The following is a 72,089-nucleotide window of genomic DNA, read 5'->3' as shown; positions in this document are numbered from 1 at the left end:
CAGAATTTCAGTGTGTGGGACTTCCATGCTGGAATGCATGTGCCAATTCCTCTACAATCTGCTCAGATCCCTCTTGGTAGATGCTATCCTGGTATAGAAGCAGAGAGGTAGCAGATAGGAGAACAATACTCTGCCTACCTTTCAGATTAACACCCGCATGGTAGAAGATGATGGACAACGGGCTTAAATAGAGAGCGGATTATGTTTCAATAAATTTAAAATAAAGTAGAGAATTAAGTAGAACTCAGCAAATTGATTTACTTTGGCTATATGATGGAAATTCTTAGCTTTTCTCCCATGATGGAATAAATATCATAAACTCAATTAAACATCGAAGATTCCAAAGAAGTCATACTCATCTACAACATTTTCCAAGCCTCAATGGGCAAAGCTATTCAAATTGGGTGTAATGGGCATTCCTGATATCAATAATGGCCTCTCTCTTTTTATCCTAAAGCCATCTTTCTCTCTACTCTCAAGTCCACTTAAAATATTTCACAAGGATTTCCTACACAGATGACTAACAGTTTTTGAACACACGCTATGTATAAAGCACTAGGTCACACAAGTTATGTTATTTAATTCACATAACCATGCGACACGGGCATGCATACTTTCATTTTACTGATGGAAACTGAGGCTGAGAAAAATGGAGTTTTTGTACAAGATTACCAAGTAATTGGCTGAGCCAAGCTATGAACCTATATCGATCAACCTTATACAAACTCTCATTGGGTAGAAAATGGAATTTTATGGAATTAAAACATTTTTTATTTCATACGTAATTCCAAAATGGGGTCTCCTACTTACAAAAACTTTGCCAGCTCCTAGTGTATAGGATCAAAGTGTTATAAAGACAGCTGAAGTGTGTTCAGTAACTGTTATCAGTCAGGCATAACAGTTTATGCTGTGGTAATAAACAACAACAGAAAGTTTCTTACTTGGAAATAATACCAAGCATCTGAGCTCCCATGTCATTATTCAGAGTAATTCTGATGCCCTTGCCTACCTTAAGGGAATGAAAAGTCATAATTCTTTTTGCATGTCCACATGAAGCAGAGATCCAGAAGTACTGGTGAACATTAGGGATGTCTATATATTAACCACTTGGATAATCTGTGCTCTTTATTTCTTTGAAGGTGGATTCACAGAGTTGAGGAGCAACCTCTGCCTAATAACACGGAAAACAGAAATTTATTTGGCCATCTTTGCATAGCTAGTTCCATCTTCCTACATCATATATTGCATTTGTGGGTGCTGCATTTAAATAAGGTCTGAAATGGGTCTTTCTACATATACACTGCAAATGAAATCTGTTGTCAAAAGCCAAAAATAGAAACCTTTGAGAAAAATAGATATACTTAGCCTAGAAAGAATAATTTTATCATAAAGGAACTTCCTAAATAAAAGAGGCAGATATATTTATTTATCTTTATTCCTCACTTTTCTTTAAAACACTTTATATACTTTATCATTTTTAAAGTTACAAAAGAAATGTGCCCATGCCGTATCATGCTAAATAATACAAACACATTAAAATGTTATTAGACAACACTTCCCCAGCTCTGCTACCTCTGAGTTACCCAATGTTAAAATTTTAGTGTGCATTATTTGAGATATGCCTCTATGCTTATAATAATATGGAGGGATTTTTCTCTTAACAAAAATTGGTTCATATAATACCCATTTTTCTACAACTGCTCTTTTCTATATCAAGTGCATATTTTCAGATCAGGATATATTAATTTGACTCATTCATACTAATAGCTACAACATATTCCCAATTAAAATTGTACTTTAACTTCTGCAATGATGTACCATTCATCTATTTGCAGATATCTAGATTATGTCCAGGTTTTTGCCATTATAACCGATGGTAAAATAAATCCCATTGTATATGTTTTATGTTTTATTTTATAAAAATTCCTAAAAATGAAGAGGCTGGGTCAAAAGATATATGCATATGTTTAAATTAAATAAGGTCACGTTATTTTCCAAGTGTTTACCGTACTCACATACATCATTTATTGTTGATATGGTTTGGCTCTGTGTCTTTACCCAAATCTCAAGTGAAATTCTAATCCCCATGCGTTGAAAGAGATCCCTGATGTGAGGTGATTGGATCATGTGGTAGGATTTCCCATATGCTATTCTCATGATAGTGAGTGAGTTCTCACGAGATCTGATGGTTTAAAAGTGTGGCAATTCCCCCCTCGTGCTCTCTCTCTTTCTCCTTCCACTTTGTGAAGAAGGCTCTTGCTTCTCCTTCACCTTCCACCATGATTGTAAGTTTCCTGAGGCCTCCTCAGCCATGTGGAACTGTGAAAAAATTAAACTTCTTTTCTTTATAAATTACCCAGTCTCAAGTAATTCTTCGTAGCAGTGTGAAAATGGGCTAATACAATTGTCTAGCTTGGATTCTATCTCAGAGGTATAAATGGTAGGTGTGTTTCTCTTGTATCTCTATAAAATTTATGGCATCTAAAGATTTGCTTGTAACTTTTATTTTTGCTCATCAAATATAAATATAAGTTATCTCAAGAAGTAATCTAAGGAGGGAAAATTGAGAGAACAGCTGATAAAGAGATAAGGGGTAACTAAATTTTGAGGCATTCTACTTCGCTAGAATATACATGAAATCTTGACAATTTCTTTTTTACTTAACCAACTAAGTATAGTTCAAAGATCCCCACATCATGACAAGAGACATGTCCCAAGAGAATACTCATTATTTCTTCAGAGGTTGATACACATTCAAACAAAGGATACTTGTGGTAATCTATTCTGTCTACATGGACCTTATTAACCTAGAAGAAGATCAAGTATCCTGTTTTAAAAGAAATTCTGCATTTATAAATTGCAAAAACATTTTATCTTCTAAAATATGTATAATTGAGTCTCAATATAATTTCAGAAGTAAAACAAAGAGAAAATCAAAATCAGAATTGTATGCCACAGCCTGAATATCATGGCCAAAAGGATAAATAAAATTAAGGACATTTAAGAACTGACACCACAAAACATAATCAGAAGAAGGAAGTGTTTTCCCCCTCTATTTTTCTATGCCATCATCATCAATGGTCAATTACAACAATTCATTAGAGCACTACAGTAATCAGAGTTAATTGGTAGATTTCACTTTTGTGTGGCCAGTGAGCTATGGTCTGTTATGTGATCATAGGCTCTGACTCAATCTCTTGTATATCTCTGTATGTTTTCCAGGGTCTGAAGATGCTTGAGGACAATGAACAGATTAGAATAATTAAAATCCACCACCTAAAGTGGAGAAATGGTGTAATGGTTATATAAAAAGCATGTCTTACTAAGAAAAATTAAGCAGCAATATATTCTGATCTGGTGAAGAACAGCAAGTTAAACATGACAAAATTCCTGGCTTAAATGATTAAAAGTTCAAAATCAACCTTCTAAAGTTTTATGTCATTTTTACATACCATGGTGTTTTAAAATCCAGCCAAACATATTCCCTTCAACATTACTATGAAACTACATATTGTATATTCCATTCCTAGTCTTCGATAGGACTTCCCAGAAACAGACTCTAACATAAGCCACACTTGCAAGTGGATTTATTAAGAAAGACTTCCCAGGAGAAACCTAGAAGGGAGTCAGGGATGCAGGGTACAGAAACAAGAAGCAGTTAAGTAATGGAAGATTTCAGGCAAGCTCCCACAGAGGGTAACTTCAGACTGATCTTGCAAGGAAATTCTGGGACATAAGTTTATCATAAGATTGTCCTCTCTGGATGTAAGAAAGCTGGGATTTCATGAGTCAGTCAATCATTGGCTTATGTGCTCCTAAGTAGCTCCAGTAACTCGAGGGCAGTCCTCTGAAGAGAATCGCAAGTGCATGCTGTTAGACGCAAAAACACACGGAAAGTGAGAAAATGGTGTACAGAGATTGTAAATGGGATCTGCAGGGGTCTGAGTAGAACACTGGCAGTGCTGGCTGCAATCTCAAATATCTTTTTAACATCACCCAGAAAATTTCAAAATCAAGCATTCCCTGTATCTGTCTCTTTAAATTGGGTTATGCTATAGTTTAAAAGAAAAATAAAATCCCTCAATGGCTTAAAATAAAGAAAGTTAATTTTTGTTCAGGATACAATTAGAGGCCAGCGGTGGGGGGGCTCTGATCAATGAACTGATTCAAGGATCGAGGTTCTGACAGTGAGCCATCATCTTAAATGTTATCAGCTACTGCACCAAAGAGTATAACTCTAGAAGATTCTGCACTGGTAAGGCTCCGAATTGACACACGTTACTTTCGCTAATAACTCATTGAGTGGAACTGGTTTCATGTCCCCCTTCCTGCAAGCACAGCAGGACCTGAAAGTGATGTAATTGCACAGGCTTGAATGGTGAAAAGTTGGAAATGCTGAGCAAGTTAATAACCAACACACTACCTGATTAACTCAATATCTAAACAATCGTTCTTGAATAAGGCAGGGTTATAAATAAGTAAAAATTTTACTTCAATTTTTAAATTGGAATTAAATTGTTTAAATTGTAGAATTAATTATAAAAATTAAAAATTTTCAAATTGAAATTATAAAGTTAAGAAACATACAGATGGCTCAAAAAGATGAGATAATTTCTGCATTATATTTGGTGGAGTTGATTTCTGTTAAATTACAAATTGGAAAGTAGTAGACTGGAGATCATATTGAAATAGAGAATATTAGATAATGAAATTTAAAATGTAGATATCTTTTTAAAAAACTTATATTAAGAGGAATAGGAAGAAAATCGCAGAAGAGCTAGAAGAAAAGGTATATATATATTTTTCGAGAATAAAGCCAAAATTTCCAAAAATCCCCACATCAGAAATGGTGGACCAGGAAGAAGCACAATAGTAGAAAACAAGTTGGTATTTTGCATGGATGAAAGTTCACTAAAACTACTATAGTATATGTTGTTATGATTAAGCATATACATACAAATAGCTCCTTAAATGATGAGCTGTATGTATCATCATACATATGGTGGCCAGTTTGGAAATCTACAGCTTAACATTAAGTTATGTAATATAAGACAATGTAAGAACAAATATTGGGGACTGGATTTCCAAGGCAATATTGAAGAAGATGGTACCATGTTGAATGGAGGAAAATGTATTATTTTGTAGAAGAGTTACATTTAGAGGTAGATAAATTATTTAATAAGAAACATGATTATATGATGGTAAGATTATACTAGAAATATTTAAGTGTATTTAGAAATCAAGTGTTTGTTAATCAACTGTCAGTTAATGGACAAAATTTATTCAGCATCTACTATGTTAGGTAATATAATCTTAAACTTCCTATTACTTGATATCAGTCAAAATCTCAGTACAGAGAAAAAACATTTAGAATTATCAAGAATATGTAGTCCATTCATACAAGAATTTAGATCTATGGTGACATATGTTTTTTGAAGGAAAGTCTATGCAATTGAAAAAAAAACTCTGCAAATTGCTTTTTATCCTCATTCAAAATAAAAATATGCTTATATTACGTCTAATGGGAAAAATGCATATTCTTATATTTTACATCATGTATTAAAATAGTGTTACTGAGAATATTAGCACTTAATATTCTACCTCTATAGGTAAGTTAATTATCTATCTCTATATGTAACTCTTCTACAAAATAATACATTTTCCTCTGTTCAACATGATACCATCTTCTTCAATATTGCCTTGGAAATTCAATACTAAAATATTTATTGTGGCTGTATTGAGATAATTTACTAATTTCTCATCTTTTACATTGCATAGTGCTTTAGACTTCATTCCTTGATTCAGCAAATATTTATTAAGTGCTTGTTATTAACCAATGTTTATTAATTTAACTTGTTCCACCAGGGTTAGTATCATTATCCCTCCTTTATAGGTGAAGTTATTTACCTATATTAAAACAGTCAATTTCAGAGCTTGTAGGAAAACAACATGTATCAGCACCTATTATGTGCCCTTGCATCTCACTAGCAACCCTGGAGTCATGGAGATGAATAAATAATAATCTCCACTCTTCTCTACCTAAGCCTTTCTTATCCATGGTTGTAGGATTTTCTTAATAAAACCGGTGAGGGAATGGAGAACCTTGTACTTAGGAGCAATGTTGCCGTCAGTTTCCGAGAAGTATCAGAGGAATGTAAGCTGAAATGAAGTTCTATTTTGAAGTAGCTGAAGTTGAAGCTTTGGGACCATTTACAGAGATGATGTTGCTCCTCATTTCTTCGACAGAATTTCAGAGATTCTGAAATCTCTCCTTGCACCAGCTGGACCATCAAAGGGTGCCATGACTGGATCACATATTATAAATACTCCCTTCCCACAAAAATACCTTTTATTAGATTGTACCATGGCAAGATAGCATTTCCCAATATTTAGAAACTCCTTACTCTGTGATAAATGTTTTCAATTTTTCTTTCTTCCAAAATAAAAATATATAAAAATGTGTTTCCTAACCTTGGTTTCATGAATAGTTAATATGCATCTTCAAAGCAACTCATTTCCTTATACTTTGGAGATATTGATCACATTTCCCACTTTTGATTGGTTTCTAAAAAGCTTAAAGTCAAATTTGTGGTCTACCTTTAGCACGTGTATAGAACTTCAGGGCAAATATTTTATGTACCAACCTCACGCTGGCTGGATTTTACTTTTTTAATTTTTACTCTCCTTTTCCTTTGGCTTTCTTACACATTTAAAATTCATTTTGTCTTGCATGCGGGTTTATAAGTTCTAATAAATTATTTTTGTTACAACTCAAAATAATGTTAAATAAGTAACCAAAAACACAGCACTCTGGAATTTATTTTCAAGGAACATGTTTAGAGCTAATAAAATTTTCTGTTGAAAAGGTTGGAAACAGCAGTAGCAATACAATTCTTGGATCAGTCACTGGAAATAAAGAAGTCCATTCTGAGAAATGCTGTTGGTAAGATAAGAAGTATGTAAGTGAAAGTTTCAGAGATACAAATCATAGGTATAGGCTGAAAAACAGCCCAGATAGCGTTCATGGTTTTACAAGCTGAGCTGTTGGTAGAACCAGTTTTCAACCTTTTTTAGCTCCCATGCTGGGGAACATGGCTATTGACTGTGTATGAAACAAGCACACTGGAAAACTTGAACAGTAGAATATAATTGTATAAGGTGCCAATGGAAGATACACTCTGCACCTAATGACTATAGATTTATTTATAAGGAGAGGCATAACCTGAAATATCTTCCAAACACATTTATCCCAAATCCCGTGAAATGAGGCTAAGAATCTAATAACAACAGCCAAACATAAAGGTCATGGCTTTGGACTTAACTGTAAGTTCTTGAATGATTATATTTATATTTATATATTATATAATATATATCATATAATATATAATACATGAATATATACTATTTGTTATAATATATAAATATATAATACATATTGGTATTATATTTTTTATATTTATATAAAATATAATCATTCAAGAAGGCTGACAATAATTAAGCCCATTGACTTTCATTTACTGGTGAACTGGTAGGCTTCAATTAATCACTAAGTGGGTTGCAGAAATATCTCCCACGCCTCCTTACTTCCATTCTAAAATCGAGAGGCCTTAATTACAAATAAACTATCTATGTATTTTAAAAATTCACTCAGAAATGAGAGCCATTACTATTAACACATCAGAAATAATATTGTATACCTGAACACAGAGAAATTACCTACTTTGTAATCTAAGACGGTTGGCATGATGTTTAACCAGTGTAAAACATGAAGGATATAGACATTTATCCAGAATGAAGGATATAGACATTATCCAGAATACATGTTAAAGAAATTTGTTTTCCATTTTTATAAGGTATTAGTTCATAGCCTTAATAATCCATTTGACAAGCAACCATGTCTGGGAATTATCACGGCATCTAATCCAGGTACTGAGCTTCCTGGAGAGAATCCAGCAGAGCCGTCCTTATAAACCTCCCATAGCCAAGACAAGCAGGGCAGGGATGAAATGCCTGTGATTCAAAATCCAGTTGCCTGAGCTGAAATCCTTCTGCCGAGAAACAGGATTTTTAAAAGGATTAATTTCGATAACGTATGTAATGAACATAGCAACTGAATAAAAGCATTTGATAATTTGCTTTTATTTCTCACTGTGAGAAATTTTAACCTTAACAATCTGCTTATATCTTGTCCATTAAAACTTAATTTAACTTAACTAACATAAAGTATCCCTTAACATGATTTATTAAAGATTTTTATCTTAGATCCTTTGTAGCTCACTTAGATTTAAAGTAATATAAGAATTAAGACCATGAATTCATCAAATATTTTTAAACAAGCATGTTCATAGATCAATTGTGAAATTAAGGACAAAAAAGATTAATAGCAAATAAATATCTGACATCTTTTATAACTATTCTTTATTGAAAATTGTATCATTCAATTCATAAAAGGGGTTTTAGAAAACTACTTTCTCAAGTTAAACATGATCAGATGGGAGGTTTTACTTACATTAATAAATCGAATGAACAGTTTTAATTAAAAACGCATGCTATTTTCAAAATAATGCTGAAGAGTAGATTTCTGATCAATTGTAACTGCCAGATGGGAGATTTTCATAAAAGCTGTTTTGAATATTTCACTTTCATGAGCACATCACTTAAATATGCTGCCTACCAATCTGAAGTACAAATGCTATTCAGAGCATTAAAGTAATGCAATAACTTAAGTACTTTTTTTGTAATTTTTGTTTATAGACTTTAAATATAAAGCATGAAATTCAATAATTGAATTAGCACAGCTCTTTATCAAATTGCTCTAAGTAAATTTCCACAGTAAGCACATTGACGAAGAATTACAATGTGCCTGGTTAATAAGTTAAAGTTGTGCCGAGATGATAATTTGACAAGTGTCATGGATGACTACAGTGAGAAAAAATAATGTGCATTTTCCATAAGATTTTTATTTATATTAAGTTTTATAAAATTAAGTTATGCTGTTATTTATAATTGAATATGTTAGCGTCAGTATAGAGAGGGGGGAGAGTATCATTTATTTGCAACATTTTATATTTGTCTAAAAATAACATTTTGCTTTTTACAAAAGAATTTTGACATTCATCATTTTATCTATTCTCAAAATATCCCAGTGATGTAAGGAAGCTATTACTTACTCCATTTAATAAGTGAGAAAACTGGGAAACATAGAGATTTAAGGCTTTGCCAAAGACAAAACACTAATTAAATAATCTAGGTCTGGAGTCTCTCATCATGATGTTCTGTTTTCACCACTTATCCCACATTTATGAAGGTCAAAAGGGCTGAATTTTACTGATTCCCCAGTTAAATGTGAAAAGAATTAGAATCTAGAAGGAAAAAATGAGAACTCATTTTTTACTTTCCGTTAAAGTTCTTCACAAAGCCGTAGTATGTGATTATTTTTGCTTCTCTCCTCATCAGGAGGAAAAATAAGCAGCAAGAACACTAGTTTCAATGTGATCCATAAAATATCCATAACAGAATCTTTAGGGGCCAGTATCATTTCACATCAGATTAATAATTAGATGCCTTGTTTATAGCTCAGGACTGGGTCGTGTACCTTTTATTTTATTTTGCCTTCATTATTAGCTGTGCTCTCACTTTTGCAAGGAAAGTTGTTTTAAAATTTCTTAGTGAGATTCAAGCAAGGGTTTAGAGAGTTTGCAGAATGAGTTATACAGCATTCCCACTTACCCATGATTTTGCTTTCTGTGGTTTCAGTTACCCACAGTCAACCTCAGTCCAAAAATGCTAAAGTATTTTAAAAGAAAGAGACCACATTCACATAATTTTTATTGCAATATATTGTTATAATTGCTTTATTTTATTATGAGTTACTGTGTTAATCTCTTACTGTGCCTAATTTATAAATTAAACTTTATCATAGGTACATATATATAGGAAAAACTATAGTATATATAGGGTTGGGTACTAGTCACAGTTTCAGGCATCCACTGAGGGTTTTGGAACATATCCTGTGCTGATAAGGAAGGACTCCTATACCAGAGATTTTAGAATTTAGCAGCCACAGTGAAGAACAGGATCAGGAGATCAGGGTATAACACACAAACACAATTAGGAAAGAATTCATTTAGAGATGGGAACCTCTTCAAAAACATGGATATGTGTCTAGAAGGAAAGTCTTAATCTGTAAGTTCAGACCAAAAGCAAAAATATGTCATATGAATTTCTTTCTCTCTGTTCAGACCAAGGATAAATTTTAAAATTCTTGATGGCAATCCCAGAGAAGACCAAAGAGAACAAATGCAGTGAAACAGGCAGTCGATCAGCATCAACAATATCAAACTTCAAATTTCATTTCAATACTTTTAAGGCAAAGTATCCATGCCAGACACTCTGCTGATCATTCTCATATATGTTATCTTAACAATCTTTTTAATATCCATATGGTGTAAATAACAATATTTTCATTTTACAAATGAGGAAACCAAGATCCAATTACTTGAAGTAATTTTTCCAGGTAATAAAAGGTATAAGCAGGATAATTCCTAGGTTTTTGAAAATCAGTGTATTTGTGCTGAACTTCTGGATGTATCTCCACAGTAGAACAGACTTTAATATGAGACCCATGAGCGCATTCTGCAAAAATAATGCAAACTCCTTTTTGAGAACATGGATGTAACCTGTGGCAAGGATTACAGTGTTCCAAGTGTATCAGGAAAGTATATCCGATTCTCTCTGAAAAGATAGCTATGGTATCTCTCCCTCATTCCATTCATGACATAAAAAAACTAACTTGAAATTGATGGTCTTCACTCTGATTCAAAAAGACAACTTGATTACTGCCTGATGACTCATGCTCCAGGACTATTACAATGTGAAATACTTTTTTGTGAAGTCTTCGCAAAGCATTCTCACAGTAAATATACTCAAAATTTTCATACATTTTTATAGTGAAGACACCTCCTATTGTGACTACTTCAATTAGTAGCTTGATCTCAGACTTGGCAAGTGTTTATAGGCAGTTGTTGTATCAGGATTCTGTGAAGAGAGAAATTAAGAAGAACACTATTAATTGCCTCACCATTTTGTTCCCAGCTGTCTTTTACAGGCAATGACAGAAGGATAAGAAAGGTAATTTTCTTGATGAAAGTCAGTAAATTGCCTTTTCATTGACAGAAAAGTTAGGGATGAAATTATCAAAGAGTGCAGTGACTGTGAAAAGTCTCAGGCTAAGGTATAGCTTACATAAAGTTTGCTAAATTACCTTGCAATGATTATGAGTCCAGGCATTGGAAAGTAGTAGTTTCATTTGGGAAGCTCAGCTTCTGTAAGTCTGGAGGGCTGATTCCGTAAGTACCTCCACAGATTGTCATATAAATACCCTAAGGTTAAGGTTTGTCTTGGAAGCTAGAGTAGAATTGATTCTCAAGTTAGTTACTTTTTTCCAGAAAAAGCAGAAGCAAGATGGTGAGGTTATGGGAAAACTTTTTTAAAATCTGAAAAATTTGATGCAGAGGGCAAAAGAGTGGCGTCTGATTAAAATGAGTCTTTACTGCATTACTTAAGTAGATTAAAGGTCAAAGTATACCACTACTATGAAACATTCTCCTACAGCAAAAACTTAACATGGTTAGGATATCTGACACAAACTACTAACTGTTCACAAGCCCTCCTTTTTTCCTTCTGGGCATACCAGTAGACTACATTCCTCAGTCTCCCCTGCTGTTAGGTGGGGCTGTGTGACATTTCACAATAAGGCACATAAAAAAATCCCCAGGAAATCCCCCATGCTCTCGTTATTTTCCCTGGCCTAGCAGCCAGATGCAGAGGATGCATTGGGGGCATTTTGGATCCTAGGAATCCTAGAAATGGCAGAGTCACTAAGTCAAAGGAATGTGAGTTCCCTCAACCCATACTTAACTGAGACATAAGCAAGAAATAGAGTTCTTAGTGATTTAAACCACCGTAATTTGGGGTGCATTTGTTTTGCAAATAGCAACCCCTGACCTGACCAATACAGCAAAAGAGTATCACTTTTATCACCCTACAACTGTAGTTTTCAATGCTCCCAAATTCCTTAATGTTCACATCTCTTACGTTTTAGGAAACAAACTTTGCATGCTTTCTCAGATTCTCTTGACCACCTTTTCTTCTCTCTCTTTCCTGGTCAAGTCCGCATTCATATTAGGTCACTGGTTTACCTCTGGACTTCGATGAAAAGTCCATAATACAAGGGATCTCTGAATGGTACTGACAAGCCAGATTATACAAGCCGTCAGTGTAGGGGTAAAACACTCTGCATAAGATTTGACCAATAGGTAACTTGAGATGGGAGAAAGCTGGGAAGACACATTTCTCCTCCTTTCCCTCTCCTAGGAATGACTCATTCTTACCACACTTCCGAAGAAGTTCTATGTGTTGTGTGAACACATTCACTATGCATCTGGCAGTATCTCTTAGTGACTCATCATGCAATGGTGACCAGTGTTGTAACGTAAGGCATTAAATTTCTCTGCAACGTCCTCGCTTTGCTTCTGTTTTTCATTTATACTTCAGTGGACTTGAATCTTCTAAATAAAACAATAGCATCTTAATGCTTACCTCAGGCTCTGCTTTTTAAAGAATTGAGCTAAATCATCTTATTTGTGTCATTATTGTTTAAGTATCTAGTCTCTTATGTTCTTGTCCTCCCCCAGGTCCCAACCTGACACATCCTTGTCCAAGATCCCATGATTATATAAAGTTTTAGACAACAATAATTATAATCTCATGCACAATGACACAAAAGCTCTAAATATAGGAATACAGAATTTCTGACATGAAACTTTTATAGAGAATCCTGATGATCATCAGGATCAGTGCAAAGAAGTACAAGACCTGTCCTCTGTCTTTATAAAGCCCTGTTTAACAGGTTACAAATTATTAAAAAGATCACTGGACACAGTGAGACATGTGTTATAATACAGGTATATGTTTCAGATTTTATGGGTGGCAAGCTGGATAGATTGTTACAGGAGTCTTTCTCATGTCTCTAAAATCATATTAATAGACAACTAAACAGAAATCCCAGGTAGATTTTTTAAGGCAAATATCATAATTAGATATTTGAGCTACATACTTTTTTAAATTACTGTTCTTATTGGTCTCTTTCCTATAGGTTTACTTTTACTAAGCATACAGTCCTCATCTGACTAGGCAAATCCTTTGAAGTTCAAACACTTACCATCATTTCTGCCTTAGGGAAGTTTTAAAATGAGTTCTCTTTTTTTAGCTTGTAGTTGAACACAAGAAAAAATTAAAAGAGTCTAGAATTAGGTATTAGCTCTATAATTTCATTATGTTGTTTAAATTCCCTGCAGATCAGAAATAACTATATTCAAAATTCAAAGGAGACATATTTCAAAGTCAAAAGTTGTGCCTGTGGAATTTACTAGGAACATTTGTTCTCTTTCACCAGTTCAGATGACCAATAGCCTATTCCATATAAAAATGAAAAGAAAATAATGCATCTGTGAGGTTTCTTCTTTATCAGGCCATCTTCTGATCATTTAACATATATTTTTTCATTTAATTATTACCATTGTCTCATAATGTAGGTTGCATTATCCCTATGGTCTGGAGAGAAAACAGAGACGCAGAAGATTAAACTTTGCGTAAAATCGCATAATGAATCAGTCATTGGGACATACTTCAAACTCAGGTTTTTATATCTAAGTTCACCTAGAACATTAAAAAATACATATATTAACCATTGTAGGCTAAAATACTTCTGAAAATCCAAAAGTACCTGCAGTAGTTTGTTAAAGTGTACTCTTCTAATAAATAGGGTAACACAAAATATACAAAATAATATTTTATTAAATTATACCCTTCTGATCATTCAACTTTTTGAAAACAAACGAAGTGAGGCATAGGTTTCTCAGTAAAAAAAAAAAAAAAAAGAAAAAAAACTCTGGCATGCTTAATAAAGTAACCAATGTTATCTCAATGAACACAAAATATAAGAACATTCTTCTTTCAGTGGGCACTTGGCAACTTTACGGGAAATCAGGCAGCTGGATCACAGCATAGTAAATTATTTAAAATTCAAATATATTCACTTCACATCATACCCTGAAACAAATTCCAGATGTGTTAAAAAGTAAATTTTACTGAAGATTAAGTCAAAGTAAAAAGAAAATTATATTGAATATTTATCAAACCTCTAACAAAGAAATAATTTTCAACGCTTTGAATATGTAAAGAATGCACAAAGGAAAATATCAGTAAATGGTACCATAACATTTAAAATGTGAATATAAAAAAATTTAAAATTTAAACTGAGAAATTTTCCAACAAATGTAGTATTGGTTTAATTACTTGATTTTATTTTTATGCATGTGAAAGATGCATGTGAAACATTCAAACTTTTGATAGAAAAGTCACTAATAATATGACAGATACATGGATAAGAGTTTAAACATATAATTGACATTTAAAGGAAACAATTATCAAATACAGATTTGAAAATGTAAGAACTTTCTTGTAGCCAGAAAACGTAGATTAAAGCAAGTACCATTTGACCTATGGATCTACAAAAATAAATAAGTAAATAAATATCTAACATGCTGGTGAAAGTACAGTGAACTTACCATCCCATTCATTCTTGATGACAACATAAATGAGTATAACTCTTCTAGAAAGCAATTTGACAAATACCTTGTCAAAGGCATTCCCAGTCCTTGGAATCTAGCCTAATGAAATCAGCCAAAATACTGAAAAAGTTAAATATATGAAGGTATAGCATTACACTATGAACAATTTAAAGCACCCCAATGTCTAGTAGTGGAGTAAGGTTTTATTATATTATCACTGATCCACTAGATAAAATTTATGGCTATGTTTAGAATGCTCATTGTAATTACTCTTAAAGAATGAAGACAGGCCAGGCACGGTGGCTCACACGTGTAATCCCAGCACTTTGGGAGGCCGAGGCAGACGGATTACCTGAGGTCAGCTGTTCGAGACCAACCTGGCTAACACAGTGAAACTCCATCTCTACTAAAAAAATACAAAAATTAGCCAGATGTGTTGGGGAGCTCCTATAATCCCAGCTACTGGGGAGGCTGAGGCAGGAGAATTGCTTGAACCCGAGAGGTGGAGTTTGCAGTGAGCAGAGATGGCACCACTGCACCCTAACCTAGGTGACAGAACCGGATTGTTTCTCAAAAAAAAAAAAAAAAAGAATGAAGACAATTGTAATACTTAAAATAAGTATTTATTGATGCAACATAATATGGATGTGTTTGTTATAAGTATACATTTTAAATTGTTTCTAAATAACTGGAGTGGATAACATTAAAATCCTAATAGTAGTTAAATTTTGAATTCACTTTTAACATTTGTCCTATTTTCATAATTTTATTGTTAAAATCTTTTCTGGGGCAGGCTTCTCTACATCTACGTGTGTGTGTGTGTGTGTGTGTGTGTGTGTGTGTGTGTGTGTGTATTTTTTTTTTTTTTTGAGACAAAGTCTTGCTCTGTTGCCCAGGTTGGAGTGCAGTGGCACGATCTCGGCTCACTGCAACCTCTGCCTCCAGGTTCAAGCGATTCTCCTGCCTCAGCCTCCTGAGTAGCTGGGATTACAGGCATGTGCCACCATGCCCGGCTAATTTTTGTATTTTTAGTAGAGACAGGGTTTTGCCATGTTGGCCAGGCTGGTCTTGAACTCCTGGCCTCAAGCAATCTGCCCGCCTCGGCCTCCCAGAGTGCTAGGATTTCAGGGGTGAGCCACCGTGCCTGGCCTACATGTGTATATTTTTAAAGAGGTTACATATCAATACTGTGTTAGAACTGATATGCCAAATGTTGGGATAAGAAATAGCATGATCAAGATGAATAGGTGACAAACAATAAAAGTCAAAACATAAACACTAGGCCAGGCGTGGTGGCTCATACCTATAATCCCAGCACTTTGTGAGGCCAAGGCAGGTAGATCTCCTGAAATCAGAAGTTCGAGACCAGCCTGGCCAACATCGTGAAACCCCATCTCTACTAAAAATACAAAATTAGGGCCGGGCGCAGTGGGTCACACCTGTAATCCCAGCACTTTGGGAGGCCGAGGCAGGCAGATCACTTGAGTCCAGGAGTTCGAGACCAGCCTGGCCAACATTGTGGAACCCCATCTCTACTAAAACTACAAAAAATAGCCAGGCATGGTGGCACACGCCTTTCTAATCCCAGCTACTCAGGAGGCTGAGGCAGTAGAATCACTTGAACCTGGAGGCAGAGGTTGCAGCGAGCCGAGATGGCGTTGCTGCACTCCAACCTGGACAATGGAGTTTTGTCTCAAAAAAACAAATAAATAAATTAGCTGGGCGCAGTGGTGATTTACCAGGTAAACACAGCATTGTGATGCATGCAGTCACAGTAAGTAATATCTAATAACATAGATAATTTATGTTAAATTCACTTATACCATCTAGTGTCATATAGGGTAATGCCCCCAACTTTGCAAATGGTTGTTTTTCAATAAAGAAATTAGAAAATTGTCCTGAGAGAGTTATCACTTTGGCTGGACTCACTAATGCCATCTTCAAAGGCTTACTATGATAATTGACAAACTGGAAGAGGACATCAGCAGCTCTATAACCAATAGCACAGGTGCCAGTAGACCCTTGGTCATCTTAGTCAGTGTGGCCATCTTATTGGAAAAGGTGGTTGCAAAATCAAGGAAATATGAGAGAGTGTAGAGGCTCAGGTGCAGCTGACAGAGGATATGCTCCCAACTCAATTGAGTGGGCCATCACTATTGCTAACATTCTGCAATCCATAACTGAGTGTGTCAAACAGACATGCGTAGACATGCTGGAGACTTTCCCAGTACCCCCGGAAGAGCATGACTATTCCTTACCAGCCCAAGCTATTATTGAGTTCTCTGGTCATCTTTGCAGGTGGTAAGGACAAGTACATCACAAGCAGCAACTGCGCAAACTTTCCCCACACCACCCTGTCCATGTGCTTCAGCGCTTATCTGGAGGGATCACCTCTAGAGTTGACCAAGCTGCACCAGTGGGCAATGCAACAGGCTTATTTTCCCACAACTCATGGCAACACTGGATTCAGTGCAGGTTTGAATGCATCTGCTCCAACTACTTCTCATGAACTCACCATTCCAAATGATTTGATTGGCTGAATAATTTCAGACATCAAGGCACCAAAATCAAGGAGATCCCTCAGAAGTCTGGGGTGCAGATCAAAATTTTGAACCCAGTGGAAGGATCTACCGATAGGCAGGTTACAATCACTGGATCTGCTGCCAGCATTAGTCTGGTTCAATATCTAATAAATGTCAGGCTTTCCTCTGAGACAGGTGGCATGGGGAGCAGCTAAAATAATGTAGATTCATCCATAATTTCTTTCTGCTGTTCACCACCATTCATGATCCTTCTGTGTAGTTCCCGAACAGTCAGTGATTCCAGGTTTTAAATAGTTTGTAAATTTTCTATTTCTACACTTTATTATCCACTCAAGATTTTTTAATTAAAGCCTTTTAATTCCTTTAAAAAATTAGAAAGTTAATTTAGCCAGAGAGAGAGAAAGAGGATAGATATAGACAGACATAACAACAGACAGAAAAATAAATGTCTCCTGTGCCTGAGCATTTTGTATACATAGTTCCACCCCTCTACATGATTATAACAATGTTTCTTGGCTCTAAGTTACTGGAAACAGCTCTCCAACAATAAATCTGCACATCACCTGGGTCTCAGTATGCACGCAGCATGTGCAAGTCAAATTGATTTGAACCTGTTGATATGAGTTGATAAACCTCATAAACACGAGCTGTGAAAATGACTGATACTGACTTTTGAAAAGTTCATTTTTCTTTACATACAAACCAAATATTTTCTATACTCAAATGATATCTTTGAAACCAGGGAGTCATCTGAGTTAGTACAGAGCTTTGCTCTTCCCTCTCACTTCCCTCCGCCTATTGCCATTAGGACAATATAGTAATCGCCACCATTTACTGAACCTTGTGCTTCCTATGTGCCAGGCACTTGGAATCTGCTATTTTATTTGTCTCTTAACAACAAGCTGGTGAGGTCTAGACAATGATTCCTGGAGGAGGTCTAGACAATGATTCCTGGAGGGCTATGCATGACTCTTGAAAACACACTAGCAGCAGCCCTTCCTATCTGCTCATAAAACTCATTGGGCCATCACTCAGAAATGCACTAAGGAAAAAAAATTAAGGATTTATGGTCTGTACTGTGATCTTCTCACACAGGTGATCTAAGAAAAGATGCAAAACCAGACATGAGGAGTAAATTGTTGCAGCAGAAAGAAAATAAGCCTAAAAGTTGTCTATTCCTACTTCCATTGTTTAGTTTGGGTGATTTTAGTTAAATTCATTTAAACTCTTCAACTCTCCAAGCCTCAGGGACCTCATATTCATACATCAAAATGACCACCATTTTAATCAAAGCTTTTTTTTTTTAACTGTAACAGAAACCATATCAGACATTCTTAGGCAAAAGTAAATTTGCCAGAATTATACAGGGATATTGTTAGGAGCATAGCTACATTTTTTTCAGAATTTTGAATCTGAAACTGGAATGTTATCAGGAACCTAAATGGTTCCTTTTTGGGGGCAGAACTCCAACACCCACCAGAAGGCATAAATTTAAACCCTAATTTCACCACTTAATTGTCTCATCCCTTAAACACTTGGGAATTTGATAGTAGTGCTTAACATAGTGCATGGCCCTAAGTAGGGACTCAATAAATGGGGGTTATTTTATCATTATTCTGTCATCAAGAATAATTTGATAATAAACAGTGATATACTTAGCCCCTCAGAGTTGTAAGATCATATTTCATAAATCATTAGGTATGCGGAAGCAGTACAGAGAAATTAAGGTTTTAGGCTGTAGAGTCAGTTTGCTTGTATTACAATTCCAAATCTACTACCTATTAGCTGTGTGACCTTAAGAAAGTAAATACTGACTATGATAATAAGAGCATCTGTTTAAGTGGTGAAGATTAAATGAGGTAATACATAACATTTAGGTTGGATCCTGATGGTAACTGAATTTTCAATAAGTATTAGCTATAAAGTTATTATTTAAAAAAAAACTATGTGTTTAGAAATAACAAATTTTAAGTAAACCAGAGAAATGGAAAACTTGAAAGGAATCAAAAAGCTATTTTAGAACTACCACAACACAGTGGTGTATAATGGGAAAACACAGTCTAACTTGGCCCCTACTTGACTCTTGCTGTCTTGAGTCTTCCCTTTTCTTCCTTTGAAAGTCATCAGGAATAAAGAAATGACTAAGTTGACATAATTTAAATGGCTTCCTATACATTCTAGTGCAGCATCAGCACCACCTGGGAACTTGTTAGAAATGCAAATTCTCTGGCCGTTCCTTAGACTCACTGTATCAGAAGCTCTTTGGAGGGGTAGGGGTGCAGCCCACTGTGTTTCAACAGGCCCTCCTGGTGACTGTCAGAATCACAGAACAGAAGACTCTGGCTATGAATTAGAATCACCTATTGAGCTTAAAAAATATTGATGTGACCACCAGGGCCCTATCCTAAAACAATTGAATTAAAAATCACTGAGGATAGGGCCAGGACATTAATATAAGTATTTTTAAAATATGACAAATTTTCCCTCTATAGCCAGAAAAAGAATCTTTGCAATTATTCTTTCCACACAATCATAATGCAAGTGGTTCAGCAGCCACCACCTAGGTTGTCTCTGAAGAGTATTCAGAATTGGTTCTAAGCTCCTCCAATCCTCACATTACGGATGCTTTAATACTTTAAGATCTCCTCTTTCCCTACCTCAGGTTAACACTCCTTCATGTACATCTAATCCCATCAGGAAACCAGTTCTTAGATCCTTTATTCTTACTGATAAAAATCTCAATCAACCCAGAAGAATATTTTTAAGTGAAATTTTATACGTTAGACAAATGAAATTTCAAACATTAGCCAAATGAAGTGTGTAAGAATTAAGGGCAGGGAAGTGGGGAACCCTTGTCACTATTTCTTTATAAATTACCCAACCTCTTTCCTCAGCTACAATGAATTATAAAGCATTGATTATTACATTGTATTGAGTGGCATACCTTAATGAATACTAACTCATTTCAGTGCTTTTTGACAACCTACCGAATTAACTTAACTGACTGTATTATAAGATCAGCTACTCAGCAGCAGCAAAGGTGCTAATTGGTGCATTTAGTAGCAGTGAAAACACAACCTACAAAGATATTTGGAAGTAGAAAAATGGGAGCGCATTGATAATATGAACTAGAATGATTAGATTTCTGTCTATTACATAGTGCAACAAAAATAAAGCCATTTTAATAGAATCATGTCAAAGGACCTATGTCTCCTGCTTTGAAAACAAATGTGTTGGCTTCCTGTCAACATTTTCAGGGCTTAGCAGCAGGAGGTCATTACCCTTGAACAATGCTCAGTTACACAGACATTATCTCCAATTAACAGGTTTCAACAGTAACAATTTCTCTTTTATTAAAAAGGTGGGTTTTTTTAATGAAAAACTACAAAAGTGATTCCGTAATCTTGTCTCCTTGACTGGGATTAGGATGGTTACATGTACCCTTACACACAAACACACATTTGCACACATCTGAGTCAATAGAGTAGTTTTAATGTCCTTGAACTCTTTTTAAAGAATGATAGACAAATATTCCAATCTTTACATAAACAATTTGCAAAGACAGCTTTTTCATCAAAAAATAGTAAAATAAACCTTTACCCATGTTGATGCAGCTAAGACATTTTGAGTGTTTCAAATTTCCAAAATAAAGTAAGTACAAATGAAACATTTATCAATTATAATGCATTATGTTTTCCGTCTCATTTCAGAAGGTATTATGGTAATAATTCTGGATGATGGCCAGAAGCTCAGAGGAGAATTTTTAACACCCTCTCAATAGACACGTTTATAGCTTTTAACTATGCAGAACACTGGTCTTATCAGCGCATAGCAGGGAAATGATTAAAATATTTCAGGAGAATTCAAACTTGGTTGTCCTTAGGTGGAAACGAAGCATCATTCTGGGCTGAAACCTCCAATTATATAAGATAGGAAGTCACAGAAAGACATCAGATTCGTACACTGTCAGTCTACACGACAGATGGTAGTGTCTGGCAATGCCTTTTTTATAACAGAAAATATTATTATAAAAATATCCACAGAAGACATTTTTAGTTCCCTGACTTAATATGTGGAAAAATTAGAGATTTTTATAGAAATTAGAGGTTTAATACTCAATAGTATGAAACAGTAGTTTTCTTTGAAATCTATGCATTAACTATTCTGTCATTTCTTAGAGAACTTTTTATAGTTGGAAGTCATCTGTTATTTTAATCTCTCTCTTTCTCTCTCTTTCTCACCCATCTATTTAAATTCAACCTAAATCTATATGTTTTTATACAACAGTTAAATCACACTATCGAGTGTTGTGATGTGCTGTAAATCACATTTTAGCCTTCCCCTCTGTTATTACAAAAGAATTGCCTTTATCTCAAAGGGGATATTTCCTTATAGATGAAGTTTCTTGAAGGTAGAATTCTCCTGAGAGCCACACGTTTGAGTGGCATGTTCTTAAGCATATTGCATTATGTGTCAGTATAATTAGCATATTCTTCTGGATTGTAAAAAGTAACAATAGCTGACAGCTGAATATGTAGGGAAATGGTCTGTAAAACTATCTAAGAACTAGGGAATCTAGTCCTTGTGTGGAACAAGCAGGTGTAGCACAGTTTTTGTGATCCTGTTTTGAAAATGAATGGAGGAGGTTTAGACTCCCAGGTGGTGAGACCATTCCTGTCTCATACTCAGACACCATGTTCAGTGTTTATACTGTGGGGTGCAAAGCAAGCCCAGGGGGTGGCTGAAAAAGAGAGAACAGAAATGGAAATATCACTGCCTGGTTTTGGCAAAGTACATAAGATGTATCAATATAGCAATGGAAACATCCCCAAGATTTCAAAGAATCTTACTAACGGGAAAAGGTCACTGTGTTCTCAGAAATGTTATATATTGCTGCAGTGATTATTCTCAAACCAGAGAACTGTAATTCTGGTTCTACTTCATCAGAATGAGCCTGGAAAGGTGGGCAGTTAGATCTGTTGCATAGCTAGGACAAAGATTCAAAATGTGCAAAACTCATCGTTAGGTAGAAATAAGCAACAAAAGCAAAATAGCCACAGGAAACAAAAGAAAAAAAAAAGCTGTTTTGGAGAATTTTATGAGGCAGAGAATGCCCTCTTAATTATACATACTGGAAAGGCATTTCAAGGAATTGAAGGGGTACCAGGATAGTCCACAGGACAGCATGTTTTCTTCCTTCTCTGGAGCGTACTTGTTTTTGTGATCTACTTACTGAATTTCAAACTAAGATGGTAGGAATAATCATGTCTCAGGTCATTCTCACAGCTAGCTTTACTTCTCCTAAACTTTATTTTGTGGATAAAAATTGTTGAAAGATTAAAGGTTTTTATTTTCAAATGAAATTTGGAATTAAAAAATAGTAGACAAAAGCCCTGAAATTTTGAAAATAGAGGAGGAAGGCCTAAGCAGATTTACTACTGAACTAATTACTGACTTTACATATATGTGAGTGTATGTGTGTGTGTGTGTGTGTCACTTTCATCATCTTTCTATCTGTGGCCCTAGCATAGGAAAAGAACACTGCAGCTTGATTTTAAGGGCTCCTACTACTGTCACTGTAACTTTAACTTTCGGACATGTTATTCTTTGCAATATGTCACACCCTCATTCTCCAGACTTCCGTGTGTAAACCTACCAAACCCCTATAGTTTAAAGAAGCCACAGGAAATGACTCAGATAGTATCATATTTATGGTTTAATTTTCCTTTAAATGTATAAACCAATGTAACAGCATCACATGGACTAGACAATATAGTCTTTTACTTTGAACCAAAAGCACACACCCTAGTATCAGCTGTAACTTGATTTCATTCACCTCTCTACTGTCTCAACAACTATTTACTGTGGCAGAATCCCTCTCACAGTAAGAATAACTCATTTAAATGTATATGCCACAAGCTTTTGCCTTTGGAGACAAAGAAGTACAATACAAAAAGCTCCTGTGAAGTCTAGAGCCTCAGATGTCCCATATTTATGTCTAAAATCCTCCATTAGAAACACATCATGTTCTATCGGAGGTTCTCTTTTATAGTACAGACACTTCTAGGAAGTCTAGCTTTTTAAGTCAATACACTTTAGAGAGAAAGTCTTCAGCATTCTTGAATTACAAAAGAAGAGGGTCAAGAAATATCTGGCCGAAGAGTAGGTTGTGGCATCACAAGTACAAACATCTTGACTATGTTGCCTGGGATCAGTTTATATGGGTGGCTACCCATGGTAGGCAGTTTCCAATGTAACAGACCTCTGGGGCCTTGTTCCCTTTTCTGAAATAACTGAAGGTTTTTCTCAAAGACTGCCTTGGAAAATGCCAGTTATCGTGTAGGATTGTTTAACTCTGGATTGATGATTCATTAACATTAATACATCATTTATTTCTTACTTCAACTAATATTTATGAAGGTCCCCAATATGTAGAAGGCATTGTGCTCAACAATAGGAATAACATAGTAATCACCTACAAGAAGAAAAGTGAAGTATAGATTAAATTGGATCTGTATAGGTAATAATTCATTTCAAAACAGGGTTATTTGTGATGTAATGAGTTTCATATTACACTGGATGATTTCTGAAAATCAGAGACTTCTTGGCTAACTCCAGATAACCAGACAACTATCCTTTTCTTGGAGATAGTCAAAAAAAGCACTGGAAGGACTTCATTTTTCCAAATGCTTGGGTTTAATAAGGATGTCCAGATAGTTTATCACAGACTTGTCTCAGTGTGGACTGGACCTAAACCTGAAGCAGTCAATCGTTTACTAAGAACCTCATGTTCAACACACTTTGTGCATGGGACACAAAGAAACGTGAAATTCATTCCCAAGTTGAAATATAGACTATAAGCAGAGAAATACACACAATTAAGTAAATAACTTATGAGTTCTTGAATTCAGGTGAAATACGAGAGAGTATAGGCAATGGAAATTAAAACACTCTGAGTGGAGCATTCATTCAATTTCTGATACTATGAATCTCTGTGTTACAACCCACGTGAATTCCCATTCATTTTCACACCAAATTTATAAAACTTAGCATACATGTTAAAACTCAGAATTCGTGGTTAGTTCATCAAAGCAAGTCCTATTTAAATATCTCTTTATACTCGGAATATAGGACAATGCATTGACTCATAAAGCATAACAAAATAAATACTTTTAAAAAAGTGTTTAAGAACACTTAGAGGACATATAATAATAACCTTATTTTATTTTGGCTGTGCTGGTAATATATAATTTTTCTGAGTTATTCAGTTATAGAAAGATGATAATTAACTACCACAAACCTTATTCACCAATATATAAAAACTGGCAGTACTAGTTACACTCCAATTTGTTAAAGAAATTTTGTAGATCAAAAGTGTAAATATTATATTTGCTCATTGAAAGTCATGTTAAAGCAATTTTGTTTATGAAATCATTGAAGGGAGAGTGAAATGTAAACTTTCTTTTCTAATAAACTCTCAGAGCTCAATCTTGTGTATATAATATTAATGATTTAGAGTTAGAATAAATTTTAGCTATTTGTTGGAAAAGGAAATATATTATGATTGAACACATGTAATCTTTCAAAACCTATCTGGAAACATAAGCCTATGGTTGTATTTTTAATTTCACTTTTATGCAGTTATCCTTTTCATAAGTATTAAAGTTTAAAATTTAAATTATTCACATATTTTAGCAATGTAATTAATGGAAAGCAATGACAGATAGATGATGTGGTTAAGTATGTACACATAATATGTATGCATGTGTGTAAAAAGAGACAGACGGGGGCTGGGCTCCCAGCACTTTGGGAGGCCAAGGTAGGTGAATCTTCTGAGGTCAGGAGTTCAAGACCAGCCTGGCCAACAAGGTAAAACCCCATCTTTACTAAAAATACAAAAATTAGCCAGGTGTGGTGGTGTGCGCCTGTAATTTCAGCTACTTGGGAGGCTGAGGCAGGAGAATCATTTGAACCCAGAAGGCAGAGGTTGCAGTGAGCTGATATCACACCACTATACTCCAGCCTGGGCAACAGAGTGAGACCCTGTCTCAAAAAAGATAAAAAATAAAAAAAAATAAGACAGGGGGATTTTTATAAGTTCACTGTAATTTCACATGTAAAAAGAAATAGGAAATGCCACAATGTAATATTCTCTTTCTACATGCAAACATTCAAACTATGCCAAATTCTACTTTTTTTTTTTTACCAGATTCCTAAGATCCATCTGTTTCTTGATGAAATATACATTTTATTCCAGTTTCGATCATATCAACCACCTTATTTCTGAGAACATAGACTCTGTGAATGCAAGGATATATTAAACACGTGGACTGTCAAGGTAAAATGTGAAATCGACAAAACTGGCCTTTCTACTTTCCCTCTCCCTATCTTTATCCACCCAACTGGTGCCTCCACCTACTCCCCTGAAGACCAGTGCTTCCAAGCCTTCTTATGGCTTCCTAGAAAGCCCACTAGTCCCCCTTCTAAGCCAAGATACGGAACCAATCTAAGGGTTTATCACTGGATGGATGAATGAAGAAAACATGATGTGCATAAACAATAGAGTACTATTCAGCCTTAAAAAAAAATAAGGAAAGACAACATGGTTGAACCTGGAGGACATTGTGTTCAGTGAAATAAACCAGGCAAAGAACAAATACTGCATAATCTCACTCATACGTGGAATCTAAAAATGTTTAACTCTTAGAAGCAGAGGATAGAATGGTGGTTACCAAGGATCATAGCTCCGGGGTGGGGAGAAATGTTGGATAAATGACACAAATTTTTAGTTAGAAGGGAGGAAAAAGTTCAAAAGATCTTTTGGATCTATTGTACAACTTGGTGGCTATAGTTAACAACATAGTGTATTCTTTAAAATTGGTGAGAGCAGATTTTAAGTGATATGTGCGTACATGAGAAGCATGTGAGGTAACACATATGTTAATTAATACAATTTAGCCATTCCCCAGTGTATACATATTTCATGTCATCATGTTGTCCATTATAAATAAATACGATTTTATTTGTCAACTAAAATTTAATTAATACAAAAGAATTTACTTCCATTTATTACATAAACTACAGTGAAATGTTGATAGCTAAAAGGATGTAATCAACTCCCAGAGATATTTATATTATAAATGTTTACTATTTCTCAATAAACAAAGTACTAATTTACCACTGATTTGGCACTGGCTGTGTAGCATTGGCTGAGGCTGAATGAGACACAAAAGATATATAACAGATTGTCCCTGCTTTTGAGGAGTTTGACACTGTTTAGATTGGAGGAGATATTGCTAATATGAAACATTTTGAGCAAAAGTGCCAGTCTTTGATTCTAAATAATTGGAATTCTCAGTTGTAAGCATTTGGAGTGAGTTGGAGTAGGTAGAAAAGTCTTCAGGAAGGACACAGGTTATTATCAGAACCTTAAGTAATACCCAAGATTTGAAAAGCAGAGCCAATGATTGAGTCATTTCCAAAACTGGAAAGAGCACAAGCAAAGGCGTAGAGATAGGCAACAAAATTGCTGTGCAAGAGACACTTTGGAGACTAATTGAATATGACATCTGTTAGTCACTCAGATCAGCAGACCCGACCTAGGGATAAGAGGAAGGACGGCTGTATCTGTCAGGAGAGTGAAACTTAGTGCAGTGAGAAATAAACTCAGGTAACTTGAGTAGCATGTTAGTTTTCTATTCCTGTTTACATTTCTGGAGGTTTTAGGGAAGAATGCTATTCCTTACCTTTTCCAGCTTCTCCAGGCTGCCCACATTCTTTGCCTTCCAAAGATGCCATGTCTTAATCCCTGGAACATATGAATTCCGTCACCTTACATGGCAAAGGGGACTTTGCTGATGAGATTAAATTAAGGATCTTGAAACTGGGAGGTTACCCTGAATTAGCCAGATGGGCTTCCTCAGTGTTTTAGATTAACACAAAGTACAGCAAACATCTTATAAAAATAAAAGCTTCTAGAACGAGGAAATCTTTCAAAAAATCACCATCAAATGAATACTGTTTGATACTGGCTTGTTTGCTTGTTTGTTTTTTGCTTTTTTTATTATGTAGAAAATGAAACGAGAAATTAAGTTACTCAATTTCTTAAAGTTAGGGAGTGACAAAACCAGGATTTCAACTTCGGTTCTCCGGCTCTTCATCATTAAACCAGCAAAGTGCATTTGTGTTCTTAGAATTTGATAGTGTTTGCATGTTCTCACTCGTAAGTGAGAGTTGAACAACGAGAATACATGGACACAGGGAGGGGAACATCACACACTGTGGCCTGTCGGGGGGTGGGGAGAAAGGGGAGGGAGAGCATTAGGACAAACACCTAATATATGCAGGGCTTAAAACTTAGATGACGGGTTGATAGGTGCAGCAAACCACCATGGCACATGTATACCTATGTAACAAACCTGCACATTCTGCACATGCATCCCAGAACTTAAAGTAAAATTTAAAAAATAATAACTTGATAGTGTTCTTCCACCCTAGGAAAATTTCTACCTGACTGTCTAGTATATTTTGCTTCCAAACCATGCAAAAAAGAATGGATGGGAAAATGAGTAGAGGCTGACACAGAGTGTTTTACTACCTTGAGGCTTTTTTATAAACTCATAAAAGAATCCACATTGACCAAGTCATATTTGCCTTTTATTATAAATGAATATGTGAAAGTCACTCCTTCTTAGAAGTCTACTCCAATGTCATCTTTGGAAAGTTTACTGTCTCAGCCACAGAGCTGTTCCACTCAGTTCTCCTAACAAGAGACAACTTGCCACAGAAGAGCAATCAGCCAACAACCTTTGGTTGTACCACCTTTGGAATCTGCCCTGGTATTTAATTTAAGAACACATATTTTCCATGGGCTGCTCTCACCAATGATGGCAGAGTACTCTTCTAGGGCATGGCCATTTTTGTCTATCATTGAATCCTCTAGGGCAATCACTGAGTTGGCTGAAACTTTGTCAGGGCAACACTGTACTCTGAGGCCTCTTCTATCCAATTCTCCTTCCTTTTCCTGCTCCTTTTCTAAGTGTTAAACCTGCATCATCATTTTATGCCTTTTCATCATCTTTCCCCTCTCCTCTTTATCTCAAATGTGTATTACTTCCAGTACATTTTTTGCGCTTGTAATCTGCTTGCTACCTGCTTCCAGAGCACCTGAACTGACACACATGATTATAACTTCAGCTTATTTCCTTACCAAAATGAGCTGAGACAACCTTTAAAATAACAGGGCTACTATGTCTCCTGCACAAATCAATTGCTGGTGACCAGGATCCTTTCTGCTCCGCAGGTGGCCACCTGGGGTGCATAGTCAATGTTGTTCCATTATGGTATTATAGGAGAGCAATGCTGGTGGCAACAAGATGGAAAACTATCTATAAATACTTCCAGTCCCCTTGCCAGAAAAGCTGGTGTGTTCTGTTGTTTCATCCATACCTGTAAAGAACAACCTGTCCCCTTATTTCCATCTGCTGCTTGTAAAAAAATCAAACCTGCGTTTCCTCACTGAGCACACATTCCAGCCTTTGCTTATATTAACATACCTTGTGTCCCTTTCCATTTATTAATTCTCTAACGAATTATGAGCCACCAGAGGAGACTTCATATCTAATGCTACACTTGAGATCATTCCTGGATTATCATTTCTCCTCCAAAAAAAATTATAATGGTATTTTCAAGAATAATCATGCACCTAAGCATGTGACTGCATTTTACCTGAACCATTTCCTAGTTCTATTATAAACTTTTGTTTTTCTTTTGCTTTTCAACATGGCATATGTGCTTATTTTTTCTACTCTAGCAAAGCAACTTGACAGTTGGTAGCTGTCTGGCTGTTTATTCAACATATGTACCACTTAATGCACAGGTCTCAGTGATACTGTCCCCAAAGTCGATCCAACTGGGATAAAAGTCAACAAATAGAGCTTTGCAGGGAGTACATTTACTTGGGAAGAGATAAATATTTGAAAGGTGTTTAGCAGCTAAGATTTAAGCCTAATGTCATAAGAATTTACAGGGTCAGCCTCTCCCCCAGCACAGAAAACTCTCTTGATTTCACATAGTCACTCCATATGTTAGGAAATCACCTTTTTAATTAGATCTCTGTAGCCTCATTCTAAGTTACCACTGTCACAAACCTTGGATAAGATCCTATTCTCAAGCAACCTTTCACCAAACAGTTAGCCGTAGGTTCTTACAAGAAGATATTGAGACAAATTCTCCCAGATTGCAAGTGATTTTAAATTAGCTGCTCTGGTAAGAGGTGGGTGTGGTGTTATTTCAACATTCTAATATGTTACCTGAGACTTTTCCCCAGGGAAAGCAAAATGTGTTCAGTACTTTGCATTTTTCAAAGTGGAATTGGTCTAGGAGTTGTGTGGTCTCTTCTGACCTACCTAGACCAGAGAACAAGACAAAACCCAGAAATTCCCAACTCACTGTGGCCCTCCAGACTGTTAAAGCATGATCCACCTGACAAGCAAAGCTATTAAAATTTTAGAAATTATCTTCAAGAAAGAAGGCGAAAGTGAATGGCATAGTTATATCTGACAAAAAATTGTATACCAAATTCATTAAACAGACTGTCAGATACCATCCTCCCCAAGCCTTAAAGAAAAACATTGTTAATACTTTCACATTTTTAGTGAAAATATATATATATATGTAATTGAGGCTGGGTTAAATAATGGCTTGCCCAGAGTGACAAAGATAAACAACAGCACAGCCCAGACTCAAGTCTCATTGTGTGTGAAACCAAAGTCCTGTACTAAACCAGTGTGATCCACTGTCTGCCAGCAATACAGCCTATAATGAAGGTTTAGGAAACCTGTTATGCCTTAAGACTTTTGTAGAAGTTATACGGGGCAATGCTATTTGGCATGAGGATCTTTTGACTTTGAAGTTAGTCCAGACTCCAGAGATAAATTAAACTCTAAAGCACCAATTCTCAAATGTAGTGTACCATACAAAAAAAAAAATGTTATTATCATTTGCAGACTTCTGTGGTTCTCCCATTCTGGACAGCACTGCTGCCACTAGGGTCCAACAAAGCATTCCCTCTGTCAGCATCACCTCTCTCCCTTGGCAGTTGCCACACAGCTAGGCAGACGAGCTGTGTTCCTGGAGTTTTCATCCTTTTCCTCTGTTTCTGGATTTTAATGGAATGTCTCATCGCGGGACATGAGATCTGACACACCATCTTCTGCATCAAAGAGGTTGGCGTGCAAAGGGACAGAATGATGTAACTTGGAATTGATGGAGCACTAATTCCCTGTGGGGAAAGCTTTGACCAGCGGGAAAGAGAAGAAAAGGGGACCCAAGAAGATAAAGGTCTTCTTTTTTCCTCACCCTCCAACTTAATAATTTCATACAGCATGCCCAGGAATATACCATGTGCTGAGCTGTTACACTTGCCTAGTAACATCATGGCCTATTGGGAAGCAGTAGCCAGACATATAAACACAGCATTCCATTTATTTTCCACATCTGTTCCTTGCCTGCTTGACCTTATTCCTTACTCTCCCTGCACACTGAAATTAGGTGCATTGGCTCCATGTTCTAGAGAGCTTGGCAAGCAAAGCCATTTGGTGAGAATTACCACGTGGATTGTTAAAAATGCAAATTCCCTAATGTTGACTTCCTCCACCTTAAACATGAAAACTTTTCTGGATCATTATTTAATTCCAGATGCTATCCTTGAGTCATATTAATCTATGCATTTAAAAGGGAATCTATGACACAAGTCAATTTGTGCAAATAATATCATTTTGCTTCTGTCTTTCTTGCTAAGAAAACTACAATTGTGTTAGAGTCAGTGATAAGCTTAAAGCTGGGCAATGAATGATGATTGGTCTTGTCTCAACTACAACACTTTTCGTCAAATTTCCCAGCCTCCCTTGAAACAAGGGATGCCACCTGCACCAGTTCTGGTTTGGATGGTTCTGGAAAAGCTTTGTTTTACATGACAGATAGGGCTGGCTTAGTATCTGACTCTTCCCGAACTCTTCTCTTCAGAAGCAGACATGATATCTGAACGTGCAATCACCACTTATTCACCAGCTTCAGCACCGTCATCATCTAGTCGCTATAAAGTGACAAGTAAGGAGAGGAAATCAATATGCCCAGGATGAAAGAGCAGAAAGATAGAAGTGTTGGTCCCTAATGCTATTGTTGCTACATATAATATCCCAAGAGTGCTTTTTTCTGGACTTCCCACATATGGAAAAACAAACAAAAACTGTTTAAGCCATTGTAGTTAGATTTCCTGTCATTTGTAGCCAAATACATTATTAGCTGACATAGAGGCTTAGTTTTGTGTATTGCTTTGACAACCTCTTGAAACCCACGATTTCCCATGTGGAACTCACTTAACGATGACATTGAATCCAATTATATCAAAATAGAGAAACTAAAAAGAAAACTCAACTAAAATAGCAGAGCAGAAGTGGAATGCACAGTAAGTTGATATATCACACAGCCCATATATTGTAAACACTTACAACAAGCACAGGATAAATATTATCTTCATTTTGCAAATAAGGATTGACATATAAGAAAGGGCTAAATATTTTCCGTTGGTATTACAGTTAATAAATAATTGGGACAATATTTAAACAGGAGTGTTGTGATATTTTAAAATGTGTATTTTTGCTCATATAAAGTTTTTTTCTGGAATGTATATTTGGAACAGTGATTGAATTTTTAATAAAGGTTTTACCTTAAACACTATAATGAGATCAAGTAAGTGTTAGAAGCAAAGACTTTCTTTCTAAATTCCTTCTCAGAGTCATTAATATTCTAATTTATAGTGTGAATCTCTATAAAAAATAATTCTCCTCTTATTTCAACAGGTATAATTTTTCCCCAAAGTATACATATCAATATCTTATGAAACACTAGTAGTCCAAAGAACAAAGTTTGGGAAAGCTGTATCAGCAAATTTCCATGGATTTACTCAGTATTTGTGTAACATACTGGAGTACATAATTTATGACAATAATTCATATGTACACACACATACATAGATATGTATCTATCTCTTTATATAGATATATTATACACCCATCCAAAAATATTTAGGTGATGCTATTAAGTCAAATGTCTTTTCTATAAAATATCCTATGTACCTCACTTTGTCAATGCACTGATTTTTTTATTTCCCTTATTAGAAGGGAAGTAATTCTAACTCAAAACACTGATTTTTTTATTTCCCTTATTAGAAGATTCCAAGAATTAAACAAATATAGGAAGGACTTACTAACTTGTTCTAGTTCACGTAATGACTCTATAGTTGAATTAATTACAGAAATTTCTGCTTCCAGTTTATTTTATAGTCACTGGACCACCCTCTGTAGAATACTCAAGCTGATTCCTGGAGTCTGGAAAGTGAAGGGGTAGAAAAGAAAGTAGATGATATTTAATTTTAAAGTACAACTCCTTTTCCTTTTCTATTTGAAGTAAAAAAAGAAACCAAACAAATCATTATGTAAAGTTACAATTTAAAAGAAATTATCTCTATTTAAGACTATAAATTGCAAGCATTTCAGTCAATGTAGATATTGACTGTTCTCAGTTTTGCAAGTTTACTACAACAGTCATATGATCATAGTGATAATGGAGTTCTTATTTTAATTGTGAGTTTTGCTTTACACACACAAAAAAAGTAGACTTATACTCTAATAGATAGTAAAAAAGAAGAGTTCAAACTGTGGGTAGTACAATGACTTTCCCCAAAACAGATCTTTTCCTTTTAAGCCCCAGATCAATAAATGACCCTTTTGATCAAAGAACAAACTAAAATCTCCTCTATATTTTGCTTGTTACTTTCATTTTTTTCCCCCAAGAAAAGATGAAGCCACTTAAGTGGCAGACCAAAAAAGCACTGTGATACTTTCATCCTAGTAAAGAGTTCAAAAAGTAAATAAAACTTTTTGGAACTTATACTTAAGAACAAAGCTAGCACCCAGTAGTTCAATATCCCTTTGGGGTTAGGGGTTTATTCAGACCATCAAGAATCGGTATTTCCATCTAGACATACAAGTGATCTAAATAGTGTTCATAGAACTTTAAAAGCCTTTTGAAATAAAAAGTAGAGCAAACTACAAAAGTATAAATTCCAAGTTTTCCTACATCGCTCCTACTTTGTAGAACATTTGGTCAGGATGGGGAGTGCGAGGGCATCACTTATCAATCAGCTATGAAAGAATGCACTGGTCCACGTGGGCATGGCACAGGAACAGACTAATGAGAGCCAAGCAGCGTGCCTCTCCTCTTCAATTAGCTTTCTGTCTATTTTCACAGGAGTCCACTGGATGAGGAACCTCTGTGGGTATTTTGCCACCACTAGCAGATCTTTATCTTCTTTTAATCTATTGAAATAAAGACTCAGAAACAGAGTGCAAATGCCAAAAGGTGAAAAGAAATGAGACTGAGGTGTATGGGGGAAATGATGCACATATTGGCAGCCAAACTGGATATTTTGGTATTAACTGAATATCTGGGAGTCAGGGGAAACTATCTGCAAAGTTGATATTTCTTTCTTTTTTTAGGAGGTGATTTAGATTATTTGGTTTATAATTGGATGAAGAGGTTCAACTGTGAATTTTATGATAGCAAGAAACACTATTTAGAATATTTTAAATGTTAAGGAGAAAGTACAAAATTTCCCTCTACCTTCACCCTTTAGCATACTGACAGAAATAAAGAAGCACCCACTCAATTTGTATGTCTGTATTGTTGCATAGGCAAAGATGCTGAAAATACACTCAAGTTCAATGTCCACGTTTTGATTACCTGTTATTTATCTCCTCTTGGCTCCAAGTAGATTCAATACCTGTTTTGCTCCCACCATCACAGTTAAATTCACCCACACAAATGAGTACAGAAATCTAGTTGGAAAGAAAAAAAAATGCTTAGATATTTATATGGAAAATGTGCCCTGAGGAAAAAGCCACTATAATGTCAGAACTAAAAAATGGCAGTTTTGTATTTGAGCATTTCTTACTGGAAATGTTAATTGCAAAATGTGCCAGCTAAGATTTGCTATGTTGTTACCAGCTCTAGTATATCTTATTTGCCCCTTTGTCTTGCTCTACATTCATGCTCTGATCTGAATGAGTGATTTTCTTCTTGAATAACCACTCTGTCCAAATTCTTTTTCCCTTACTTTCCTTGCTTTACTAGTTCTCGGGTTTCGGTCTCTATTGTTTTCCTTGTCTGGAACTCCTTCTGGAATTCTGGCTTTATAAAATGCTATAGTGAAAGGTTGCAGGATTTTTTCCCCTCCACTTGTATACTGCCAAGGGACTCTTTTTGAAGACCTTATTTTCACCATCAAGAACTAGGGAGGCAGACCCAGTGGCCTTAAGGGATTTAATTAGAGTTCACCAACTTAGAATCTCCAAGCTCTCAAAGACCTAATTTAAATACAAGTTCACTCACTTTTTCAACTATTTCTTAGGCCCTTATTAAAATTTCAGGTTATTAAAGGGAACATCCTGCATTTTGCAAACACAGAAAATAAACCTGGGTTATGCAGAATCTCAAACGTCTTCCAGGTGCAAACACAAAATCCTGCCAATTGGTAGGAAAATAATAATGAATTAGCTTATAAATTATTGAAACAACCATTGTGGAATTTTTGTCAATCATGATATGTTACTTTATATTGGTAGCATCAGTTTTATAGGAGATAGTTAAACATTAGTAGTAGATTAGTGAGAGATAATATGTAACTTAACATACGTGTGGTCAGTTGTCCTAATATCCCCTAGAAAAAAAGTTATTATTATTATGACTACTCTTAACCCTAGGTGGTGTCATTTTTCTCTTGTTAAACTGTCAGTCAGAAAACTAGTTAAAAGCTAATGATGAATCATATCAATTTATAAAATCTTTCTTGTCAATCAGGGCTCTGTTACACATGGATATGATAGGAGAGCCACTTACAACATGATTTCTGATTGACAACACTGCAATTTAATGAGAAAAAAAAGCTTGGCTTTTTTGCCCTTTACTTTCTACATTAAGGATTGTCTTCATTAGACTTTCTAAACAGAAATTGGCTTAAGACATAAAGTGACTACACTATGACGTCAAATATTAAACAACTAACCACTAAAATCCACATAGCTTTGGCATAAAGAAAAACCGGGCCATGAGGTAAGGTCTCCGTAAACGAGGTGTCACATAAACAGGAGAAAGACACAAAAAGAAAAACAAACAGGTCACTTCAACAGCATTTAATTGTTAAAGCCTCCTTATATAGATCACTCAAACCAAACAGAAAAAAAATCCATAGAGAGCAGAGAGATAGACATAAAATGAAAGCTTTGCCATTTTAATTTGATTTGGGGAAACTATTTACAAGACACTTCACCATTGCTTTGTTGCTGTTTTATTACTGCAGTTGTTCTGTTTTGTTTTTTTAATTTCCACCAGAAAGAATACTTCTTAGAGAAATAATTTAGAGAACTCTATTATAGCTATATTTTTCAAGTATTTCTCAGCTCACATCCCTGTAATATTATCAGATAATTAGCACATGAGCATTCTCAAAGTTAACTCTCACTATAATTTTGATAACTGGTTTGAAGATCTAGGTCTATACAGAGAGCTACTGGTAAGATATAGGAAGAATTTAGGTCATCTGTACACATTGGATTTTATATTATTTATATGCTTTTAGTAGGTGTAAAATCTTAGGTACTTTTCCAGCTAGTATTTTATTCATTTCATTCTTAAGAAAAAATATAGCAGTAAAGACACAAACATGAAATCTTTTATGCCAATTTACACTACAAGTCAAGTCACATTTTAAGCCTGATTATTTTTTGGCATTACTGCACAGAAAAATAGTAAAGTTATCATCTTATAAAAGCACATTAATTCTCAGTTACAACATTACAAGAATAGTTTATTGGTATAAATTCTCATTCCCAAGATAAGATATTTTTCATAATTTAAAATTTTAAAGTTACGGTTTATAATGATCACCCAGGAAAAGGAAAATCTGTTTCTTCAGGAGATGTGTTAAATTTTTTTGCCACTTGCATTCCACCAAAAGATCATGCTTAAATTCTTCCATTAAATGTAAAATATTTTTCAGGTTTGCCTTGTTATTTAATGAAATTTAAAATCAGTTTTCAAAGACAACCACCCCATTCCCCCAACCCTCCAAAAAAACTTGTCATTTCATGACAAACATAGATTTCCTGAGAGATGGAAAACATTCACTGTGAAAATTACTATATTTATCCTTGAGACATATTTGGTAAAATTCACTAATTTGCCCAGTGCATAATTTCAGTATGTTCATAGAAAAACAAACTGTCTTACCGATGACTTTCAAACAGAATCCCTCTGCTCTTAGAATTGCATGGAAACAAGTGCTATGTAAATACTAATGATTGAGTATGATCTTCCCAAGCAGTAGGAAAAAAAATGCTCATTTTGGCAATACACGTACATGCATGCACACACACACTTACATGAGCAATTCTTTAGGAAAGGTCTTTATAACATAGTCATAAAAAATAATCAAAACAAAGATTTACAGGTAAATATTTAAGTCAGAGATCAAGACTGAGTATCAAAAAGTCCACAAGGTACTATTGCTCCTTCTCTTAATGACATAAGTCAGATGTTCTTTGGCTCCCAAATGGTTTCTGAAGATTCTGGTTGCACTTAATTTGTTTTACTTCAATGTTACAAACTTTTCTCCAATAAGGTGCTAAAAACCAAGAGAAACCTGTCTTTGGATCCCTCGGAGATCAATTTTTAGTTGATATAAACTAATTTATGAAAAGGAAATGGACTTCCCAAATTTGAAGGTGAATGTACTTTTAGCTTAGAATCGTAATCCCCGTCTCCTCTCCAGGAAGGGTTCATACATCTCAAATTCATGACCAATTGCTACTGTTTACTAAAAAGTAAGAGCCATTGGACATTCTATTTGCTTTAAAATACACCTACAACTAGATTTTTAAATTTTATTTTGACTACAAACATGGGTTGGTGTTATGTAGTTCTTTATATTATTGTGTAATAGGTTTGATAAACAAAATTATTATTAAAACACAAATACATTAAATATTTATAATTTAACTATTTCTTCTACTTACAATTCCAGTATCTAAAGAGGCAGAAAGGAGTAGCCAAATTGAGTGATTTCATGGCCACAACAGACCATAACAAGCCATAATATGTAGTTTAACCCCTTCCATGCCAAAATGGAAGTGAGCAAATTAAGATAGCCATAACTTAACTCAGGAATATTTTCAGGGAATACCTTATTTTGTAAATAAAATCCCATCCTACATATTTGCCTCTTTTGACTGGGGCATTTGAATTTACAATATTCTTACTATATCTATGACCAACTGGGAAAATAACTTTTTAAAGAACCAATCTACAAAGTGGAAGACAAGAGATTGAATAAAATTATAAAACTGAAAGTGGGTGTTGTTGAATCAAGAAAAGACTAAGGTTTTATTATATTTTTAAGATTCTGTCACAATTCTCTGCTAATCTAAAAGATGTAGGGAGAACACAAGAAAAGTTCCAAGCCCAATGTTAAAATCACGTAAGAGTTTCAAATAGAATGTAAGGTAAAAGTTTAAAACATTATATGCACCATCCAAGAAACTGCTAGTTATGGTAGATGAAACATTTTGAGCATTACCATAAAGGAAATAACACTCAAAATATATTTCAGATCTATCACTTTTCCCTTCCTATCCTAATCCTTGCTCTCTTTCATTTAATTTTGGGTCATTGCAGCACGCACCTACATATATGCACTTAATTTTAGAAAAAAAAAATTGAGAAGCTTAAAAATAGCCAGAAATAGCCCCTCCACTAGTCTCCAGGATCCTTCATTGCTTCTTACTCAAATACATCTATTTATCGTTGACCATCAGTGTGTGAGACATATGAGTGAATATGCTCATTTTTTATTTTCTGTCTTACTGTTAGGTTAACAAGTGATGATCAGTATGGCCATTTTCATGATATTGATTCTTCCTGTCCATGAACATGGAATGTTTCTCCATTTTTTTGTGTCCTCTCTTATCCTCATCAAGCTACCATTGACTTTCTTCACAGAATTAGAAAAAACTACTTTAAATTTCACATGGAACCAAAAAAGAGCCTGTACACCCAAGACAATCCTAAGCAAAAAAGAACAAAGCTGGAAGCATCATGCTACCTGACTTCAAACTACACCAACAGGCTGCAGTAACCAAAATGGCATGGTACATGTACCAAAACAGATATATAGACCAAAGGGACAGAACAGAGGCTTCAGAAATAGCACCACACATCTACAATCATCTGATCTTTGACAAACCTGACAAAAACAAGCAATGGGGAAAGAATTTCCTATTTAATAAATGGTGTTGGGAAAACTGGCTAGCCATATGCAGAAAATTAAACTGGACCCCTTCCTTACACCTTATACAAAAATTAACTCAAGATGGATTAAAGACTTAAACATAAGACCTAAAACCATAAAAACCCTAGAAGAAAACCTAGACAATACTTCATGACTAAAACACAAAAAGCAATGGCAACAAAAGCCAATATTGACAAATGGGATCTAATTAAACTAAAGAGCTTCTGCACTGTGAAAGAAACTATCATCAGCGTGAACAGGAAACCTAAGAATGGGAGAAAATTTTTGCAATCTATCCATTTGACAGAGGGCTAATATCCATAATCTACAAAGAACTTAAACAAATTTACAAGAAAAAAAACAACCCCATCAAAAAGTGGGTGAAGGATATGAACAGACACTTCTCAAAAGAAGACATTTATGCGGCCAACAAACATATGAAAAAAAGTTCATCATCACTGGTCATTAGAGAAATGCAAATCAAAACCATAATGATTTGCCAGTTAGAATGGCGATCGTGAAAAAGTCAGGAAACAACAGATGCTGGAGAGGATGTGGAGAAATAGGAATGCTTTTACACTGTTAGTGTGTAAATTAGTTCAACCATTTTGGAAGACAGTGGGGCGATTCCTCAAGGATCTAGAACCAGAAATACCATTTGACCCAGCAATCCCATTACTGGGCATATACCCAAAGGATTACAAATCATTCTACTATGCACAGGTATATTTGTTGCAGCACTGTTCACAATAGCAAAGACTTGGAACCAACCCAAATGCCCATCAATGATAGACTGGATAAAGAAAATGTAACACATATACACCATGGAATACTATGCAGCCATAAAACAGATGAATTCATGTCCTTTGCAGGAACGTGGATGAAGATGGAAACCATAATTCTCAGCAAACTAGCACAGGAACAGAAAACCAAACACTGCATGTTCTCACTCGTAAATAGGAGTTGAACAATAAGAACCCATGGACACAGGGAGGGGAACATCACACACAGGGGCCTGTTGGGGGGTGGGGGGCTAGGGGAGAGATAGCATTAGAAGAAATACCTAATGTAGATGACGGGTTGATGGGTGCAGCAAACCACCATGGCACGTGTATACCTATGTAACAAACCTGCACGTTCTGCGCATGTGTCCCAGAAGCTAAAGTATGATTTTTAAAAAAGTGATGATTTGGTCTAATCAGTTTGACTCTGTCATTAAGTGTTAGCTTGCTTTAACCCCAGAGGAATACCCAATATAGTATATTGGAACGCTAGGTAAAGACATAACATCTATAAAATGTAATTTGTGTAAAAACTTAAACTTTCTATGTAATAAAGACAAGAAACTTGAGTTAAGGGTGAAAGAACTGCCAACTCAACAATTTTCTAATAGTTTACTTGTGCCAGTGCTATTAGTATTGCTTCTGATATGAACTTTCTCTATGAGACTCTTTTAGTTTACTAGTACTCTTTGGAAAATAAGATTAGATAAAACCAGAAAGTATAATCTATAAATCTTCTTCATAGGATACTCCTAAACTATAATAAGTAACAAGGCATGGAAGGAAACAAACTACTGAGGGTACCATAAGATGATGGGGAACACCCTTCCTGCCCCCAGAATGCTTTGCATATGTTATGTAATGTGTGACTCTCTGTTCAAGAGTGGGTGCCAGTGTTGATTCTTATGTTAAATACAAATAAAATTTGTTTGTACACAAATTACATTTTATACATATTATATCTTTATCTAGCATTTCAATATACTATATTTAGGTACTCTTCTGGTATTAATGAACCCTCCTATCCAGGATGGAGTTAATAGCTATTTAATACTACCAGATCAAATTTCATAATTCATAAAACCCTACTAAAGATGTATCAGCCCTCTCAAGCATTTGCATCATGATTCGTTATGGATTTCCCAAACAAACTCATTTTGTTCTGTCTAGCTCTCAGAGCTTTAATAACATCTGCCCTCATTTTATCTTGGTGTCTCAGTCCCTATGACTTCTCAACACTCAAGCCTTGTTTCTTTGTCCTCCTTCTCCACCACACAGTGGAATTTTTTTCTAAAACTGTCTTCTTCTTTTCCTGTATTCCTGTCCCAGTTCTACATCTTAAAGTTCCCTCCAATTACATAAGTCCATACCTCTTCTTTTGTAAAATTGCATTGCTTATTGTGTCATATAAATCATCCATTCATCTGAAAAAACACTTTTTAGCCTTCTCCGGCCCCCTTCTCAATCCATTCTTTAGTCTTTAGTATCTATCTTTCATTTGCATAAACAATTCAGTGCTTGCCCATACGATAAAGTGAAAAATCTTTAATGTGGTTTTACTAGGTATATGGCTAAGCTGTGAGTAACAAAACTCAACATGAGTGACTTAAATTACATAGAAAATAATGTCTTCCTAATGTAAAAGTCTGGGAAAGTCAGCTTTGGACTGAATGGAAGCATTGCTTCCAGTATCAAACAATCCAGCATTTTTCTATGTTGCTGCTTTGTTATTCCTGAGGTTTTGCCCTTGCTCTGCAATCTAAGATGGCTATCCACCCAACCACATTCCAAACAGCAGAATAAAGAAGAGAGAGGTGGCAAAATAGCCTCGCCCTTTAGGAACCCATCTCAGAATTAATGCACCTCACTGTATCATACCGTATTGCCGTGAATTAAATAAAAATGCCATACTTAGCCAGTAGGGAGGCTGAAATTTTTAACATTTATTTCAGGTGGTAATATCCCCAGCTAAAAATTGGGTATTTTGTTACCAAAAGAAGGGTGAATAGATATTGAGTAGGTCCAAGCACTGTTACATAAGGATTGCAAGGCTATCATCAAATTTATGCCTACCTCTCTAGTATTTTCATTCTTTTTACTCTCTCTACTCTAGCAATCATAATTTTTTTTTCAATTTCTCAGTCTTCTTCTTTTGCCTGAATCACACTATCTTTCTGATTTCAGGTGGTTAACATCGACTCATTTTCACTCCTCATCTGAAGGTCACTTCCTCAGGGAAAACTGCATCCAATTGAGGCTCCTTATTGTAACTCCCTTGATGCATTCTTTATATTTCTATTTGTGTTTAATTATTACATTTTATTAAGCAGTCCAATCCATGAAGACAGGTCAGTGTGAAAGAAGTTCTAAGTGCCTTGGAAGTATGTAGAAATGAGAAAGGATTTTCATGAAGAAAATATCATATGATAGAGAAATTCATATCACAAAGAACAGACTTCGGTTTGAAAGTTCATTTTGGAAGTTGAACTTTGATCTGTGTGGGTGAAGATGATGGAAAAACAACTACAACAATGCACCTCATTTATAGGATAAGCTGGACTTCACTGGAGAGAAGAAAAAAGCAAGTTTTTTTTTTTTTTCTATCTGTAAGTACTGCAAATTCACTGTGAGGATTCATTTTTCACCATCCCTGAAGTAAAAAGACAGGTCCCATAGATTTTTCTAGTTACTTTTAAGTAATTGAAATGCTCAACCATTCTCCTGACCCCATAACTTTAGGTCAGCCCAATATATTTTAATAACATCAAACTACTATCCAATTTAAACTACTTCCAGGGCCTGGGACACATGACATAGGTAAGGGAAATTAAGAAGAAAAACTTAGTCTTATATGGGTGGTAGGATTATACTGTGGTACCCTCTGAATGGCTGTTTAGTCATTGCTGTTTTCTCTCTCATTGGGTGATTTTATGGATTCTACAGAGATGCTTCTTATGAGGCTCTCCCACTGTAGCTCCCACAATGCTGGCACTGGCTGGCCATTTACAACTCCTCCTCTGTTGAGATAGTTGCACACTTCAGTGTGGTTCTCTTGAGTGGAATTTTTTTTAAAAGGCTACACAAGGTTGGATACTTTGTGTGGGGTTCACATCTGCTCCTCAAGAAACACCCACTTAACTTCCTCTAAACTCTGAAACTGAAGCTCACGCACATGCGATTACTTCTCTGTGTTAAGTCTTTGGGAAGAGGCACCTGCAGCCAGATTCTCTTGTCTTTTTAGGTATGAGTGAGGATGAGTCATGAGATCCTTCAAATTCCGACGAAAATTTGTTGAACTTCCTGAGCCGTTCTTTTGAAGTTTCTTTCACTTGCTCTGAGGTGAGAAGAAACTACCTCTTTACCTCCTTACCTCCATACCTAAAAAGAAAATAGAATTTGGCTGAAGGTACCTCTTCCTGAAGGCTTAACACAGAGAAGTAATTGCATGTGCATGAGCTTCAGTTCCAGAGTTTGGAGGAAAAGAAGTGGGTGTTTCTTGGGAAGCAGATCTGGACCCCACAAAGGAATCCAACCTTGTATTAGCCTTATAAAAATCCACTTGAGAGGACGGCATAGAAATTCTGTGCTCCATAAAACAAGTGTGGAATCCAGAGTGCACTTAAAAATTATCTTCAAAGAAATCTCTCCCCACCTCAGCATTCAAAATTCTTCTGTTATAGCTTACATGTGAGAGAGGAGGCAGTTCTAGGATTAGCTTATTGTCTCTCAGCATGTGCTGCAAGGATAACAAAACATCTCACTTTAGGATAAGAGAATATCTAATTCTTTTTGCAATTATGGCCTTTGTGGCCTGAAATAAAACTAAAAGAGAGGCATTCATTTAACATTATATTTTAAGGGGGAAAAAACAAGATTAATGTATTTTTCAGAATTAGGGAATCTCTGGTTCACTCCTGTTGGTAGGTATAATAACCTATACATACAAACAAAGAGACAAACAATAAACTGAGTGATTCAGCTAAAAAGGGAGGTTGGGGACTTGAAGATCATTCTTAAGAGTTGAAACTTGATCCCGTAAGCCAAATATGACCACCACAGTATTTCACTGTGAGATCATTTTTTAAAACACACTATATTACTCATCACACTTTTGTAATCACTTCAAATCTTGAGAATGATAAAATTTGCTGTAGGGACATTTCTATTAATGATTCTATTATAATGTGATAGAATTGGATGGTCCCACTGGATTTACATAACTCTGCATCAGCTTCAAAAATGATAGAATTCTAGAGTAAAGAAATCATAATTCTGTACATCTATTCATAATACAATAAAAAATATATTTTATGAAATTCCCATGCCACACAAAAATAAGAATGCAGTCAATAAGGACAGTATAGTGTCCTCTAATGTAATTTTTAAATTAAGTCATAATCTAGATGAAGGAAAGTGCAATATGAAAAAAATTCATAAAATAGATAGATTAATATTAATGTTTTCCTATGAACATCCTTTTGAAGGAACTAACCCTATCATTCAATTCTAAGTCTTAATAAAGCAGAAGGAGTTGGGAAGTCATATGACTTGATTCTACAAGAACCAGTTAGTAAATCTGAGTAAGACTGGCATAGATATGATAATCAAATCCAGATCTATTAATGATACTGCCATGAAAAGCATATAAATATAAAAATAAAAGGACAAGAATAGAGCCCTGAGGGACCACACATTTTACAGTAACTGTTTCTGATGAACTGCTACCCAATATAGTATGCTGTGTCTGCTGACAAAGATAATTACATTTCAAACCAATTTAATGCTGTCTTAGAAATTCCAACTCACGTTTCTGGAAGATCTAACAATATATCACTGTCTACTGTGTCAAAGGTGAGTGATAGATCTAACTTTGAGAGTAGGCAACTGTTTTTTCCCAGCAACTCTCATATATTACTGAACATAAACAGGTAGCTTAGTGGGAATCCCAAAATCCATGTTGGAATTTTATCAAATATTAATCATAGATAATTGTATCTTCAGGCAAAATAGCAAACATATTTCCATTATTTCTTTTTTTTCTAAAAGAAGTAAGAGCTAGAAAACCTGTGTCAAAATCTAGCAGGTACCTAATTAATAATCTTAAATGTTTGTTGAATGTTTTATTCATACATGTATACAATTTCAACAGTCAATGAACTGGAGAAGTAAAAGACACGTAGAATGTTAGTAGGTTATAACATTCTCCTTCTTAAAATTACATTCTGCCCTCGTTTTTCAAGTATGAATAGGGTCAAATAATTCCTCAAAGCCGATAAAAAGCAAGATAATGTAACTGAATAACAAAGTTTCTCCAAAAATACAGAGAATTTTTGTGTATTTCTTCAATGACTTGTTTTAAGTTAACATTTTTAAGAATAAAAAAGTTAAGATTTATATATGTAATGAATATAAGTCCTTACATTCAGATGCGTGAATAAAAATCATTTCACTATTTTCTTTCAATCAACAACCATCTCATTGAAATCTGAAAAAGTCAATTCCACTCATTCTATTGTACTTCCCTTGGCAGGAATGCCATGTTTATCAATCAATGCCAACTGCCACAAAAACATCTGCTTTCCTAATCCTAGTAGTACTTTCAATTTTGCCATTTCTGCTGTCTCAAAGCCCTTCTTTGTGCCTAGTAGCCACTTCTGCATCTTCCTGAAACAAGTTCCCTGAACGAAATTCCTAGCTATTTTCTGCCCTGACGCTACCCACAGCAGAGATATGGCTATTACAAAGTTGTTATCAACATTCATGCACACGACTTTGTGTGAATGTAAGTCTTCTTTAGTATCAGGAACATGGGTAAAAGTGGTATTGCTGACTCATGTGGTACGTATATATTTAACTGATTAAAAATTGCCAATCTATTTCCAGACTAACTGTATCATTTTGCATTCTCAGCAGCAATGTATAAAAATTACGGTTGTTCCACATCTTTACCACACTTGATACTGTATTTTTTATTTTAGCCATTCTAATAGGTGTGTAGTAGTCATTTCATTAGAATTTTTCTAATGGATAATAAAGTTGAATATATTTTATGTAATTGTTTTTCACACTTATAACTCTTTGGTGAAGTGTCCAAGTTTTTGTCTATTTATTTATTTATTTAGAGACAGAGTCTCACTCTATCACCCAGGCTGGAGTGCAGTGGCATGATCTCGGCTCACTGCAACTTCCGCCACCCGGGTCCAAGCGACTCTCCCGTCTCAGTCTGCCTAGTATCTGGGACTACAGGCATGCACCACCACGCCCGGCTAATTTTTTGTATTTTAGTAGAGATGGGGTTTCATCATGTTGGCCAGGGTGGTCTTGAACTCCTGAGCTCAGGCAATCTGCCTACCTCAGCCTCCCAAAGTGCTGGAATTACAGGTGTGAGCCACCAGACTCTGCCCTTAATTGGGTTATTTTCTTATTATTGAGGTTTAGGAATTCCTCATATTTGTCAGAGACATGACTTGCAAGTATTTTCTCTCAATCTGTAGCTTGTCTTTTTATTTTCTTGATAGTGTCTTTGGCAAAAAAAAAAAAGTTTTTAGTTTAAAATAAGTCCAATTTTCCAAAAATTTTTCTCGTGAATCATGCTTTTCATGTCATTTCTAAAATTTCTTGGCCTAACCTCAGAGTAAAAAGATTGACTCCTATGTTTTCTACTAAAAATTTTATAGATTCATGTTTTAAATATAGATCTATGATCCATTTTGTGTTAACTCTTTTGTAAGGAATAAAGTTTAGGTCTGGGTTTATGTGTTTTCAAATGGATGACCCATTGTTCCAACGGTATTTATTTAAAAGGCTCATCTTTCTCCATTTAAGATATTTTGCATCTTTAACATTAATCAAATGGCCATATTTTGTAGGTCAAATTTTTTATTCTCTATATAGTTCCCTTTTTTATTCTTTATATAGTTCCCTTGATTCATGTGTCTATCTCTTTGCCATTACTACACAGTCTTTATTACTGTCCATGACGGATACCGATCAATTATTTTTTAATCAAGTAAGTTCACTTAACAACATGTTTTCTTTGGGCAATTGGTGCTATCAAACCCCTTAGTGAAAAGAAGCTTTTATTTGGTTGAGATGGGGGGAAATGGCTAGTGTGGTAAAGAATGTGCATATGGTACCTGGCCTCCAAGATTAGGGCAAAGAGTTCATCTAGGAGAAGTTAGTGGATACTGAGGACCAATATTGCTCACCTGAAAATGGATGTTAGTCATATTCTGTAGAGTTTGAATCTATTTATATGCAGTCTAATTCTTATGAAATACTGAAGTACACCCCATGCAGATATCTGTAACTATTTTCTATGTAATTCTCTTTTTTGGAACTATTTGCTGAAACTTCTAGCTGTCTCAGTTTCCCTGAATTCCAGTTTCCAGCCCCAACTCAGCAGGGCCAACAGACTACTTAGGTTTCCCTTGCTGTGCTCATAATCTAGAAACACCCACTGGGCAGAAAACTTGGGTGACATCGGGGCTCACCATCTTTGTTTTGCTTTTCTCAGAGATAAGAGTCCATTGTCATTGTTACAGGAAACAGTCACTCCATGTATTTTTTTACTTGCTTGTTTACAGTAGAAGATTAATTCTAATTCTTATATCATTATTATAGCTGGAAGCAGTATTCCATTTTTAAAAAATGTTTAACCCCTTTGAATAATATTGAGTTGGGCCTGTCTGTCTATTTATGTGAATAACAAGTAAAACCATATTAATATTTGCATACAGGTATTTGTGTGAACATAAGATTTTACCACGTGATTGCTAGGTATAGTAAGGGTATGGTAACTTTCTAGGGAACACTTGTAAAGTGATTGTACCATTTGCAGTTTTACCATCAGTGGATGAGATTTCCATTTGCTGCTCCCATCTTCATGGTTTGTCGGTTTTTGTCTTTACTTATTGTTTCTGTTCTATGAGATTTGACTTTAGTTTGTGTTTCCCTAGCAACTAATGATGTTGAACATATTTTATATGCTTTTTTCTATCTGTATGTCTTCTTTGGTAGTGGGTCTGTTCAAATCATTAGAACACATTTTTAACAGGGATGTTTGCTTTCTTATTGTTTTTTATTTCATTGTATTTTTAAATTTAAACTTTTATTTTAGATACAGGAGGTACATGTGCAGGTTTCTTAGATAAGTATATTGTGTGATGCTGAAGTTTGGGGTATGAATCACATCACGCAAGTAGTGATCATAATACCTATATGCAGTTTTTGATCCTCATCCTCCTTCCACCATCCACCCTCAAGTAGGCCTCAGCATCTATTTTTCTTCTTTGTGTGTTCAATGTTTAGCTACCACTTACAAGTGAGAATGTGCAATATTTAGTTTTCTGTTCCTACATTAATTTGCTTAGTATCAGGGCCTTTATCTGCATTCATGTTGCTGCAAAGGACGTGATTTCATTCTTTTTTATGGCTGCATAGTTGTCCATAGTATATATGGACCACATTTACTTTAATCAGTCCACCATTGATGGGCGCCTAGATTGATTTCATGTCTTTGCTATTGTGAATAGTGTGGTGATGAATATACGAGTGCATGTGTCTTTTGGATAGAATGATTTATTTTCATTTGGGTATATACCCTATAATGGGATTGCTGGGTTGAATGATAGCTCTGTTTTAATTTCTTTGAGAAATCACCAAACTGCTTTCCACAGTGGCTGAACTAATTTACATTCCCACCAGTGGTGTATAAGCATTCCTTTTTCCCCACAGCCTCACCAGCATCTGTTGTTTTTTGACTTTTTATTAATAGCCATTCTGACTGCATAAGATGGTATCTCATTGCAGTTGTGGCGTGCCTTTTTCTGATGATCAGTGATGTGAAGCATTTTTTCATATGTTTGTCAGCTGCTTGTATGTCTTCTTTTGAAAAGTATCTGTTTATGGCCTTTGCCTGTTTCTTAACAGGATTATTTGGTTTTTCTTAACAGGATTATTTCATTTGTTGAAATTCCTTATAGATTCTGGATATTAGACCTTTGTTGGATGCATAGTTTGAAAATATTTTCTTCCATTCTGTAGGCTGTCTGATTACTCTGTTGATAGTTTCTTTTGCTGTGCAGAATCTCTTTAGTTTAAATAGGTCCCCACTCGTCAATTTTTGGTTTTGTTGCAATTGCTTCTGGGGACTTAGCCATAAATTCTTTGCCAAGGCTAATGTCAAGAAGAGTATTTCCTAGGTTTTCTTCTAGGATTTTTACAGTTTGAGGTTTTTACATTATTCTGTTTTGAAATTTCTTTATATATTCCAAATTAAATTTCCATACCTGTTGCAAATATTTACAAGTATTTTTAGCCAGTCTGTGGTTTGCCTTTTCCTTCTCTTAACAATGTGTCTTTGAAAGACATGTATTTAACTTTGATAAAGTTCCAATTCTTAATTTTTAGTGAATTGTGCTTTTTTAAAATTTTACCAAATATATCTTTACCAAAGGCAAATCACAAAGATTTGTTTCACAAAGTTTGTTTCATAATTTTTTCTAGTTGTATGTATTACTTTTAGTGATATAATCCATTTTGAGTTAATTTTTCATCTATATCAAAGTTTTTGTTTCTTTTTGTTTTTTGTTTTTTGTTTGCATATAGGGATCCGATTGTTCCAGCACCATTTGTTGAAAAGGTAATTCTTTCTCCATTGAATTGCCTTCATATCTTTGTCAAAAATCAACTAATTTTATTTGTGCGAGGCTATTTCTGAGTTCTATATTCTGTTTCATTGGTCTATCTGTCTGTAATTTCATCAAACTGCATTGACAAATTATTGTAGTTTCATAGTAAGTCTTGAAATAAGTTAGTATGAGCTCTAAACTTTGGTTTTTTGGTTGTGTTTTGTTTTGTTTTGTTTTGCTATTCTAGCTTTTTTTGCCTTTCCAAATAAATTTTAGAATTAACTTGATAATGTCTAAAAAATATTACTTGGATGTTTTTGGAAGTTCTTTGAATTTATAGATTATTTAAGAGAAAAGTGAAATCTAAACAATGTTGAATCTTCCAATTCATAAACACATCTCTCTCCATTTACTTGCATCATCTTTGACTTTTGTCATCTGCATTTTGTAATTTTCAGCATAAAGGCCTTGAACATATTTTATTAGATTTATATAATTTTGGTGCAATTGTAAGTAACACACATTTTTATTTCAATCTACAATTGTTTAATGCTGGGATATAGAAATCCAATTGATTTTTGTATATTGACCTAGCAACCTGAAACGTTATTAAAGTTACTTATTAGTTTTGTAACTCTTCTGTAGATTCTTTGGAGTTTTCAATGTAGGCAATTATGTTGCCTGTGAATGGAGACAGTTTCATTTCTTGTTTCCAACTTGTATGCTTTCAATTTTTTTAGCCTTATTGAACTGCCTAAAACCTCCCATAATATGTTGAATATGAGTTGTGAGAGCAGTATCTTTTTAGACCCAATCTTAGGTGGAAAAAATTTTCTTTTACTAGTAAGTATAATGCTAGCTGAAGGGTTTTATGTAGATGTCCTTTATCAACATGAGGATGCTCCCTTCTGCTCCTAGTTTGCAATTTTTTTTTTTTTTTTTTTTTTTTGAAACAGAGTCTTGCTCCGTCACCCAGGCTGGAGTGCAGTGGCACGATCTCAGCTCACTACAACCTCCACCTCCCTGGTTCAAGCAATTCCCCTGCCTCAGGCGCACAAGTAGCTGTGATTACAGGTGCATGCCACCACACCTGGCTAATTTTTTTGTATTTTTAGTAGAGACGGGGTTTCACCATGTTGGTCAGACTGGTCTCGAACTCCTGATCTCAGGCAATCTACCCACCTTAGCCTCGCAAAGTGCTGGGATTACAGGTGTGAGCCACCGCGCCCGGCCTGCAATGCATTTTTAATCATGGATTGGTGTTGAATTTGGTCAAACATTTTTCCTGCATCTATGAAGATTGGAGTATACAGGTAAATGTTTAACAACTGACAGTTATTCTGGAAGACAGAAAGCTATAAACAGCACTGCTATTAACATTCATATGTTCTAGATCCCTGAGGAATCGCGTACCATAGAGCCTAAAGTATAATAATAATAATAATAATAATAATGATAAAAAGAAAAAAATAAATAAAAAAAACATTCATATGTAAGTTTTTTTTAAGTATCTGTCTTCAATTCACTACAGTTTTCTTTGAATTAGTGTTAATATGGTGCGGTTTTTTAACGCTTTTGCATTCAACCTATTTACATTTTTATATGTTTGTAGGCATCACAAAGCTGTGTCTTGCTTTTTATTAATCTATCTGGAAAAAAATCAGAAAAGAAAATTCAATTGAGGTACTTAAACCGTTTGCATTTAAGATTTTACTGGTATTTTTAGTTTGAATCTACCAAATAGCTATTTGTGTGCTATGATTATCATGTTTTCCTTGTACTCCTCGTCTCCTGCCTCCTTTTGGATTAATATTATATGTTGTATGATTCCACTTTATGTTCTTTGTTGACATATTAGCTATACTATTTGTATGGGTTTCTTTAGAGTTGATAAAATACATCTTTAGCTATCACAATCTACCTTCAAGTAGTCATGTAGCACTTAACATAGAGCACAAAAACCTTAAAACAGTATACTTCAACTACCAAACCCCGCTCTTGGACTTGGTTTTATTGCCATATATTTGTTTCCATCTATTTTATAAACTCCACAATATTTTTCATTATTCATTATTTTTCCTTTGAACTGTCAATTATACTCTAAAGTAATTTTAAACAATAAATAATTATATTTACCCATATAGTTATCATTCCTAATGACCTTCCCCTTTACGTAGATTTATATTTCCATCTGATATTATTTTTCTTCTGCATGAAGGACTTCTTTTAACATTTCTTCATTCAAAAATGAAGGCAAAATAGACTCTTTAAAATATACAACAACTCAAAACCTACTATCCAAGCCACATATGTAATTGTTAATCCATAATACCTACATTAAAATGGTAAAAACAGGTAAAATTAATTTCAGTAATGTATCCTGTTTAATGCAATATATTCAAAATATTGTTATTTCAATATATAATTGTTAAAAATAACAACAGGCTGGGCTCAGTGCCCCCTCCATTAATCCCAGCCCTTTGAAAGACCAAGGTGGGAGGAATGCCTGAGGCCAGGAGTTCAAGACTAGCCTGGGCAACATAGCAAGACGCCATCTTAAAATTTTTTTAAAAATTGCTGGAAATGGTGGCATGTGCTTGTAGTCCCAGCTACTAAGAAGACTGAGGTGGTAGGATTACTTGAGCACAGGAGATTAAGGCTGCAGTGAGTTATGATCGCACCACTACACTCCAGCCTGGATGATAGAACAAGAACTTGTTTCTACAAATAAATAAATAATACATTAATAATATGAATAATAAATTATACAATGTTTTTGTACTACTTCTTCAATATCTGATGAGATATTATAGTTACAGCATACCTTAATTTGGACTGTTTACATTTTAAATGCTCAAAAGTCCCATACAGGTAATGGCAACTGTTTTTGGGCATCAAGAACATAAACTATTATAATCAGCTAAAACAACTATGGTCATTTTTGTTGGCTGAAAATAGAAACCATAGGCAAAGTAGAAAGTAACCAATAGATATTTGTAGGCAACTAACAAAGTGTATTACATGAACCTCACATGTCCTCTTTTCATGAATTCTTAGTTCTCATAATAATTATCCCATCCTGAATTAAATTAAATTAACTAAATTTAATTTAATTGGATTTATGATGCCCAAAATATTGATTTTAGGACTATGAGAGATAGAATCAGCTGGCCAGGCTTGAAGCAATGGAGATTGCCACCTCTTTTCTTAGTTTATAATATGAAAAAAAACTGAACCAATTATCCAGGTACTATATGTAGCTGGTACCTGGGGCTAACCTCTCATGAAATGTTTGGGGGCAACTGAATCTGTGTGGCTTTAACACAGATCTTCTCCTCATGATCTTTCTCTTGATGACATCCAATTCCCTATGAATTCTTTCTCCAAGGTCTTCCAAGCAACTAAGTGCAGGTTGAGCACCCCAAACCTAAAATCTGAAAATCAAAATGCTCCAAAATCTGAAACTTTTTGAGCACCGACAAAGCACCACACATGGAAAATTTCACACATAAGTATATAACATAAATTTGCTTAATGCACAACATTTAAAATATAGTGGCCAAGTTGGGAGGATTGCTTAAGGCCAGGAGTTCAAGACCAGCCTGGGCAACACAGCAAGACCCTACCTCTACAAAAAATAAAGTTAGCTGGGTGTGGTGCCACTTGCCTGTGGTCCTAGCTGCTCAGGAGGCTGAGGCAGAAGGATGGCTTAAACTCAGGAGTTCAAGGCTGCAGTGAGCTATGATTGTGCCACTACACTCCAGCCTGGATAGAAAGACACCCTGTCTGGAAAAAAAAAAAAAAAAGAAAGAAAAAGAAAAACAAAAATATATTGTATAAAATTACTTTAAGTCTGTATGTATAAGGTGTATATGAAACATGAATGAATTTTGTGTTTAGATATGCATCTTATCCCCAAAATATTTTATTATGTAGATATAAATATTATAAAATCTGAAAAAAATTGAAGTCTGAAAAATTCTGGTCCCAAGCATTTCAGATAAGGGATACTGGACGTGTATAAATTATTTGGATTCCTCAAGTACTTTGGTTAGCCCTTGTACTAACCATATACACTAATATTAGGAGAGTTTTAACATTAATTTTTTTTTTTTTTTTTTTTTGGAGATGGAGTCTCACTCTGTTGCCCAGGCTGGAGTGCAGTGGCGCGATCTCGGCTCACTGCAAGCTCCACCTCCCGGGTTCAGCCATTCTCCTGCCTCAGCCTCCCGAGTAGCTGGGACTACAGGCACCCGCCACCACACCCAGCTAATTTTTTGTATTTTTAGTAGAGACGGGGTTTCACTGTGTTAGCTAGGATGGTCTCCATCTCCTGACCTCGTGATCCACCCGCCTCGGCCTCCCAAAGTGCTGGGATTACAGGCGTGAGCCACTGCGCCTGGCCAACATTAAATTTTGACTGGAAGGTTTGGTCTTTTTTGCACCTTTTTCCAAAATATGTTTTGCCTTTTTCATGTTCTTTTTTCTTTTTTATATCCTATTCCAACTTTTATAAAAAATGGTCTCTATATGTGACCATTGGTCTAGCGATAGGATGAAGAGAAAATATTTACCTGTCTTATAGACCTCCTGCCAACCTGAAACAATGTTTCCATTCTGGAACCTGCTGCCTTGGAAAGAATGAAAGTCTGAAACTTTAATATTCCCAGGAGTCTAGCAGATTTTCCAATAAAATATTTCCCCTCACAGCCAGAACTATCTAGGCTGTATTTTTAAATACCTAAATAGTTAATCAATGTTGTTCAACAAGATAACCTATAGACATGAATCTCTTAACACTAAGCAGATATTTAGGTAAGAAAACTTGAGATCTGATATAGAAGCAGATGAAATGGCACATAGAAAGTTATTATCTAACATTCTTCCTCTTCTAATTCTATTTTTAGATAAAAAATAACTATTATATATCTTTTTCTAAAAGTACATGAAGAAATAATTCATAGATAAATTTCTGTGCTCAATTACTTCTTATACTGCCATATTTGGAAGATAGTATGACTGATTTGGCCACTGAAAACATACTGACTTGTATCTAAATCCTAATTCCAACATATACTAGTTCTGCGAATCGGGAAGATGTCTTTATCCCTTTACACATTTTTTCATATGTGTAACATATGTAATGGACTATAAATAATGCAGATATAATACAGGAATAATAGCATTAAATTATATCTCATTCGTAAAGTAGGCAGCGCAGTGCTTGATACAGAGAGCTCAATAAATGTCATCTCTGGGTCTAGGTTTGGTTGCCTGTTTGATCTCTTGACAAGGGGTCATTTTTTTTCAGTTGCTTTTGTGTGTGTGTCTTATATTTTTATTTTAATGTTAGAAATTTTGTGTAGAAGAGCAGTAGAGAGTAAAGTAAATAGAACTTATGGCCAAAAAAAGACATGACTTTTTGATTAGGCTATCAGTGTCAGCGGTCTAGTCAATGTAGTCATCAGTTGAGCTAGGTTTGGGATTTGTTACTGGCATAATTTTTCTTATTATTGGTAGAGTATAGCAGGGATTTCAACTTTTTCCAGCAGTGGGCTGCTGCTTTCTTGTACTTATTGGGTGGTCTGGGGTGCCAGGGGATCATTCTCAGCATTGTTGCTTCACCTTAAGCTTTCAGAAGACAAGTCATTCCTGTACTACAGAGGTGGTCTTTTCTTACATTCTTCCACATTTTTTTCCCTCAGTGTCACACTGCTGTTGCTTGATAATTGGGACAAGTATAATGGTGAAGCCAGGGATTTTCTTAGTTCTTCTGCTCATACCTCAGTTTTAGGCAAATCCTGTGTGCTAAAACTGTTTTTGTTTCTACCTCTGCCTCAGAAAAAGTTGATGTTTTCCTGCACCCTGGGCGTCAGAGGGTCTCCTGACTCCTCTGCAGTGGCTTAGACTTATGACATCTCCTTTAAATGACAGAAGCTTCCAGGAAGTGCGTGGAGTTGGTGCTTCAGCACCACCAAATAGTCCTTTCTCAAGTCTTTTGCTTTGCTCCCATTTTTTCATTGACACCCAATGGAATACTATGAGAAAGACCTGGAGAAATGTATGTGGACTACCCATCTGCCTGAGGCTCCCAAGGATTCTACACTGTTATGTTAGCCCACACTCAGTTCTTAAGAATTTGTTAAAATTTTTGTTGTTTTCTTCTTACTCACTTCTATGGTGGCTTCTCCTTTCACCCATTCTTTGCCAAATATGAAACAGTTTATGTGAACCTTCTCTGTTGGAAGGTCTTGTCACCCTTTGGAAATCAGCTCGTTTGGTTGCTTTATAATCTCAGCTCTTCAATGCCTTACTCAAATTATGATTTTTATACGTTATGTTGATTTGGTTTTGTTTTATTGTTATCTTGTGGCTTACTACCTCTTAATGGAAACACCTAATATGAAGCATTTCTGATCTGTGATGGAAGTGACTAAGTAGATTATTTGTAGAGATATAACATGTTATATGATGCTTTATACATGCAAGATGCTCAATAAATATTTAAAATCAAACTCAATTGTATAGGGGACTTCAATTCAGAAGGTGAACTTTTGTAATTCCAATTAGACTTTCATTCTATAATTCAAAAAATTGAATCAAACTATTTATAGTAACCTTATATGATCAATAAAAGCTTATTTTACATACCCACATATCGGAGGACCTACCCCAATAATCACGTAGGTTCTTTTCTATTTTCCTAAGCATCAGCTGGCTTGAGAAATAAAGAGACAGAGTACAAAAGAGAGAAATTTTAAAGCTGGGTGTCTGGGGGAGACATCACATGTTGGTAGGATCCATGATGCCCCACAAGCCACAAAAACCAGCAAGTTTTTATTAGGGATTTTCAAAAGGGGAGGGAGTGTGCGAATAGGTGTGGGTGACAGACATCAAGTACTTAACAGGGTAATAGAATATCACAAGGCAAGTGGAGGCAGGGCGAGATCACAGGACCACAGGACCGAGGCGAAATTAAAATTGCTAATGAAGTTTCGGGCACCATTGTCATTGATAACACCTTATCAGGAGACAGGGTTTTGAGATCAACCGGTCTGACCAAAATTTATTAGGCAGGAATTTCCTCTTCCTAATAAGCCTGGGAGTGCTATGGGAGACTGGAGTTTATTTCACCTCTGCAATCTCGACCATAAGAGACAGGTACGCCCCGGGGGGGCCAGTTCAGAGACCCACCCCTAGGTGCTCATTCTCTTTCTCAGGGACCTTCCATGCTGAGAAAAAGAATTCAGCGATATTTCTCCCATTTGCTTTTGAAAGAAGAGAAATATGGCTCTGTTCTGCCTGGCTCACCAGCGGTCAGAGTTTAAGGTTATCTCTCTTATTCCCTGAACAATTGCTGTTATCCTGTTCTTTTTTCAGGGTGCCCACATTTCATATTGCTCAAACACACATGCTGTACAATTTGTGTAGTTAACGCAATTGTTACAGGGTCCTGAGATGATATACATCCTTCTTGGCTGACAGGATGAAAAGATTAAAGTAAAGGCAGGCATACGAAATAACAAGGGTATTGATTGGGGAAATGATAAGTGTCCATGAAATCTTTAAAATTTATGTTTAGAGATTGCAGCAGTAAAGACAGGCATAAGAAATTATAAAAGTATTAATTTGGGGAACTAATAAATGTCCATAAAATCTTCGCAATCCACGTTCTTCTGTCATGGCTTCAGCCGGTCCCTCCATTTGGGGTCCCTGACTTCCCGCAACACCCACATATGAAAAGTAGAGTATTTAAATAAGTTTTTAGTGGAGAAAATACAAAGTAAACCTTTATTATCAGTATTTTGATTCAATTTCAGAACTTAAAAAAAAAAACTCTAAGTCTATATTTGAAAGAGTAAATACTTTTTGGAAAAGCAATGAAAAATTCTAACAAATTAGCAGTTAATTTTCCAATGTTTTATACTTTTTGAACAAATATTAAAAGTCAAAACCTAATCTGTTGGATAAAAATAATAACCTAAAGCATTTTAGAATCCTTTGTCAATATATGCATACTCAGAGCCTTTCTGAAACTTAGATTGATGTTTACTCACAGTATTTATCACTAAGGTATGTTGGAATAACATTTGAGCTAAAAAAAAGGGATAAATACAGAATAGCATTTGCATAAGTAGTATTTTTATCAAAATTAAAAATAATATTAAAATTGATATTTATTATCCATCATAATTGAAGTAGAAATGACACAGGATTTTTCTTAGCCACTTTGGCAGCCAGAGACCTCCAGTCAGCAATGCTCCTGCCCAGGCCTCACTTGGCCCCGGGTTCACCACAGGAGGCATCCCACCTGCTTGGCCTGCCAGGCAAAGCTTGGCTTGTGCTCCAGTGCAGATCCCACAGATGCTGCAACTGCACACTCAGCCCCTGGCTGCAGGGGATGTGTGGGTGAGCTAGTGTGAAGTCTGGCTGGTCACTGCAAGTGCTGGCACAGGAGCAGGCTCTGTGCAGGGCTTGTGGCTGGACTGGGCATGTCATAAGTGACTCCCGTGGTAGACTCCAGTGTCCAGACAAAGGAAATATGGTGGCACCCAAACAAGGAAGCCCACAACCCTGAAGCCCCAGAGAGGGTGCTACAGCATGCTAATAGCTCTTTTAATCCTGTCATCCACAGCCTCATGGACAGCAGTGTGTTAACAGCTCTGTCAGTCCCATCACTCCACTCTGGCCCATGGCTCCAAGAATAGATTGGCCCCACCACTGCTTCCCATCACATGGGGTGACTGCCCTTCCCCAGCAGAGGGCAGAGGGCCACAATGTTACAGTCTTCCTTGTAATTCCTGTGTTTGGTGGGTCCCGAGTTTTTGTCCCTCATCCAAAAAGAATGAGGTTACACTGACAAAGAGTGAGGAGGGAGGAAAAGAGTTTTACTGAGTGACGAAACAGCTTTCAGCAGAGAGGGGATGTGAGGGTAGTCCCCTACCTAAAGTTGTGTGGTCAGTCTCCCAGTGCAGGTGGGTCTGGGGCTTTTATGGGCCCAGAATGGAGGAGTGCATGCTGATTTGCTTGTGAGTAGGCAAAAAAGGCTAAAACAAAGGCACCACTCAAAGGTGGACATGACAGTGTGAAAACCAGTCAGGGAAGAGTAGGTATATGTAAAATAGGTGAAGGGTGGGGATCAATCAGAGGAAAGTGCACCAAATGGGAAGAAAGGTTCTCAGTCTGGCCTGTGGATTTACCCAGAACTTGTAGCTTGGCTTATAGGCTTTAAGCTGTCTTTGGTTTGAAGGTGGGGTTTTACCGGGGACCCTCCCCCATCTGCCTAGGCATTTGACTGCCTCCTGCCACTGTCAGAATGCTCTTAACTAAATTTCTCTTGGATTGCATTATGATACAATGCCTAAAAGACACATTTTTTAAAAACCTGTATCTCAGCAAAAGCTACACAAGTAGTGCTGAGCAGCATATCTTGAAGTCACATCTTGGCTGCTGTCAAAGGCCTAGAGAAAAAAACTTGGTAATACCACTTCACAAATATTTGATCAAGGGTCTCTCAACCTTGTCACTATCATTGACATTTTAGATATGATAATTGTTTGGGAGATGTTCTGTTCATTGTAAGCTTTTTAGCAGCATTCCTGGCCTTTCCTCAGTAGATGCCAATAGCACCCATCGAATTATAAAAATCAAGTATTGCCTAATGTCTTTTATGTAGGGGAGGAGGGACAAAATCACTCCTGGCCGAGAACTATTACCTAACTCTATCGACTGGTACTGGCACTAGTTTAACCTGAAGCATAAATCCAAAGGTATGGATTTACAACTTTTTAGAGTCTCAAACTCTGAAAGCTAAAATTATCATAGTGCCTAATGAACTTGGTATGGTTTGGCTGTGTCCCCACCCAAATGTCATCTTGAATTGTAGGTCTCACAATCCCCATGTGTCTGGTGGGAGGTAATTGAATCATGAGGATGGTTACCTCCATGCTGTTCTCATGATAATGAGTTCTTATGAGATCTGATGGTTTCATACGGGGCTTCCCCCAACCTGCCCTTCACTCTGCACTTCTCTCTCCTGCCACCACATGAAGAAGGACATGTTTGCTTCCCCTTCCACCATGACCATAAGTTTCCTGAGGCCTCCCCAGGCATGCTGAACTGTGAATCAGTTAAGCCTCTTTCCTTTATAAGTTACCCAGTTTTTGCTTTGTCTACCAGCAACTTGAGAATGGACTAATAGAGTAAATTGGTACTGGTAGAGTGGAGTGCTGCTGTAAAGATACCTGAAAATGTGGAAGTGACTTTGGAACTGGGTAACAGACAGTAGTTGGAACAGTTTGGAGGGCTCAGAAGAAGAAAGGAAAATCTGGTAAAATTTGGAAATTCCTAGAGACTTGGGGTGCTCAGAAGACAGGAAGATGTGGGAAAGTTTGGAACTTCCTAGAGACTTATTGAATGGCTTTAACCAAATGCTGATAGTGATATGGACAATAAAGTCCAGGCTGAGGTCTCAGATGGAGATGAGGAACTCATTGGGAACTCATTGGGAGGCAAAGGTGATTCTTGTTATGCTTTAATAGAGAGACTGGCAACTTTTTGCCCCTGCCCTACAGATATGTGGAACTTTGAACTTGAAAGACATGATTTGGGGGATCTAGTGGAAGAAATTTCTAAATGGCAAAGTGTTCAAGAGGAAGCAGAGCATAAAACTTTGGAAAATTTAGGCCAGGTATGGTGGTTCATGCCTGTAATTCCAGCACTTTGGGAGGCTGAGGTGGGCGGATCATGAATTCAGGAGATCGAGACCATCCTGGCTAACACAGTGAAACCCCATCTCTACTAAAAATACAAAAAATTAGCCAGGTATGGGGGTGGGTGTCTGTAGTCCCAGCTACTCGGGAGGCTGAGGCAGGAGAATGGCATGAACCTGGGAGGCAGAGCTTGCAGTGAGCTGAGATCGCACCATTGCACTCCAGCCTGGGTGACAGGCAAGACTCTGTCTCAAAAAAAAAAAAAAAAAAAAAAAGAGTTTGGAAAATCTGTAGTCTGACAATGTGATAGAAAAGAAAAACCCATTTTCTGGGGAGAAATTCAAGCTGGCTGTAGAAATTCACATAAATAACAAGGAGCCCAATGATAATCACCAAACAATGGGGAAAATGTCTCCAAGGCAAGTCAGAGACCTTCATGGAAGATCCTCCCATCACGGACCCAGAGGCCTAGGCGAGAAACATGGTTTCCTGGGTTGGATCCAGGGCCCCCTGCTATGTGCAGCCTAGGGACTAGATGTTCTGTGTCCAACCTGCTCTAGCCATGGCTAAAAGGAGCCAAGGTACAGATCAGGCCACGGCTTCAGAGGGTATAAGCCCCAAGCCTTGGGAGCTTCCATGTGGTGTTGAGCCTGTGGGTGCACAGAAGTCAAGAATTGAGGTTTGGGAACCTCCGCCTAGATTTCAGAGGATGTATGGAAATGCCTGGATGTCCCAGTAGAAGTTTGCTGTGTGGTCAGGGCCCTCATGGAGAACCTCTGCTAGAGCAGTGCAGAAGGGAAATGCGGGGTTGGGACCACCACACAGAGTCCCCACTGGGGTACTGCCTAGCAGATCTGTGAGAAGAGGGCCACTGTCCTCCAGACCCCAGAATGGTAGATCTGCCAACAGCTTGCACCATGTGCTTGGAAAAGCCACAGACACTCAATGCCAGCCCATGAAAGCAGCTGGGAGGCAGCTGTAACCTGCAAAGCTACAGCAGTGGAGCTGCCCAATGCTGTGTAAGCCCACCTCTTGCATTAGCATGACCTAGATCTGAGACATGGAGTCAAAGGAGATCATTTTGGAACTTTAAGGTTTAATGACTGTCCTACTGGATTTCAGACTTGCACAGGGCCTGTAGCCCCTTCATTCTGGCCAATTTCTCCAGTTTTGAATGACTATATTTGCCGAATGCCTGTACCTCATTGCATCTAGGAAGTAACTAACTTGCTTTTGGTTTTGTAGGCTTATGAGCAGAACGGACTTGCCTTGTCTCAGATGAGGCTTGGACTGTGGACTTTTGAATTAATGCTGAAATGAGTTAAAACTTTGGGGTACTGTCGGGAGGGCATGATTGGTTTTGGTTTTCAAATATGAGGACATGAGATTTGGGAGGTGCCAGGGGTGGAATGATATGGTTTGGCTGTGTCCTCACCCAAATTTCATCTTGAATGGCAGTTCCCATCATCCCCACGTGTCAAGGGAGGGACCCGGTGGGAGGTAATTGAATCATAGGGATGGTTACCTCCATGCTGTTCTCATGATAGTGAGTTCTCATGAGATCTGACGGTATTATAAGGGTCTTCCCTCCCACGCCCCTTTGCTCTGCATTTCTCTCTCCTGCCACCATATGAAGAAGGACGTGTTTGCTTCCCCTTCTGCTATGATTGTACATTTCCTGAGGCCTCCCCAGCCATGCTGAACTGTGAGTCAATGAAACTTCTTCCCTTTATAACTACCCAGTCTCAGGTATGTCTTTATTAGCAGCATGAGAATGGACTACTACAGAGCTATATATTCAAATATGTCAAAATGTACATACTGATATTTTAGGAAAATCCATAGGATATTCACCGAGAGGAAATTAATATGATACAGCCTTCACTTAGATTTTTCTCAGGATGCTTCTATAAATCTGAATGTAAGTAGCAACATAAAACTTAGGCATTTACATGGAGAGCATAGTACTAGAGAATCCAGGTCTCTTAAGGCATGCACATGTTGTACAATTACCTAGGTTGCATTAATTATGCCATTTCTTGAGTAACACATAATTTAGGATTATAAAGACCTATAGACATTTGGTTTCCATGTAATTTGACTTTACTGTTCAAAGTTCAGGGAACTTCTTTTGTTGTGCTATGAAAAACAAAATGAAAGTTGGGATTTATAAAATCAGTACTGAAATTAGAGCAGCAAAACTATATACAAGATGGTAAGTGACAGATATTTAAACAACCAAAGAAAATCAAAACATCCTTCCCTTTCATGGCATCACAACATACATTTTTTAGGAAATCCAGTAAAAATATGTATATATTTTTACCCATTGCTTATCTCAGCCTCCTTTTCCCAACTTCTACTATCCTTTCACACCAGTCTTAATTGTCTTCTCAGTTAATTTTCCTCCACCTTTCTCTACCTTCTATGGAGAAGTTTTCTCAGTCAAGCTAATTCCTAGACTTTTAAAAAGGTGAAATGGAGAGCCAGCAGAGAAGGAATGAACCACAGAGGCTCGATGTGGACGGGAGACAAAGCCTATTTATAGGTGAAGTTGACATAATAAAATCACGAGAGACAAGGAAGGGGAGGGAGGTCAGGAGGAAGACGAAAATAGTCTTCCAAAACTAGGATTAGAGATGATTTGGATGGGACTTGGAAAATAACAGGTTTTGAGCCAATGAGGAGTGTGAGAAACTTGGAAGGGGGGACAAGAGGTACACAAGAACAATTGCAAAGTGTTTGGAATTAGGTCTATAAAGCTTTTGAAAGACACGAGCTAAAACACTGAATTTTATGTTTTATTACTTCTTCTCACTTTTACTTTGCTCATTTAAATGTATTCCCTGTAGAATCAGTAAACTTAACTTTTTAACAATGAAATCTAGGACTTATTAATAACAACTAATTTACATTGCTGGAATTTCTACCTTGTGGTAAATGAAACATCAGTTAAAATTTTTGAGTATTAAGTCACTAAGAGATGCTGAGAGATGAAATCATTCCTTCAGTGAGAATTCCCTAAATGTTGATAGTAGGACAGTTTCCTTAGCCCTCTCCCACTTTCCCTAGTGGCATTGACTTAACTTTGGCACTCAGGAAAAACCACCATCTGGAAACACATGCAGGGTAGTCCTATTATAGAGCAGTGCTGAAGAAAATTAGAAGCCACCCCAGTGTTCCCAGGACAGCAACTCAATTGATATCCTCTTGATTCCATATAACACTATTCAGTTATTTATGGCATTCCAATGGATCCCCTGCTGCTTACTCGATAAACCTTTGTTAATCTAAATTAGTCAGTGTTGACGTAAGCCTAGCTCTTGACCCGTGGGTCAGAGAAGGATATTAATTATGCCTAAACTTTGATACCTGTCTGTCAAGTGCCCTCTGTTTTTATATGAACCTCAATTCTGCTGAAACAATGGAATGTTTATATTTGTAATGCATCACAAGAACATTTCACTAAACTCTTTGATGGCAGCATAATTGTGTTACATTTTAAAATAAGGCTGAGTTTATACTTGTGCTTTATACTGGGATCTTAAAGGATGATGGTTACTATATTGAATGACAAATCATTATCACCCAGGACCGGAAATATAAATAAATAAACAAGAAATAGTAATGAGGTAGAAATGACAACGTTGCAATGTCATCTGCATATATAATTTTTCCAATACAAGTCAGAGAGCCACTCACGAGGGTGTTCAGATGGTTAATTATCTGTTAGCTTCTTGAAGTAAAATCCTATGCCAACTGGTGTTATAGTCATAGCATGCAGGTAGAGCAAGCCAAAAATTGTATCTGATGCCGTCCTATAAAAATGGCAAGTACATATATTGCTAATTTAATTTGAGTTTATGGTTTATATGCTTTTGAAAAATAAAATCTTTATTTTTCACCTCAAAAAGTCACCCACTCTTCCTAAGTAGAATATTATTAAAGAAATGCAAGCCATTTCACACTCTGGCACTAATATTTCACTTATGTAATATGTCTGCAAATTTGGGGCATTTCACCATTCAGGATATGGCTAGTAGGCTTTTTATTTCCTCCGTTTCTTTTAGAGATAGGGTGGTTATGTTTGTTTGTTTGTTTACTTTTAGTTTATTGAGGGGCTTTATTGTTTCCTCCAAATATGAGACTCTGTGAATGTAGAGACTAAAACCAGTAGAAAAAGATTGGTTAAAGAAATTCGCTCTCATTTGTTCAATATAATTTTCACAAAACATATACTATAAATATTTTAAAACTTTTTTGAAAGGTGTTTTATCCATATGTTTTTATATATGTTTAAGATTAATTTGTAACAGATTGGCTTTGTTTATATATGTGGCATCTCCCATGATTCTCAGGCTCCCTCAATTGTGTTTGCAAAATGTATTCCCATAATGCTCAGAATCTTGTACCCGCAAAAGACAAAATTCAACCAAATGTTTATTTCACTTCACCCCACCCCCCACCTCCCCCACCACTGATTTCTGCCTTAGGACTCAATGAATTTAAACTTCCAGAGGTTCTCAATAGGGGCAGAATTTTCCTGTGGAGATATTTTAAATTTCATATATTTATCTTCTGACCTAGCTCCAATCTGAGATTTCTAATACAGGTAATATCTGTTATACATATATATATATACACACACATATAATTTTATTCAGAGAAGCTGCATCTAGACATGATTTGAATGTTATAAGCGACAGAAAGCACTTCTGACCTATTTAACCAGAGAAGACATTTACTGATATTACATTGACATGTTCACAGTCTGATAAGCATCTCAGAAATGGACAAACCAAAAACAGCTAGGCAAGAGCAAGAGCAGCAGCAAAGTCATACCCCAAAATCCAAACCTCAGAGAAGACTCCTGGCCCATGAGTACCAGATGCTGACCCTGCACTGCCGCTGTGGCTGGCTCTGGGCACTCCGCATGGCACTGACCCTGCCTTCTCTGATGCCCCTGAAATATGAATGATGTTGATGCTAGGCCACCATCTATCCTGAAAATGGATTCTCACCCTTGCTCATTTGTTTTCTAGTTCCTAACTCAGAATATGGGGTGATGCAACCAATTGTCCTAGACAAGCCAGAAGGGATGCTGGGAGACTGAGTGTCTGGCAGTTTTATCTTTAGTGGGGGATTCCTAAAATACAGAAGTTTAGAAAATGGGCACAAGGGCCTGGAAAGAAGAGTATATGTATTTCACTCTTGAATCCTGCTAATATAAAACTATTTGAAATCCTTCTCTTTATTGGTAAAATATGTACTTTTAAACATACATAATTGCTAATTTAAGTTTACTAACAGTTTTTTAAAGAAATGAGTACTCTAAAGCACTGGTTCATAATACACAAACAGACATAAGCTGCACTAAAGCAAACAAAAAACACAGAAAACAAATCCAATAACACTGAGTGAGAAAAATATACATCACTCCAGAATAATGAGCATTTTATTTTGCATTTATTTTACCAATCCATAATACTATAAATCTTAATCTGTCATGTTTTTCTCATATTTTAAACATGGTCATAGAAAAATGAGGAGGCCTGGGTTTAGCCTTGGCTATGCTATTAATGCACTGTGCTCCCTAGGGGAGTCAGCTATTCTCTCTGTGTCTCATGTTCCTATTTTGTAAAATAGGTGCGTTAGCACAGGGTCAAAATACCTCTCAGAGTGCTTAAAAGAAATTAATAATAATCTTCCCCTGGCTAGCTCCTTCTCACTCTAGAGTCCCCTCATCACAGTGATCCTCCCAGACCACTTTCGATTAGCTCCTAATAAGAACTTACACTCTTACCAACCTGATTTTAGTTCTTCTGTCACTCTCTAAAAACACCTTGTTTATGTAGTTGTTCATTATTTGTCTTTCCACCATGAAAATATAAGCTTCCAACAGTCAGAGCAAGGTTTGTCTTATTCACCAATGCGTCACCAGCATCTAGGACAGAGTCCAGCCACAGCAGCCATTTCACAAATATCTGTAAACAAATAAATGAATGGAGAAAAGGGCATGAAAGCACATCAGAAAAGTTAAAATATCTATAGAAATTAAAATCTCTATAGAAAATTTTGTCAAGCATTACCACAAAAGTAATCTAAAGCATGTATCTCTGTTGTCAACAAAATTTTTACATTTTAGCAAATACTACAAATATGATTCATCTCCCAATTCTGGCAGAAATATATTTTTACATATACATAAAGAATTGCACAAGATTTTATATGTCTCTTTCAAAATATTTTTCTTTTCCTGTAAGGAGAAACTTCCTATATTACATAGACAAGTTTGCCGTGATGAATAAGGTAAGATCAAAGGAGGACAGCAGGCACCTACTTCTCTTTCTTTGGTGCTATGGTTCACCTAATATGCTCTCATTCTTTTGTCTTTACAATGATATACCATTGCCACTGGCCTTCTAAATGCTTCTTTAATTTCTCCCCCCTGCTGCACTGCATGATTTTTATGAGGATGAACAAAGAATTACTAGTCCATTTCGATCAGCAGTAAATCTCCCTTTTGCCCTTGTTGCTTCTTAACAGTACTTTTAGTCTTATTTTCTGAAAATGATTAATTCAAGTGGAAAGATACTGTATTGTAGCATCCTTGGATAATACCTTTTCTTTCTGACTAACTGCTGTTGTGGATGCAACTCTTGTGCATTGCACTTGACCAAGGTTTTGACACTTTTCTTGTAAGAACAGACCAAACGAGGAGTAGAGAGTCCATGAGACTGGCACCATCACAACACATGAAATAGGCCCAGATTCTGACATTTTCTTTCCTTATTAATTTGCAGAAATTATTTCTGTCTTTGAACATAGGTTTGTTACTTGTAGTATAAAAGTCTATAGTTCCTTAGAAATTCATAGTCGAGAATTTGATGGGAGATGTGGCCTGGGAAATTCCATAAAGACTCAGGTTAAATACCTTAGAAATGGAGATAAAAAGAATTACTATATTGCTTGTATACACAAAACAAAACTAAAAAATTATTTCCTCATTTTAATTTATAAAACAATAGGTTTTTGTAAGACAGTCTAACTAAGGGAGAATTTGGTCAACTGAGGTTGGAAAAGCAGAGTGATACACTGGAGGCTAGAGTGCCAATCCAAGAATCAGTATTTCAGGTTTTATTTTCAGCTTTGTGACATACTTATTTTATGACCTGAGAGTAATAACTTAAGATTTTGGATCTCAGCTTTTCTATCTATAATTTAAGATACCATCTGAATTTAAAAACACTACAGTCACTAGTAGAGTTCCTGCATTATTCGGGGTTATCTAGAAAAACAGAACCAAGTGTGTGTGTGTCTGTGTGTGTATATATATATATACATACATATATACACAACAGTGTGTATATATAGAGAGAGTGGGGAGAAGACAGAGAGGAGATTTATTATGGGAATTGGCTCATGAGATTATGGAGACCAAGAACTCCCACAGTCTGCAATCTGGAGAACTAGGAAAGCTGGTGGTTGTAATTTAGTCCAAGTCCAAAATCCTGAGAACAAGGGAAGCTGATGGTGTAACTCCTGATCCAAAGACCTGAGAATAGGTATAGTGGAGGAGGGTCTACGGTTGGGTCCAGAGGCTGAAGAATCAGGAATGTCAATGTCTGAGGGCAAGAGAAGATGGATGTCCCAGTCTCAGCTGAAATAGAGACAGAGAAAAGTCTCCCTTCTTCTTCCGTTTTGTTCTATTTAGGCCCACAACAGATTGGATAATGTGCACTTACACCAGTGAATATGATCTTCTTTACTTAGTCTTCCTATTCAAATTATCATCTTTTCAGGAAATACTCTCACAGACACACCCAGAAATAATATTTTACCAGCTATCTGGACATCCCATAGCCTACTCAAGTTGACACATAAAATTAACCATCACAGTTCTCAATCAGACATGTAACCTCAAGCTTTGGTTTGCAATTATTTGTCCCAAATTAATTTCGGAGTCTTTGGTCTCCATAATCTCACGAGACAATTCCCACAATAAATCTCCTCTCTCTCTTTCTCTCTCTCTATATATACACACACACTCTTTTGTATATATGTGCATGTACAACAACATATATATATACACATACATACTCTTGGTTCTATTTTTCTGGATAACCCCAAGTAATGCAGGAACTCTACAAGTAACTGTAGTGCTTCTAAATTCAGTAACTGATCTGTCTCATAGATGCCTGGCTCCAAAAAAGACAGAACTGATTGTAAGGCATTCATAAAATACAAGTAATACCACATAGATGAGGAAATCTGAGTGTTTCCTTTGTTAAGGTATTCATTTGAAACTCACCTTCCTTGAGACAGATTCAGAAAAATGCAGAATAGAAACTGCACTTTTTTATAAGGATGTTTATATATGAGGAGAAGGGAAATTTTTGTTTGTTTCATGGTGAAGAAGTGAACAAGGTTAGTTATAGACCAAATTTTGAAGAATATATGATTTTTTAGCTTTTTAGTTTTTTCATATGCCTTTTTTATTATATACTAAATTATCTGTTCTTAAGAACAATGGAATTGCTCTTATTTTCCCAAAACAATGACAACCCAGTCATCCCTGCTACAAGAAAATTGCCTCAGTATCATCAATGTCCTAGTTTACCATTTAAAATAATTATTTCAATAGGTTAATTAACTTATTAGGAAAAAAGCATTTTAGAGAGATGGATGCGTCTCAAAATATCCTACATGGGTAAATGATGCTGTAAAGGAAAGAAGGCAAACTAGGATGTATCTTTATAAAAGTGATGGGAATAGGTTGTTTCCTGGCCTGGGACACTTCTGTTCTTGGAACACTTTTCCTAAAAAAGGAGCCAGACATTTTGAGTTCCTTTCTTGTGAGCTTTCCTAAGAAAGGATTTTAGCCTGGTTTTTATCATATTCTCATAAATATTCTGTGCTTTACTTTCACTGGCTAGTGATGATGTGCAACTTCCTACAGCTCTTAAGCCAAAGTTACCTGGAAAGTTCTTCATGATATTTGGTCTCACATTTGGGCCATTTTACAGCCTATTACAGAGTCATCTCTATTTTTAAAATAGAAAACTTTCCTTTGTTGCTTCAAAGTTAGGGGCATAGCAAGGTTGATTCTAGAATAATAGAAATATTAGTAGAGTAATAGTATAGGCAAAATAACAAACCTGAAAATAGACATAATAACAACAAAAATAATAATAACAGAGTAACTTAAGATAAATCTTGCATAATGAAAGATATAGAAGAATTTTATTTTGCAACTACAGCTTCTAGGATTCTTTCTTTCTGCAGTCCCACGAATAGTGGGCCCAGAGTGAGCCCATTTTCCTAGGTTACACAGATACTCTGGGTGCTCAAGTTTACTGCTTTAGGTCATGTCAAGAAGACTTGGAGAATAATGTGTGGGATACACATTGCCTGCCCCTCATAGGTTTAACAGTTGGGCAAATTCGTTTATGTAGTGCTTCTTTCTTGTCATATCTCCAGTTGCCTAAAGCAAATTCAAATGATGATCTCTAATGCATTTTTAGTGCGGAGAAATTTAGACCATGGTTTACACAAAAAGAACAGCAGATGAATGCATATGTGGTGCTTAGATGTATTAAGGTTTCAAAATACAAAAAGAAGCCAAAGTCCTATAATGAATGGGCCATATAGTGAAAAAGGACAATAGCCTTAGTCCAATGTGCTGTGAGAAAATCTCTGGGTAGCAGTTGTTAATTGGCAATTGGACTTCTGGAGAGCATGAGAAAGGACAACAGGTGAGAACATGTCAACTTAGGGAAAGAGAAAAAAATCCCACTGGCAGGGCTACAGAACCCAGAAACAGAGCACATTTTAGAGACGAGATAGATGAAGCATGTCTGAATCAGTGTTTATTGAGGCTTCCTTAAAAAAAAAAAATCAGGATAGTTTTAGTATATAAAGAGTGAATACTCAATATTTATTTTTCTTTCTGGATGGTGAAGTATTAACCTGAAATTTTAACTCTTCATGAAGGTTCGTATTTTTGCCCATTGTGTGAGGCCAAAAAAAATTCTGACTAAAACTGAAGCAAAAAAGAAAAACTGCATTGAAAGAAAGTAAATTAAAACATGCTTTTGTTCATTAAAACTTGTCCTTAGTTGACAAAATCCCAACGGAAATAGCTGTATTCCATTTAGTGGGGTGGAGGGAGGGGCAGAGCCCCTCCAATTCTTATAAACGATCAGAAAAAAAAACAAAATATTAACTATCCTTTCAAATAGCTCAATTGGGAAATAATGATTAGTGTCAGACATAATATCACAAGGTCAATAACCTTTCATCCCACCGTGCAATATTTTACTGTGTTTGCCCCAGAAATCAGTTACGATAGACTCTACCATTTGTCATGTACATCATTTGGATTTTCTGAATGTACGAAGAGATGACCTTAACCATTCTACAACTAGTAGAAGTTGAAGGTCATGCCATATGTCATTGAAAAGAAATTTTCCTCTAAATTGGCAATAAACTCTTGACTTTGACCTGTGACTTTAATGCCATGAAGTAAAATGTTTTTCATCTTTGCAATTTACATAGAAAACACATGTACTTTGTTCTGCTGGACTGTTCTTTTACATCTTTAAAGATAAATCTTGTTCTTTTACATCATCAAGAGTTCATTTAAAAGGAAGTATTCAAGCAGCAAGATGTACTTGCTACTAAAAAATGAACTTCCTTGTAGAGAATACAGTTTTTGAACAATTTCTCTTATTTTCTCTACTGCATGTTTGATAGTCAGAAACAGAGGTAAATATCAATAACTTAAATAATCTGAGAAGCCTTAAACATTATGTAGTTGAGAATTAAAAATAATCTTTTCTAAACTCTGTAAATATTTAAGACCCATGTTTCAAAATATCTTTATCTATCAATTGTTACCTTTTCTCTGCATGTAACTTGTCTCTGTGAAAAAGAGAAAGAACTTTGGTTAAATACTCTGTTGCAATTAATATATTCAACATCTTATATAACACCATTACAATCATGCCAATTTACAAACTGGATTTTATCTGCCAAATGCTCTGTAAGAAAAATGCAATGTATTCATATACCCCCAAAATCTAAAGTTGTATTTTGTTTAGTTCAAAACGCATCTTTCAGACCTTTCATTTAATTTCATTTTCTATTATACATACCTTGTAGATGCAGTACTTGTGTTTCTTAGTGGAAAAGAAAATAAAATGTTTCTAAAGGCTTACTTAGAGCCACCAACGCCAGGCTAATTTTTATATTTTTTGTAGAGATGGGGTTTTGTTATGTTGCCCAAGCTGGTCTCAAACTCCTGAGCTCAAAGCAATCTGGCTGCCTCAGCCTCCCAAAGTGCTGGGATTACAGACATGAGCCACCCTGCCCAGCCTGAATACTTTATTTCTATTTTACTCACTTATTTGTGTATCACAAGTGATTGTTGCAATTTAGCACTCCATCTTATAATATATGCAAAATGCTTATATGTTTCATATTTTAATGACAACAACTTCATTCATTTATTCATTTTTTAATTTCTTCTCTCTTCTCCTATGTGATTATGATCTTCCTCTGGGCAATAAACACACTAGAGTCATCTTTTTGCATTAATATTTGGCACGTATGGAAAACTATAAATGTGTGTTGGATATTGGTAAGGAAAGGAAAATAAAATCCTATACATTTAGTATCTGTTAATTATGAAGTATTTCATTTAGGAACTTTTCCTAAAACTTCCTCTTTAGAGTTGCAAGTGCTTGATATATTTTAGTGTACTATGTCTGAGTTTGAAACTTGGCTCCTACACTTACTGGTTATGAGAATTTGGACAGATACTTAGCCTTGTATTCCTTGGGTATTCCACATGTAAAATGGATATGATAATTGTAACAACCATATAGAGTTACTAGTAGGATAATTTGGGCTATTATAAGTAAGACGTCTTGAAGAGTACCTGATACATAGTAAATGCTATGATTATTATTGTCTTTTATTAATGTTTATTTATTTAAATATAGAAATAATACCTACTGCATAGGTTTGTTAGCACTAAATGAGACAGTCAATGTAAAGAAAGTAACACAGTGTTCAGGTAGATTGAACATGGGGTATGAGAAAGCAGATTCAAGAATGACTAGGGCTTTTCTCCTGAGCAACTAGAGGCAAAGAGTTGTCAGTAATTGAGATGAGGGAAACTGTGGGAGGAACATCTTTAGTAGGAGTAAATCAGGAGACAATACTGGAAATGTTAAGTTTGCAACTTTATTAAATAATTAAATATAGATTTTGGGTAAGCAACTGAGTATAGAATGAAAAAGAAAAAATACAAATCAATAATTCTAAAATGAAAGTACACACTTGTCCTTGAAGCCTAAATTGAATTATTTAAACCATTTT

The 72,089-nt window shown here is 35.9% G+C and overlaps 2 long non-coding RNA genes and 1 pseudogene across 2 annotated transcripts; 1 reads left to right on the top strand and 2 right to left on the bottom strand.

Moving 5' to 3' along the window:
• Nucleotides 1-10,461: 10,461 nt before the first annotated feature.
• Nucleotides 10,462-13,784, bottom strand: LOC134761489 (uncharacterized). Its single transcript, XR_010140164.1, has 4 exons — nucleotides 13,223-13,784; nucleotides 12,393-12,569; nucleotides 11,264-11,406; nucleotides 10,462-11,037 (listed from the first exon to the last, which is right to left on the bottom strand). It is a non-coding gene; the product is annotated as an uncharacterized LOC134761489 (long non-coding RNA).
• A 2,608-nt stretch (nucleotides 13,785-16,392) lies between these two features.
• Nucleotides 16,393-17,370, top strand: LOC100456821 (poly(rC)-binding protein 2-like; annotated as a pseudogene).
• A 14,883-nt stretch (nucleotides 17,371-32,253) lies between these two features.
• Nucleotides 32,254-65,734, bottom strand: LOC129059469 (uncharacterized). The gene is made up of 3 exons (XR_008525387.1): nucleotides 65,513-65,734; nucleotides 33,980-34,074; nucleotides 32,254-32,565 (listed from the first exon to the last, which is right to left on the bottom strand). It is a non-coding gene; the product is annotated as an uncharacterized LOC129059469 (long non-coding RNA).
• Between the last annotated feature and the right edge of the window lie 6,355 nt (nucleotides 65,735-72,089).

This window comes from Pongo abelii, chromosome 4 (assembly GCF_028885655.2).
Source record: "Pongo abelii isolate AG06213 chromosome 4, NHGRI_mPonAbe1-v2.0_pri, whole genome shotgun sequence".
Lineage (NCBI taxonomy): Eukaryota > Metazoa > Chordata > Mammalia > Primates > Hominidae > Pongo > Pongo abelii.
This window is presented reverse-complemented; position numbering and strand designations above follow the sequence as displayed.